Source organism: Zalophus californianus, chromosome 6 (genome assembly GCF_009762305.2).
Source record: "Zalophus californianus isolate mZalCal1 chromosome 6, mZalCal1.pri.v2, whole genome shotgun sequence".
NCBI classification, from domain to species: Eukaryota; Metazoa; Chordata; class Mammalia; order Carnivora; family Otariidae; genus Zalophus; species Zalophus californianus.
In genome coordinates, this window is record NC_045600.1 from 8,850,807 (window position 1) to 8,922,895 (window position 72,089).

A 72,089-nucleotide genomic window follows, 5' to 3' on the forward strand; every position below is an offset into this window, starting at 1 on the left:
AGCCTGTAGTTCAAGGCCTTTGATCTAGAAATAAGCCATGTAGGAATCTGCTTTAAACTGAGTGTGGAGAAGTACGCCAGCGACCGTGGGAATACTCCACAGAGTCTCGTTGTGCTTCTTGGTGCAAAAAGAAAGTGAGGTGGTGTAAGGGTTGGGGGAGATGTCTTTAAAAAGAAGAAAAATTTCTCTTCCACTAACTCAACAGAAGAATGTCCATCTTTTATGCAACCAAAGTGGAAAGTCAGCAAGTGGCATAAAAATGTAAGTCATAAAATATAGAATATGGAAATGGAAGGAACCCGATAAATCATCTAACTCACCACACTCATTTTCCAGATGAAGAACCTGAGGTCCCCAAAAGGAATGCAACTTGCCCAAAACTACAGAGGAAATTCATAGCCTCGCTGGGGCTGAAAGGCGTTTCCGAATCCTTGCTGTGTGCTTTTCGCATAATACCCCCGGGATGCCCACAGTCCAGGCCCTGAGCCCTGGAACCTGTGAAGTGTGCCCGTTGTCCTCAGTTGTGTGTATCTACTGGTCATCAGACACTGTGTCAGTATCTCAAATAAGACAATGATATTTATTTGCTAAGCTTTGGAGACATACGAAAATCTTTCTGTGAGATTTTATAGCATCTAAGAGGTTTCCTTCTAGAAAATTGTGTGAGGTTATAGCTAAGGGGTGCATTTCAACAAAGGTGAACCCTCTCTTTCCAAGCTGCCATTATCTCCAGGTCCCCACTGAACATCTCCATTTCTTCTTCAACAACCACAACACTCTAAGTCAACACTTAGCCCACTGAAAAGCGAGACGAACCATCTTGACTTCGATCAAACATGGCTTTGAAATCAAAGGTGGCATCAAATGCCAGATCTGCTAATCGATTGCTGTGTGGCCTTGGCCAAGGGACTTCAATCCCATGAGGACCAGCTCCTTCTCTAATCAGGTTTGAGGGAGGATTAGATACAATGTACAGAAGATACCTTGTTTATGGCTCTGTCTGTGGTGCTGATTATTCTCTTGGTGTTGCTGTGTATTAACCATCACCATGGGCAGAAACAACACATACTGGGAGACGGAGAGAGGAGAGGCTCTTCCTAGCTCTCCACATCCTTAGATAAGGATCTGCTGCACCAGAGGGGTCAATTTTATTCAAGTAGATTTACTGAGGATCCACAAAGTGCCTATGGGATGTTGGGATGAGAGAACCAAAATCACTGCCTCCAGGGAACCCATGATCCAGTGGGCATGTAGACAGATGCAAATGATCACACAAGGCAGAAAGGAATCCCAAGCAACAAACAGACAAAGGAACCCATAAGAGGAGACAATGAAACCCAACAGTGGGGACTGCACCATTGTAAACACTAGGGGAGCATTAAGGATCAATGGTGCAGCTTCTGTTTGATGGAGGTGCTGGCTACATCCCAAGTATAGATGGATAGACTCCCCAAGTATCACAGCCAGCAGAGATAATTGATAATGCATCCCAGGAAGGATTTTTCAATCATTAATTTCTGTGCAATGAGGACCCCCCTTTTTTTAAAAGCCAGAGCACTTTTAAAATCATGTGCTTCCTGCCAAACCCTGGGCTACATGAACTCTCTCTCCATCACAACTGAGTGTTCTGTGTAGAAAAGTCTGCATGTTGGGAAAACAAACTAACCTGTATTTTTCTCATACAGTGGAGCTGTGCATTACCAGACTAGGGATGGGGACAGCCAGAACTATAGACTGTAGATATGGAAGATTCTGTTCCTAAATTGTGACCTCCTTCGAGCAATTACAGATATAGAGAAGGAAATATTCTCTGTAGTGTCACAGGACTTTTTCACTGATACCTACTTTCTCTGACTTCTTCACTTAAAAATCTGATTTGTGGAATAGAGCAAGGAACCCAGCTTAAAAATAATCCTGCATTTTGCAGACTCTCTTTGATATGGTTCCAGCCTATGAGATGTAAAAAAATTTTAGGATTGGGTTCCAGGAAAGCTCCTCAAGGGGACCAAATTATGTCTTTTTTCTTCTTCCATGTTGCTCCTGTCTGGAACACAGATTTGATGGCTGGAGCTGTTGCACCTATATTGTAAGCGTGCAAAAAATACTAAGAGTATCACAATGTCATGGGCCCTGAACAAATACCAGCCACCCCCATTTCTGAATGTATCTTTATGTAAGAATAATAAACCCATATGGTGTATGTCATCAGTATTTGGGTTTTCCATTGCATCACCTAAATGTAAATCCCTACATGGTAAACACTGACAATAGAAAGTGTCATTTCCAATGTAGGTGGTGTGGACACTGACAAGGATCAACCTATATCAAAAAACTGAAGTAATAAAGAAGAGGATCTGAATAGGACCAGAGATTCTTGGCCAAGAACTGCACCAGTTTCCAACTAGGAGGGGTTGGTGTTTATGAGTATAACCAAACAGGCTTGTATTCATGTTAATTCAATTTAAAAATTTTAACAGATTTATTGATGTACATTTGATATATAAAAAATTTGCACACATTTAATGTCTAACACTTGATGGGTTGGAATATATGCACACATCTGTGAAACCATCATCACAATCAAGGTAATAAACAGCTATCACCTCCAAAAGTTCATTGTGCCCCCCTATCTTCTTAATTTACTGTGGCAGGAACACAATGGGACCACTTCATGAATTTTTAAGTGCACTATACATATTGTTAACCATAAGCATGATACTGTACAGCAGATCTCTAGAACTTCCTCATCTTGCATAACTGAGCTTCACACCCACTGAACAACTCCCCACTTCCCCTCCCTCATCCTCTGGCACCACCACTAATTTCTGCTTCTATGCTTCAACAATTACAAAATATCCACCAACTCAGTAACAGCTTTGTTTTAGCAGGAAAGGAAGTAGCATTATGTGAAGCGCACATTAAAGCAAACCTGGAGTACACCTGTTTACACTACATTCTTCTCTAGCTTTACAACTAGTTCAAATTTAAGCCCAGGCCTCCTCCCCTAGTTAGAGCCTAAAGTTTCACTCACCTTGGGTCTTTAGCATTGATGCACAGGATCATGGAGACATGATGTTTTCCATAAGTTATCTGGTTTTTTAGTGCCCTAAGAATGACAGCATATTCAAGGCATATCAAAGAACATTGATGTTCTGTCTGAGTTTCTTATTTGGTTCAACTCAACATTTTGTTTCTTCCTTTCATCGACTTTCTGTTGCTGGAAGGTAGAAGGCTTCTCGGGGAGTCAGCTCATGAATCCCAAGCCCCCTTTCCTCATGAGCGTGGATCGGTCTTACTAATCCAGGTTGAGCTTCCACTGATCTGTTCTAAGGGATTGGTCAGCTTCACGTGCCACCAGCTCACTGCAATGCTTGACTGGCGCCATCATTTTACACGCGTCTCATAACAAGACAAAAAAGTAGGGGTATACAGATATTTCTCCAAAGACAACATACAAATAGCCAACAGGTCTATGAGAAGACGTTCAACATCGTGAATCATCAGAGAAATGCAAATCAAAACCACAAAATCACCACGCACCTGTTAGGAGGGCTATTATCAAAAAAATAAATAAAAGTAACTGTTGGCGATGATGTGGCGAAATTGGAACCCTTGTCCTCTGTTGGTGGGAATGTAAAATGGTGGAAAACTATGAACAAAAGTATGGAGGGTCCACAAAAAACTTTAAAATAGAACTACTGTACGATCCAGCAGTCCCTCTCCTGGGTATGTAGCCAAAAGAATGGAAATCGGGATCTTGAAGAGATGTCTGCACTCCCCTACTCATTGCGATAATCATTCACAGCAGCCAAGGTAGGGAAACAATCCCAATGTCCATTGACAGAAAAATGGAAAAAGAAAATGTGGTCTAGCCACACAGTGGACTATGATTCAGCCTTCAAAAGAAGGAAACCCTGTCATTTGTTGCAACAGGCTTGGAACTGGAGGACATTAAGTTGAGTGAAATAAACCAGTCACAGAGAGGGAAATACTGCAGGATTCCACTTGCATGACCCAACTAGAGTAGTCAAACTCATAGAAGCAGAAACTAGAATGGTGCTTGCCAGGGGAGGGGAAGAAGGGACATGATGTTTGGTGGGTATAAAGTCTCAGTTACGCAGGATGAGTGAGTTCTAGAGAGCTGCTGCACAGCATGGTATTTGTAGACAGAGGCAGAGTATGGTGCACTTAAAACCGGGTTAAGAGGTGAGTCTCATGGTGAGTGTTCCTACCATGCACACAAAAACAGAGGGACACACACCTCTGGAGATGATGGATAGGTTTATAATCTTGATTGTGGTCATGGTACCCAGGTGTATGCATATGTCCGAACTCATCAAATTGTATACATTAAATACGTCTAGTGATTGTGTGTCTCACTGATATCTCAATAAAGCTGGAAAAACTAAATACAAAATTATGTACACCCCCCAACACACACACACAGTAGCCATTTAGACTGGATTTACATTCTCCCTGCCCAGATCCTGTACACGCTTGACTGTGTGTACAATGAGGTAGCGTGGGGGCCCCCTTCCCCTGCCGGAAATACTTGCTCTGGTCTTAGCGAATTTACCCCCTGCAGCTCCATGCTCAGGCTCCTCTGTCTATAATAACTTTGGCTTTAAAATTGCACCAGAATGTGATCTTTTTGAGGACATCACAAGTGACAATTAGAAATTCAATTGAAGATAAAATCCAAGTCTACGCGGTGCTGCCAAGCCGAATAACTCAAATCAGGTAACACCCCCTGGCAGGCAGAGGCAACGTTTCACAGAAGGCAAGTTCTTTTCAAAAATCAGTTGTAAGAGGTATCCTGATTTCAGGCCCATCAACATTTTGAAAAGACATGATCTTATAATTGAGGAAATACAATGTAATCACTGTCATGTGGAATTTACTCACGTTAATTTTTTAGCAAACGGTATTCAATAAATTCCATGCTATGGGTGCAGCCCAAATCAATGATTTCCTTACGGCCTCTTTCTAACATTCAGAGGTGAAGACCCTTTCGGGTATTATTAGAGTCAAGGCAGGCCTGCTAGGCTGCCAGCTCAGCCGGTAGAGATGGGGGGGGGGGGGTTCCGTGGCCGCTGCTGTCCCAGCACGGAGTGGGGCACATACCTATGGCTCCGTCATACATGAATGATTGTTGAATGGGCTCCCCCAGACCGCCGTTGTCAGGATTCTATGATCAACAACAGCATCTGAACTCGGCCTTCCTTGAAAGATGGGTGAGGTCATGGGGCAGGCAGCTGGGGTTGCTGTAGCAAATTACCATAGACCGGGTAGCTTATAACAGCAGAGATTTATTTATCACGGCTCTGGAGGCTGGAGTCTGAGATGAAGGTGCCAGGGTGGTTGTGTTCTGGGGACCGACCCTTCCAAGTGGCAGATGGCTGACTTCTTATTGTGTCCTCATGTGGTGAAAAGAGGCAAGGGAGCTCTCTGGTCTCTTCTTACGAAAGCGCTGATCCCATCAAGAGAGCTCCACCCGCACGACCTAAATACCTCCTGTGAAAATTAATAAAGGGGAACCTCACTAAAGCCGACCTGGGATGCTAGAAAGGGAAGCTGGCCCCAGGGAACCACTCAATGTCAATTACAAGAAGAACCGTCAATTACAAACCCAGCAGAAGAATGGTCAACAGGAAAGAATCATCAATCACAGCCTCCAACAGGGAAAAATGTACATTTCCTTTGGTACAAGAAATCGACTACCACTGAGACCTCATTGCCCTGAACCCTTGCTTTTGCTCTAATGGGTTTCCATTCTAAACATCCCCTCCCAACCTCCTCCTTCTCCATAAAATAATATTTCTCTCCTTTGTTAGACTCTCTTAATGGTTTTGCCATGGCTTGTTTGTGCCAGATTGCAATTCTCTGTTATGCCCAAATAAGTGCATTTTTTTTTTTGGCTGGTATAATAACTGGCGGGTTTATTTTTAAGGTTAATGCTCCCAGTGGTCCCACCTTCAAATACCATCACATTTGGGATTCAAGTTTCGACACATGAATTTGGGGGAACATCAAGACTCAATCCACCACAGTCAGGGAGTGGAAGGTAGTCAGTGGAGGAAGGAATGTATCAGCAGAGGGTGGAGATCTAGCGGAAGGAACTGCAAGCACAAAGCACAAAGCACAAAGATGGGGACATGTCTAGAGGGTCACACAATGGGGCAGGCGCGTTCTTGCTTTGACAGGAGGGGATGTGAGAGATAACGAGCCATGGCTCTGGAGGTTGCAGGGTAGGTGGCTGGAGCATTCCTGGCTTTTGCTGCCATGCTGCAGAATTATGAATTTTTCCAACCCCATTTGGCAGAAATGAGAGAGTTACAAGGTATTTGACCTTTATCTTATGCCATTTAAAATGCGCTTAAACAATCAGGTTGGCTTTGGCACTTGAGCTAAAGTGATGAATCTTTTTTTTTTATTTCAAACTAGCTGGCTAGGATATCACTTCTAACCTTAAGTACAAATATGACATTTCTTGCTAAACAAACTCCAAGACAAAGTGTAATTGCTCCAGGGCTGCCCTTTGCAGCATCGGTGACTCACTGCGGCATTGTATGCCTGAGCACCTAGATTCGGGTTCAACACCTGAACTTCTAGATTTGTGAGAACCTCCTGTCCTCCAACTCTGATAGTTCCTAAACATATATTGTTACAATAGGAGTTATAAAGATAAAATGGCTGGACTACTTGGCAGATTAGAACTCATCTATTGTAGTCAAACTCCTTCCAATCCCTTCACTTAAGACGTGTATGGGGCACCTGGGTGGCTCAGTTGGTGAAGCCTCAGACTCTAAGTTTTGGCTAGAGTCATGATTTCAGGGTCATGAAATCGAACCCTGAGTTGGGCTTGGCACTCAGCGCGGAGTCTGCTTGAGATTCTCTCTCCTTCTCCCTCCGTCCCTCTGCCCTGTTCTCTCTCTCTCTCTCTCATTTAAATAAATACATCTTAAAACAAAAAGATGGGTGTGTGAATTGAATTGTGTCCCCCAAAAAGATATGTGCAAGTTCTAATTCCTGGGACCTATGAGTGTGACCTTATTTGGAAATAGGGTATTTGTGGATATAGTCAAGCTTAAGACGAGGTCAGATTGGTCAGATCAGTGTGAGTATCACCAGTGGGAGCCGGCGGACAAGCATGTGGGGGACATGGTTTAAAATGGAACATGTGTAGCTTCACCAGGCTCAACCTAGGATGTGGCCTCAGGGCTTCTGTCCCCCACAACCGTCTGAAAATGCCTTAATTGGGGGCTCATGCCACAGATGACATTTTTGTTACAGTCCCAGACACCAGATGTCAGGTCCTCTGAGCTTAGCCTGCCCAGAGCCGTGCGTCCTTTGCTGATGTTGATTTCAGCCATGAAATCTCAGTCACCTTGATCATACGGATACTAATTTGGGGAGAAAAAAAATCCAATTTGCAGAATTGTCGAGGCTGGAGAGCCCTTCTGGTTTCATTAGTCTCATACCCTAATCCAACTTTCTTTTTTAATATTGGTAGATTAATTTTTTAAAGTTTAGAATATACAATGGGGAAAAGACAATCTTTTCATAAATGGTGTTGGGAAAACTGGACAGCTGTGTGCCAAAGAATGAAAAGGGGACCATTTTCTTATACCATTGGCAAAAATAAACTCAAAACGGACTGAAGACCTAAATGTGAGACCTGAAACCATAAAATTCCTAAAAGAAACCATAGGCAGTAAGTAATCTCTCAGACATCAGTCTTAGCAACATAGTTCTGGATCTATCTCCTGAGGCAAGGGAAACAAAAGCAAAAATAAACTGTTGGGACTACACCAGAATAAAAAAAGCTTCTGTACAGCGAAGGGAACTATCCACAAAATGGAAAGGCAACCTACTGAATGGGAGAAGAAATCTGAAAATGATACATCCAATGAGGGGCTAATATCCAAAATGAATAAATAGCATACAGCTCAGTGCCAAAGCCACAAATAATCCAATTAAAATCGAGCAGAGGACCTGAATAGATATTTTTCCAAAGCAGACATCCAGAGGAACAATGGACACATGAAAAGATGCTCAACATCATGTGATCATCATTGGGGAAATGTTAATCAGGGCTGCAATGAGATATCACCTCACACCAGTCAGAATGGCTAAGATTAACAAGACAGGACACTATAGATGTTGGCGAGGATGCGGAGAAAGGGGAACCCTCGTGCCCTGTTGGCGGGAATGCAAACTGGTGCAGCCACTCTGGAAAACAGTATGGAGGTTCCTCAAAGAATTAAAACTAGAACTACCATATGATCCATTAATTCCACTACTGGATATTTATCCCAAAGAAAATGAAGATACTAATTCGAAAAGATGTATGCACCCCTATGTTTACTGCAGCATCATTTAAAATAGCCAAGATATGGAAGCAATGCAAGTGTCCATCAACAGAGAAATGAATAAAGAAGATGTGATATAAATACCTATCTATCTATCTATGTATCTTCCTTTATATGTGTATCTTCCTCTATATATCTTCCTCTATATATATCTTCATATATATAATATATATCATATATATCATATATATATAAAGGAATACCACTCAGCCATAAAAAAGAATGAGATCTTGCCATTTGTGAAAACCTGGATGGACCTAGAAGGTATTGTGCTAAGTGAAATCAATCAAAGAAAGCCAAATACCATATGATTTCACTTCTCTGTGGGATCTAAAAACAAAACAAGTGAATAAACGAATACAGATTCATAAATACAGAGAACAAACTAGGGGTTGCTGCAGAGGAGGGGGTGGGGGGATGGACAAATAGGTGCCAGGGATGAAGAGGTACAAACGTCCAGTGATAAATGAACGAGTCATGGAGACGGAAAGTACAGTGTAGGGAATCTAGTCAATAACATTATAATAATGTTGTGGCATAAGCACACTTATTGTGGTGAGCAGGGCATAATGTATAGGAGTGTTGAATCACGATGTTGTAAAACTGAAACTAATATAACATTATATGTCAACTATACTTCAATGATACCAAAATTTTTAAGAAGTGACCCAGGAATGCCTGGGTGGTGCACTCGGTTAAATGTCAAACTCTTAGTTTCAGCTCAGGTCATGATCTCAGGGTCATGAGATCGAACCCCGCACTGGGCTATGCACTCAGTTCAGAGTCTTCTGGAGATTCTCTCCCCCACTCCCTCTGCCCCTCCGGCTCGTGCTCTCTCTCTCTCAAATAAATAAATAAATCTTTTTTTAAAAAGTGACCCAAAGGGCTCAGTGCTTTCCCCAGTAACACACCCAGCCTGAGGCACAGCTTTGAGTGGGAAACTGAGAGTCCTGTCTTCCCGTCGGATGCTCCTTGCACTCTGCGCAGATCCCCTGGGAAATGACTGACCGTGAGGGTCCCTTGCGTCCCAGGGCTGGGGTTCGGAATGTGTCATGGTCTAATCCCCCACTCTGCCACCTGCCACATGTATGGTCCTGGCAAATTAAGGATATTCCCGTGCCTCAGTTTTCATATCTGCAAAATCAAGATGATAATAAATGATACCCATCTGGTGGGATTACTGTGAGGGTCAGAGATTAACATAAACCAGTAAAGTTCTTAACACAGTGCCTGGTAAACAGTATGTCATATTTACTGTAACTATGCAGTGGTACAGGAAGTAAAGAGTTGGTTATTCCCAGGGGTGAATTTAAAATGACTTATACCCAGTTTATAAGAACTCTTGAACGAATGAACAGAAGAATAAATAAACAAATGGATGATTGGATGAGTCAAAATACTTCTGAAGGAGGGCTAATGGCTTTGCTATTTTTCCACCTGACATGTCCATTTAACAGGGAATTCCTTCATCGTAGGGAGTTCACGGTATGACATCAGTCACCGGGGCCTCCCAACAGGGTGGACATTTAGGGGTATAGGGCTCTAAATGCAAATCATCTTCCCAGCCGCAAAGTCACCAGGCCCTCCCACATTCCAACAGGCTAACTGGGGCCTTGAGTTGCAGGAGGGAATCCCAGCCACGACCCACACGCATCAGCTCCCACGGTAGCTTGTCAGCTCACAGAAGGAGCCTAGAAGTTAATGACACAGGGAGACAGAAAGAGATGGCAAAGGTACAGTTATCTCTCGTTTTACCATTTTCTGTCCTGTCGGGAACACAGTTTAATTCATACCATCTTGGGATGCCAGAAGTAAGGTGGTGGGAAAGGCATCCACTCTGTCGCCATCCAGCAAACACCTACTATGTGCTTGGTGCCGTGCACGAGGTTGAGAATGTCCAGGTGACCCAGATGCAGCCCCTCTCCTCCATTGGGTCACGGAGAAAAGCCATGTGATCCAATATTTCCGAGCGCTGAGGGAGAGAGGGGGCTGTGAACTGGATTCTTACCATATAAGAGGATGGAGAAGCCCTCTTAGACCTGCCTTGAGGGGTCAGAGAAAGCTGGGCTCAGCGGACGAAGAAGAGCTTACTGTTGGGAAAGCTGGGAGGCCTCTCCCAGCAGCAACAGCACATGCAAAGGCACGGGGGCATCAAGAGGACTTGGCACTTGTGTCGTGGCTATTGCAGCAGTTAATGTGTATTGGGGAAGGGCGGGAGATGAGCACAAGCAAAGCCAGGAAGGAACTTAAGCTCTCCCTGCCAGCTATTGGAGGGTCGTGAGCAGGGAGCATCACGATGCAATCAACCCATCTCCTTGTTTGCACCGAGGAAGAAGATGCGCTGAAGGAAATGACTCTCCTAGGACCACCAGGCGAGTCCCTGTTGGCAGCAGGACTCTCTAAACTCCGTGTTCAATGCCTCCCACTCTATTGCCCACTCTAAACCCAGGAAAACAAAACAAAAGAAAACAAAAACATAAAACAAAGCTCCATTTGGAGAAAGGCCACATAAGGATAAGGAATTCTGGTCAGAGCTATTTGAGATTGAATTTCTGTTCCATTTGACAGCTTGGAGACTCAGCTTCCTCATCTATAAAATAGAGAAGATCACATTTTGCCCACAGGACTAAATGAGACAAACACTATGAATACACCCAGCCTAGTGATTGGAAAGTAGTGGGGGGATCAGCTGCTGTAGCCTCGGATGGGAGGAGACCGTGCTGGGGAATCCCAGCTTACTTGTCAAAGAACTGTCACCCATCTTACTTGTCAAAGAACTCTGTAGACCAGGGGTATTTTCTTGGAGGATCTTTAAGGGAAATGCTCAGGACTCTGTGTTAGGGGTTTCCCTCGACCTCCCCATCCTCTCTAGGTCAAACATGTGCGGGGGTCACCGGGGAAGACTTTTCCTCCTGCAAACCTCCCTGCTCGGCGTTGGTATTCGGAGCAGCTTTGCTTCTCTCAAGTGATTACCCACAAGGTATTTGCACTAATTTGCATGTCCTGTTCATTGCATTTTGAAATGGTTCTTTTGTTTCCAGGACAGCAGACACACTGGAGAAGGAGCACGGGGAAGGAGTGTCATCTCTCTGAATGCAGGGGTAATCAACAGTCTTGAGCCAAGCTGAGAGATGTGTCCGAAGCTGGGAATGCGGAGGGTGAGGGCGTGGGGAGCCACCCTGCAGAGCGTGCGTTTCGGCAGCACGTGGTGTTGTTTCAACCCGGAGGCCTGGGTGGTACCTGGTCTCCAAAGCAAACTGGTGAGGGGAAAAGGGCACTTGATAAGATTGTGTAATTAAGCAGCAGCGGGCTGTGTGTCATCTTGTAACAGCTTACGTGCTGGTGAGTGGCTCTGCTCCACGGGGGCAGCGAAGCACAAAGAACTTTTCTGTACCTTCCGCCTCTTTGCCTATGGACAGGGGTAACCTGGTTGTTCATTTGGACTTTTTCAAATTCTCTCCTTCCCTGGCTCCTCTCTGGCTGCTCTGTAGTGCCCTAGATGTCTGGGTCAGTCCTGGGACCCCCTCCTCTCTTCTTTCTACTCCTCCCTTGTTAGGAATGTGCCATTCCACGTCATAGGGTCTCTAAGAGAATGAACTCCAAAAGCTTCGTCTTGTAAGCCTGAGCTGCCACCAGGTGGAGGAAGCCAGCCTGGGAAGAGCCTGCACCAGAACGCAGTTGGGGGAGGGGGTCCCCATGGACACAGCCCTCCCTCCACCGAGCTTAGGTCACCAAAGCTCTGGAGAGAAACACCCCTGATCTCCCAGCTTTTGGTGGCTCTGGGACTGGAACTGGAATCTGTCTCTGGGGAGGCCTCCAGCTTTGCTGGAGAGACACTGCTTCCGGTCATGTCAACGTAAGAACCGTTTTTACCCAGTATTCTTGGACCAGCCCTGAACAATCCCAGCACAGTTCCTTCCCCTGAGATGGTATGTGTTCGGTGTGCAGGTTGGAGACTGCTGTAAGGGCGGGCAGGGCGAGTGCGGGCTGGGAGATGCACCGCCAAGCACCTTCTTCATGGAAGGACTTGTTGCCCAGAGGCTGGGGTGCTGTCAGCCGACTGCCTGCCCCCGCCGGCCCCTCCAGAGATGCCTGAGTGGCAGAGAGCCGGGCTGGGGAGAATGGGCGCTCTGTGGACCAGCGTCCTGGTTCATCCATCCTTCTCCTTCCCAAACCTCCGAAAAATCTCTTAAATCCAACAGCCTTGAGCTGACAGTGTTTGTGGTGCTCCTGATCCGTATTTGGACCAGAAACAGAAGATGCAGCTCCCCAGAGAGGTAGTTCAGGGCTGGCCAGGGGTGGTGGGAGACGATCAGATCAGGGGCCAGAGTGAGAGGTGACAGTTGACAGGGGAGAGAGGAGAGGTGACATCCCCCTCCCCACCCTGGCCCTCCGCTGGGAATTAACTTCCCCGTGGATTAACCTGGAGGGCCTCTGGCTAAGGGAGTATGGCACTAAGGGGAGGAGTACCTTCCCTGGCTGGAGTTTGAGTGGGGACATTTGAGTGACCGCAGATAGGTACATTTGCTGAGGGACCCACACAGAAGATGACTGAGGGCCACAAGGGCTTCCATGAAAAAACAAGGGCTTTCTTGTAGGCATGTGCGGGAGGGGGTGCTCCTCAGAGAGAGGACAGGAGAGGCCATCCCCATGTCTTCTCCAATGCGGGCACTCGAGGATCATCCGAAGGTGACACAGAGGCCCCTCTGCTGGGGCCTGGCCTGGGCGGCGGGGCTGGGAAGAACTCAGGCCCTGGAGGAGGCAGGGAGGCTGCCCTAGAGGAAAAAGCAAGGATAAGCCATTCTAGAAGCCCGATCCCAAGACAAAGGCTGCAGGCTGGGGAGTGGGGCCCAGACAGATTTCCTGCCTCCTCAACCTTTCCAGGACGCCAAGGGCCTGGGGCAGCTACTGTCAAGACACAGGAATCTTGCTGGATGCTGAGGGCTCTTGAGGATTTCTCAAGCATCTGCTGGAAGCCTCCTAGCAACCTGGCAGAGTGGAGGTGAGTGCCCCCATTTCCCAGATGGGCACACTGAGGCACAGAGGCATGAGTGAGGTGCTGAAGCAAATACAGGCACACCTCTACCCCCACCTGTCTGACCGAAGCCCCTGCTTGCTGGGTTTCCGCCCTGTCTCTGACTAAGGCTATGAGCAGCCGTGCCCCCATTTGCTAAATGCAGATGATGCCAGCAAGTGATGAGAGCACCAGGCCGGCCCTCATGCACACATTTTCTTATTTGCTGAGTGTGCCCGCTCCAAGGAGCCAGCAAGGACAGTAGGGCTTTCACTGCGGGTTTAGAAGATGAAGGGTCCCCCACAGAAGCCTGCTGGGGAGGGGGAGGGAGAGGCCTGAAGCAGGAAGAGCAGGGTCAGAGCTGGAGCAGGGCAGGAGAGGTGGAGGGAAGGAGAGCTTTGGGAGCACCCCTCCTCTGCCAGCCTGGGGCAGAGTCTTCGGTGGGATCTGTCTCCAGCGAGAGAGGGGGATGGTAATGGCTCGGCCCCTGTTTGTGGAATCAGCAGCTCTCTTCTGTTTTTGCCCACACAGCCACACAGCCAGACCCTTGTAACCGGCTTCTTTGGAATGATGAGAAAGCTGAGGCTCAGAGAGGTTAAGTAACTTGTCTGAGGCCACACAGAGCCTGCCTAGAATAAGAGCACCCACTTTCCTGCTGCAGGGGTGCTTGGTCCCAACCACGCTCCCGGCAGCCAGGCGGGGAGGCTAGGAAGGTGCTCTGCACAACTCCCCCCCCCCCCCCCCCCCCCCGCCCCGGGCCGGAGCTCAGGAGGAAGGTTTCCTCCCACCTGGGGACTGAACCACTTTCTCCCAAAGTTTGCCAAGAAAATCCTGTGCCTTCTAAAGAAAGAAAGCTAATATTTGCTTCATTTGTCTCAGTGCTCCGTGTGCAAACTCCATTGGCAGGAATCTTGGGTAGGGGGGGACTGAACGAGGGGGTTCAAGCAACCAACCCGACCCCTACCTCCAGCGGCAGGTGCTTTATTACCTTCATTGTATCCATGTGAAACCGCAGGCTCTCACGGCAGAACCAAGCTGTGACCCAGCACCAGAGTGTTCTAACCACTCTCTGCCTCGCGTGGCCTCAGAGGGCTCCATCCTCAGCACAGGGGAGACTCGCCTGGCACGTTTGATGAATGAATGCATGAGTGAATGAATGAGGATGACGCCCTGTAGGTCCTACTCCTGGGGCAGGGAACAGAGTGCTTGCACGTGTTATCTCCCCAGCCAGCTTCACGCAGACAGTTTCCCAAATAGCAGTGGGATGATGCCTGGGGCTGCATAGGTGCATGGATGATGTTCCTGGGACCTCTGCCCAAGCACGTGGCTCTGGTTTTCCAGGCATTTCCCTTCACTAGTGACAAGGTGGTCTGGCCTGGCCATTTGCTTCCGTAAGGCTGGGGTTGGAACTGCAAAGACCCAGTGGCTGTGAGGCCCAGGTGTTCTTGCTTAGAGAGCTGGTGGGTCCCCCCAGGTGGAGCGTCGGGAGGGTAAGTGATTGTTGTAAGCCCCTGGATTTGGGGACGGTTTATTATGTAGCGATAGCGCACTGATTCAGGTGACCTGGCTCAACTTGCTCTACTTCTCTTTGTCTTTCTTTCCCATCTGTAAAGTGGGGAAATTTTTTAAAAAGATTTTATTTATTTACTTATTTAGAGAGTGCATGTGGGGTGGAAGAGGGGCAGAGGGAGAGGGAGAGAGAATCTCAAGCAGACTCCCCGCTGAGTATGGAGCCCGACACGGCAGGGCTCGATCTCACGACCCTGAGATCATGATCTGAGCTGAAATCAAGAGTCAGGGGCTTAACTGACTGAGCCACCCACGTGCCCCAAAGTGGGGAATTAACAATGCCTGCCCCATGGGATTTTTCTGAGGATCAGATGAGTTAACATTTATAAAGCACTTAGAAAGGCTCCTGCCTCATAGCAAGAGCTATGTAAGTATTTGCCTAATAAAACTCACATCTTCGTGCTCATTTGAATAATACTTGTCTCCCACATAAGACTGTGAGCTCCGTGAAGTTAGGGTCCACACCTGTTTGCTCACATTGTCCCAGTGACTCATACAATGCTTGGCCCATAGGGGGGCATTTATTACATGCCTGTTGAACTGATCGTAGGTTTTCCTGCCCCTAACACATGTATGAACCGTCAGCCAGATGTGGGGTTTCCTTTTTTAAACAATCTGCCACGTGGTGAGCCCTGAGTAAATGCCAGGAGCCCTGTGAAATTGATTTTCTCACACTTCGGGAGCCTGAGAGTCCAAGATCAGGGTGTCAGCAGGGTCAGGCTCTGGGAAAGCCGCTTCGTGCCTCATAGACAGCTGCCTTCTCGCCGTGTCCTCACATGGTGCAGAGAGAGGGAGAGAGAGAGAGAGGGAGGGAGGGAGCAAGCTTCTTTCTGGTATCTCTTCTTTTAAGGGCACTTATCCCACCATCAGGGCCCTACCCTCACGACCTTGTCTAAACCTAATCACCTCCCAAAGGCTTCACCTTTAAATACCATCACATTAGAAGGTTAGGGCTTCAGATATGAATTTGGGGGGGTGGGGGACATAGTTCAATCCATAGCAACACCTGAACTGGGTAGACTTACCTTCATTGTGGAGATAAGGGAAGTGAGGACCAGAGAGGTGAAGTAACGTGCCTAAGGCACACAGCTAGGAAGTAGCAGACCTAAGATCTGACCCCAGGTAGGAGACTCGAGTTCCCACATTCTTCCCTGCCCCCTGCATGCCTCAGGGTTGGTAGATGGCAAATCTGAGCACCTCATGGACAACAGTGGAAAGAGTTGCCGGAAATCAGGAAGAGGTCCAGTTCGTGAAATTGCAGGCTTGGCCTGAAAGGGGAAGAGTCCCTCCGAAGGGAATCTTTAATTAGGCGGGTTCAGCTCCCTCTTGCAGGAATGTCGGGTTGACATTCTCACTGCCAGAGGACACCTCGAGTCAGCATGTCCTCCCGGGGTGTGGCAGCCTTCCCGCAGCGGCCAGCAAACGCTTTCAAAGGTGGTTTATTGGAGTTTGCTCCCCAGGGGCCACTTCCTGAGCAGAACTCGAAGGCAGTGCGAAATGCTTATGTGGAGGTTTTCCTCCTTGGGCAGCGATGGAAGGGATGGAGGCTGGTCTGAGTAAGCAGGTCCGGGCAGCCGGGGACTTCTGGGGCCGAGATGCTCGGAGCTGCTAAGCCGGGTCATCGGTGCCTCTGCCTCGCTGGACCTTCCTTGGGACCAGAGCAGGAAATGGCATCCCTATGGCTTCCTGCCTCCTTCAGCAGCCCTCTCCCACCCTCTGGACCCCTCCTGGGGTCCTGGAAAGGGAGAGGAGCTGGAGGACACAGATGGTGGCACCAAGAGCCAGGGTGCTAGGAGTCTGGTGTCAGATGCATTCTGCCAGCTCTGCAGCCTACACGCACTTTCTCTGAGTCTCAATTTCCCCCACATAGAAAATTAAGAACTCTAAGTGCTCTGGGAGCTATAATTCAGTACCCTAAATAATAGTAAGAGTAACTATTAATTTATTCACCACCTTCTACATCCTAGGTCCAGGGAAAATTGCTTTATATATACATCATCTCATATAATCATTGCAAATACCCCACAAGAGATTGTAGGATCGATTCCCTCTTTGTTTTACAAATGAGAAAACTAAATCTCAGGGAGGTAAAATTAAAGTCGCTTCCAGTGACATTTGGCTACACTTTTGGGCATCCACTCAGCATCCATCTCTACCTTCCCCCTTCCTTTTTTTTTTTTTTTAAGATTTTATTTATTTATTTGAGAGAGAGAGAGAGAGCACAAGTTGGGGGTGAGGTAGGGCAAAGGGAGAGAGAGAAGCAGGCTCCCTGCTCAGCACGGAGCCTGATGCAGGGCTCGATCCCAGGACCCTGAGATCATGACCTGAGCTGAAGGCAGACGCCTAACCGACTGAGCCACCCAGGCGTCCCTACCTTCCCCCTTCCTCATAGAACCACAATTTTACTCAGGCAACCCTCTGTCCCCACATGTCTCTGCATCCAGAGCTTAGCCCCATCATCTCTAAGCCATGCAGCACATGGAGCTCCGTGGTGGCCTGTGGCTTGCACAGGGTGAGGTTCTCCTGAGCTGATGGTGTTGCTCAGTGCATGGCCTTCTTCTGGCACCCACTGAGTGAGCACAAGAGACCCCCCTCCTCGGGGTGGAGCCAGTGTTGAGCAGAGATGGAAGAAGCCATGTCTCTGATGTCAGTGTTGAGTTGTCCAGCTGGTCACTCTTGAGGCTGCTCTCCCTCCAGACTTCCTGTTTTGTCAGATAATCAATTTTCTCATTTTTCAACCAGTTCAACACTTTTTGAACCATCCTGATGGACACGGTTAATAAATGGCTGATAGGAGATAAACACAGATTAATCCAACTCTGAACTCGTGCCCTTTCAGATCAGCACCTGAATGAGATAAGATTTCTTGTCCATTTCAATAAATAATTTAATAAGCATTTATTGAGTGACTACTAAGTATGTAAACATTTAACCTTCAGGAAATCATTGAATTCTCACAGTAGGCTGAGAAGGCAGATTAAATTGCTATCTTTTTTTTTTTTCCAAAAGAGCAAAGACTCAGGTTAAGTGACAGAGGTGAAGTTCAAAGTTCACTTGTAAGTGGCTGAAAGTGGTTTCCAAACCAGATATCCAATTTTTCCCACTTTTGCACACTGTTACCCCAAAACTTGCAGCCTGCAAGCTTCTCCCACCCCAGTGAGATCAGCAGCAAGCCATAGAATGAGACCAATTCCTCGCCTAGTTTCAACTTTCCCCATACACTCTGGAAAATTGCCCCTAAGGTACTAGGACCCATCAGGAGATGAGGTGAGATCGGGTCTTCAGATTAGGTGAGAAAGACCATCTGGGAATTAGGAGGGGGGGCAAGATGACTTCTCCCATTTTGATGGAAAGGAAGAAGTCCTAGCGATAGTTCCTCCCTAGTGGACATGCTAGGGGCGCACTCTGCCTAATCTCTTATCCAGGACTCACTGCTTCCCCAGGGGGAAATACATTCATCAGCACAAATGTGTTGAGCATCTACTATATGCCACGTTCGGTTCTAAGTGCCCAGGAGAGACCAGTGAAGAACACAAAGTTCTAGTTGTCAGGGGCCACCCTTGCTGTCGGGGGATATTGGTTGGATCCTGCCTCTCCCAGTCTTGAAGGAGTGGCCTCATGTAGGAGATGAGCCTTGTTGGTTCTCTCTTAAAATTTTGTGATCCTCCAAACACCTGGTTTATTATTTTTTTTAAAAATATTTTATTTATTTATTGGAGAGAGAGAGAGCAAGCACAAGCGGGGGGAGGAGCAGAGGGAAAGGGAGAAGCAGACTCCCCACTGAGCAGAGAGCCAGACTCCACCCCAAGACCCTGGGATCATGACCTGAGCCTAAGGCAGACACTTAACCACTTAACGGACTCAGCCACCCAGGTGCCCCCTGGTTTATTTTTAATAGCTCCAGGTGTTGAGGGCGTGCCAAGACCAGAGGGAAGGATCTCAGGCAGCACCTAGTTTCAAGCTGACTAGAAGCCAGACCCCCCAGGCAGCAGGTTTTGAAGTATGCAAATATATACAGTCCTGTGGGACCACCATTGGGAACCCTTCTGGCCATTAGACCAGGCGATCTGGAGGCGTCCTCTGAGCAATGGTTGCAAAGACCGGGGCTCCAGATGAGTGTATAAGCTCTTTTCTGGGAGGTACTGAAGAGTCGCACTGGGGAGGAGGGAGCGTGCAGACGTTCCCCAGAGCACCTGCAGAGCTGCTGTGGTCTCCGCAGTGCTCTGGGGGTGGTAACCCTCCATGGACTGCCTCTTGGATTGTTACATTCTTGCGAGACCAGGAACGCAACCCCCCCCCCTCCCGCCCCTGGCCACCAGAGCCCGATGCTCAAGGGGCGTCCCTGGGCTCCCATGACAGAAACTGGGGCACCAGACATAAAACAAAAATAAAAACGGGACACCCGATGCGTGTATAAAAGCTTCCCTCTGGGAGACAGTGGCACGGTAGAGCACGGACAGAGGGAGAAGTGGGGCTGGTCCACCACCATGAGTGTCAGAGTGCAAACATGGCCCCCACCAGCTCCTCCATCTCTGGGGAGAATCCCAACAGCCCCCGCTCCTCCAGCAGACACTTTAAGATTGATAGTCGAATCTCCTTCGCACATAGTCTGGCACTTTCCAAACTGCTCCTGTGCTGGGTCCTCGGGTGAGTGAGTCTGTGGGTGAGCCCTTCAAGAGTGGTCTCCCAATTCCATACGGCCCCCTAGGTCTCAAGGGTGCAAGCCCTATGGATCTCTGGGGCCAGCTGCTTTGGAACGTGCCTCTCAGGTGCAGGTCGTAAGAGCTGGGGTGCCTGATGTGGGGTACGAACGCTGTGCTCCTTAGGGAAAAGCCCGATTTGTGAGATCCCTTCCAAGGGTGAGTCACCATGTTGGGGGTGGGGTTTTGGGCAAGACGCAGGCTCTCCCACCTGCCCGGATGTGGGCTTTTCCTCATTCGATGTGAAGCAGCTGTTTAGCTAGTTTTCAGACCTTTTTCGGAGGGGTTTGTTCCACATGTAGCTGTAGATTCAGTGCGGCCGTTGTGTCCACGGGAGGAGGTGAGTTCAGGATATTCCTACGCCACCGCCCTGCCTACCTCTCTTATCCCCTTACTTTCAATCTGCCTACATCATTACACTGGAGTGAATTTCTTGAAGACAGCATATAGCTGAGTCATGTTATTTCAATTGATGCATTTAGACCATTTGCATTTCATGTAATTATTTATAGGATAAGGCTTAAGTCCTTCATTTTATTTATTTATTCTTTTCTGTCCTCTCTGTTTTCTTTAACCTGCCTTCCTGTGGGCTACCTGACCATTTTTAGGTGAAATCCAGACGTTTTAAAATGATGCAGTCAGGCTCTAGATTTTATTTAAACTTGGCGTTTTAGCAGGTTTTGAGGACACTGCTCTAGGAGGGGAAGGGAAGACACTGCCCCAGGTAGAGGTGGAAGCAGCCGTCTAGGTTCCCCAACATGGCCTTTGTTTGTTCTTAGGAAGGGGCTCCTCATAGATACTGGGTGGGGATGGAAGTCCAGGCTCCCTTCGTGGCTTCTGTTGACAGTGTTGGGGAAAAGCCCTCATTACCAGCTGGTGGCGGTGACATTCCTGGCTTTCTGCTTGGAGCTCTCTGACGCAGCCCCGGTGGGCATGCTGGGGAGCCTTGTTACAACATCATGAGGCCAAATTCCAGGCTCCCCACTTGGTCTTTGCTGGCCTGGGTCAAGGTGGGGGCCTCATTTTTTTTCTGTGGTCTCTGGTGTACAGTGGAGTGGTTAATGTCTGACAGTATTCTATCTCACCAGGCTGCCTCTTCCCTGGTCCCCTGGCTAAAGGAAGCAAGCTTTCTTGGGGCTCATTAATTATGTCTGCTCCTGTTGGCAGGCGCTGGTTGGTGTTGGCTTCTTCAAAGTTCACAATCAAGATATATGCAAACCTAGGGAATTCACTACCACGTCATTCCTTGGGTCCTGAGGTCTCTAGCCAGTTTGTCTTCTTCTTTCCACCCTGTAGAGTCTTCATATGTGTTCTATAGATCATATCTAGAGCTTTGGGGGTGCCTGGGTGGCTCAGTCTGTTAAGCATCTGACTCTCGATTTCTGCTCAGGTCATGGTCTCAGGGTCCTGGGATCAAACCCAACGTTGGGCTCCATGTTCAGTGCAGAGGTCGCTTCTCCCTCTGCCTCTGCTCTTCCCCCTGCTCATGCATGCTCTCTCTCTCTCAAATAAATAAATAAATCTTTAAAAAATATCTAGAGTTTTTAATAGTACTTTAGCAGGAGGAATAGGGAAAACCATGTTTGCCCCTTCTCCTCAGAAGTGTAGGTCCTGGGAGGGCGGAGCAAGAGGGTGGAGGAGTAGGAGACCTAGATTTCGTCTGGTCTCAGGAATTCAGCTGAATAGGGATCAAACCATTCTGAACACCTACGAACTCAACAGGAGATCGAAGAGAGTAGCAACAACTCTCTGAACAGAGAAGCAACCACTTACTGGAAGGTAGGACGTGGGGAGAAGTGAATCCGAGGCGATATTCGGGAGGATAGACGGCGGGGGAGGGGGCCTCCGTCGGCCGCTTCTGGAAAGTGATAGAGCCGCGGAGCACAAAATCGGAACTTTTAGAAGTCGGCTCCGCGGAGGGACGTCGCTGCAGTGGCTAAGCGGGGGGTGGAACCCTCGTGGGACAGTGTGGTCTCAGGACCCTCGGGGTCACAGAAAGACCGGGGGTGCCTGAGTGCGGCAGAGCTCCCAGGGATCAGAGCGGGGAAGCCGGCTGCAGAGACGGAGCCGAGGCGCGGGGTCTCAGCTCGGGGTTGCCATAAACCGTGATCCGCGGCCCAGTCGGGCCACTGCTCCTCCAGCAAGGACCCAACAAGCGGGAGATCCGGGGAGACTCCCCTTCCTCCCCTTGGAGGGGCACCGCAGGGATCTGCTGGGTTTGGAGACTCCACACCGGGTCGGGTGCCAGAGATAGCAATGCTGGGTCACAGGCCGGGTGAGCACGGAGTGCGGCCGGAGACCGGGGACACGGGAGTGACTGACTGCTTTTCTCTGGGGGCGCACTGAGGAGCGGGGCCCCGAGTTCTCAGCTCCTCCGGGCGGAGATTGGGAGGCCACCATTTTTGCCCTGGTCCTCCTCCAAAGCTGTACTGAGAGCTTGCAGGGAACAAAAGCTCCTGAGAGCAAACCCCAGCAGCTTGTTTAGCCCCGAACGACAAGGGCGGGGCATTTCTGCCTCCGGCAAAGACATTTGGGAACCACGGCAACAGGCCCCTCCCCCAGAAGGTCAGCACAAACAGCCAGCAAGCCAAGGCCAAGTTTACCGATCAAGGAGAACGGGAGAACTCCAGCGCTAGGGGAATACTGCACATAGAATTCATGGCTCTTTTACCATAATTCATTAGTTTTTCAAAGTTAATTTTTTAACTGTTTTTTTTTGAATTTTTCTTTTTCCCTTTTTCAAACAACATCTTATCAATCCCTTTTTTTAAAAAAACATTTTTTATTTTTCATTTTTAGAGTCATATTTTTATCCCTTCATAGTAGTTAACCTTGTTTTTGGCATATATATATATAAGTTGTTCTCTCTTTAAAATTTTGAGATACAAGTTCTTCTAACAGATCAAAATATACCCTAAATCACTAGTGTATGGCTTTGTTCTAGTCTCCTGCCTGATCACATTCTCTCCCTTTTTTTTTTTTTTTTGCTTTTTTCTTTTTCTTTATAAATCTTCTTCTTTTTAAAAACAACTTCTTATCTTATGAAGTCCTTTTATAAAATCTTTTATAATTTTCATCTTTACAGTCATCTGCCATCCCTTCATTGTATCAATCCTTATTTTGTACATATATAAGTCTTTCTTCCTTTAAAATTTTAGCAGGCACTTTCTTCTAATAGACCAAAATATGCCCAAAAGCTAGTGTGTGGCACTGATCTATGCACTAGCCTGATCATATTTGATCATATTCTGTTTTTTTTTGTTCTGTTTTTGTTTGTTTTTATCTTTTTCTTTTTCCTTTTTTTCCCCTCTTCTTTCTTTCCCTTTCTTGTCCCCTGGTTTCAGGTCTTTTCTGATTTGTATAGAGTATATTTGCTGGAGACATTGTTAACCTGTTAGCATTCTGTTCTCTCATTCATCTGTTCTCCTCTGGACAAAATGACAAGACGAAAAAAATCACCTCAGCCAAAAGAACAAGAGGTAGTACCGTCTGCCGGGACCTACTCAATCCTGACATTAGTACGATGTCGGACATAGAGTTCAGAATCATGACTTTAAAGATACTAGCTGGGCTTGAAAAAAGAGTGGAAGTTCTTAGAGAAACCCTTTCTGGAGAAATAAAAGAACTAAAATCTAACCAAGTCGAAATCAAAAAGGCTATTAATGAGGTGCAATCCAAAATGGGGGCACTAACTGCTAGGATAAATGAGGCAGAAGAGAGAATCAGCAATATAGAAGACCAAATGATGGAAAATAAAGAGGCTGAGAAAAAGAGAGAGAAACAACTACAGGATCACGAGGGCAGAATTCGAGAGATAAGCGATACGATAAGACGAAACAACATTAGAATAATTGGGATCCCAGAAGAAGAAGAAAGAGAGAGAGGGGCAGAAGGTATATTGGAGCAAATAATAGCAGAGAACTTCCCTAATGTGGGGAAGGAAACAGGCATCAAAATCCAGGAGGCACAGAGAACCCCTCTCAAAATCAATAAAAATAGGTCAACACCCCGACATCTAATAGTAAAACTTACGAGTCTCAGAGACAAAGAGAAAATCCTGAAAGCAGGTCGGGAGAAGAGATCTGTAACCTACAATGGTAGAAACATTAGATTGGCAACAGACCTATCCACAGAGACCTGGCAGGGCAGAAAGGACGGGCATGATATATTCAGAGCACTAAACGAGAAAAATATGCAGCCAAGAATATTATATCCAGCTAGGCTGTCATTGAAAATTGAAGGAGAGATAAAAAGCTTCCGGGACAAACAAAAACTAAAGGAATTTGCAAACACAAAACCAGCCCTACAAGAAATATTGAAAGAGGTCCTCTAAGCAAAAAGAGAGCCTAAAAGCAGCATAGATCAGAAAGGAACACAGACAATATGCAGTAGCAGTCACCTTACAGGCAATACAATGGCACTAAATTCATACCTTTCAATAGTTACCCTGAATGTAAATGGGCTCAATGCCCCAATCAAAAGACACAGGCTATCAGATTGGATTAAAAAACAAGACCCATCAATATGCTGTCTGCAAGAGACTCATTTTAGACCCAAAGACACCCCCAGATTGAAAGTGATGGGCTGGAAAACCATTCACCATGCTAATGGACACCAAAAGAAAGCTGGGGTGGCAATCCTTATATCAGACAAATTCGATTTTAAAACAAAGACTGTAATAAGAGATGAGGAAGGACACTATATCCTACTTAAAGGGTCTATCCAACAAGAAGATCTAACAATTGTAAATATCTATGCCCCTAATGTGGGAGCAGCCAATTATATAAGGCAATTAATAACAAAAGCAAAGAAACACATTGACAACAATACAATAATAGTGGGGGACTTTAACACCCCCTTGACTGAAATGGACAGATCATCTAAGAAGAGATCAACAAGGAAATAAAGACTTTAAATGACACACTGGACCAAATGGACTTTACAGACATATTCAGAACATTCCATCCTAAAGCAACGGAATACACATTCTTCTCTAGTGTCCATGGAATATTCTCCAGAATCGATCACATCCTAGGTCACAAATCAGGTCTCAACCGGTACCAAAAGCTTGGGATTATTCCCTGCATGTTTTCAGACCACAATGCTTTGAAACTGAACTCAATCACAAGAGGAAAGTCAGAAAGAACTCAAATACGCGGAGGCTAAAGAGCATCCTACTAAAGAATGAATGGGTCAACCAGGAAATTAAAGAAGAAGTAAAAAAATGCATGGAAACCAATGAAAATGAAAACACAACTGTTGAAAATCTTTTGGATACAGCAAAGGCAGTCCTGAGAGGTAAGTATAGAGCAATACAAGCCTTTCTCAAGAAACAAGAAAGGTCTCAAATACACACCCTAACCCTACACCTAAAGGAGCTGGAGAAAGAACAGCAAATAAAGCGTAAAGCCAGCAGGAGAAGAGAAATAATAAAGATCAGAGCAGAAATCAATGAACTAGAAACCAAAAGAACAGGAGAACAGATCAACGAAACTAGGAGCTGGTTCTTTGAAAGAATTAACAAGATTGAGAAACCCCTGGCCAGACTTATCAAAAAGAAAAGAGAAATGACCCAAATCAACAAAATCATGAATGAAAGAGGAGAGATCACAACCAACACCAAAGAAATACAAACAATTCTAAGAACATATTATGAGCAACTCTGCCAGCAAATTAGATAAGCTGGAAGAAATGGGTGCATTCCTAGAGATGTATCAACTACCCAAATCGAACCAGGAAGAAATAGAAAACCTGAACAGACCTATAGCCACTAAGGAAATTGAAGCAGTCCTCAAGAATCTCCCAAGAAACAAAAGCCCAGGGCCAGATGGCTTCCCAGGGGAATTCTGTCAGACATTTCAAGAAGAATTAATACCTATTCTCCTGAAACTGTTCCAAAAAATAGAAATGGAAGGAAAACTTCCAAAGTCATTTTACTAGGCCAGCATTACCTTGATCCCAAAACCAAAGACCCCACCAAAAAGCAGAATTACAGACCAATATCCCTTATGAACATGGATGCAAAAATTCTCACCAAAATCCTAGCCAATAGGATCCAACAGTACATTAAAAGGATTATTCACCATGACCCAGTGGGATTTATTCCTGAGCTGCAAGGCTGGTTCCCCATCCGCAAATCAATCAACGTGATACAATACATCAACAAAAGAAAGAACAAGAATCATATGATCCTCTCAATAGATGCAGAAAAAGCATTTGACAAAGTACAGCATCCTTTCTTGATCAAAACTCTTCAGAGTATGGGGATAGAGGGTACATACCTCAATATCATAAAAGCCATCTATGAGAAACCTACAGCGAATATCATTCTCAATGGGGAAAAGCTGAGAGCTTTTCCCCTAAGATGAGGAACGCGGCAGGGATGTCCACTCTCGCCACTGCTCTTCAACATAGTATTAGAAGTCCTAGCCACAGCAATCAGACAACAAAAAGAAATCAAAGGCATCCAAATCGGCAAAGAGGAAGTCAAACTCTCACTCTTTGCAGATGATATGATACTGTATGTGGAAAACCCAAAAGACTCCACCCCAAAACTGCTAGAACTCATACAGGAATTCAGTCAAGTAGCAGGCTATAAAATCAATGCACAGAAATCAGTGGCATTCCTACACACCAACCACAAGACAGAAGAGAGACAAATCAAGGAGTCGATCCCATTTACAAGTGCACCCAAAACCATAAGATACCTAGGAATAAATTTAACCAAAGAGGCAAAGGATCTGTACTCAGAAAACTATAAAATACTCATGAAAGAAATTGAAGAAGACACAAAGAAATGGAAAAACGTTCCATGCTCATGGATTGGAAGAACAAACACTGTGAAGATGTCAATGCTACCTAGAGCAATCTACACATTCAATGCAATCCCCATCAAAATACCATCCACTTTTTCCAAAGAAATGGAACAAATAATCCTAAGATTTGTATGGAACCAGAAGAGACCCCGAATAGCCAGAGGAATCTTGAGAAAGAAAAGCAAAGCTGGCGGCATCACAATTCCGGACTTCCAGCTCTATTACAAAGCTGTCATCATCAAGACAGTATGGTACTGGCACAAAAACAGACACATAGATCAATGGAACAGAATCGAGAGCCCAGAAATGGACCCTCAACTCTATGGTCAACTCATCTTTGACAAAGGAGGAAAGAATGTCCGATGGAACAAAGACAGTCTCTTCAACAAATGGTGTTGGGAAAATTGGACAGCCACATGCAGAAGAATGAAACTGGACCATTTCCTTACACCACACACAAAAACAGACTCCAAATGGTTGAAAGACCTAAACGTGAGACAGGAGTCCATCCAAATCCTAAAGGAGAACACAGGCAGCAACCTCTTCGACCTCAGCCGCAGCAACTCCTTCCTAGAAACATCGCCAAAGGCAAGGGAAGCCAGGGCAAAAATGAACTATTGGGATTTCATCAAGATAAAAAGCTTTTGCACAGCAAAAGAAACAGTCCACAAAACCAAAAGACAACCGACAGAATGGGAGAAAATATTTGCAAATGACATATCAGATAAAGGGCTAGTATCCAAAATCTATAAAGAACTTATCAAACTCAACACCCAAAGAACAAATAATCCAATCAAGAAATGGGCAGAAGACACGAACAGACATTTTTCCAAAGAGGACATCCAAATGGCCAACAGACACTTGAAAAAGTGCTCAACATCACTCAGCATCAGGGAAATCCAAATCAAAACTTCAATGAGATACCACCTCACACCCGTCAGAATGGCTAAAATTAACAAGTCAGGGAACGACAGATGTTGGCCAGGATGCAGAGAAAGGGGAACCCTCCTACACTGTTGGTGGGAATGCAAGCTGGTGCTGCCACTCTGGAAAACAGTATGGAGGTTCCTCAAACAGTTCAAAATAGAGCTACCATCCAATCCAGCAATTGCACTACTGGGTATTTACCCCAAAGATACAAATGTAGGGATCCGAAGGGGTACGTGCACCCCAATGTGTATAGCAGCAATGTCCACAATAGCCAAACTGTGGAAAGAGCCAAGATGTCCATCGACAGATGAATGGATAAAGAAGATGTGGTATATATACACAATGGAATATTATGCAGCCATCAAAAGGAATGAGATCTTGCCATTTGCAACGACGTGGATGGAACTGGAGGGTGTTATGCTGAGTGAAATAAGTCAATCAGAGAAAGACATGTATCCTATGACCTCACTGATATGAGGAATTCTTAATCTCAGGAAACAAACTGAGGGTTGCTGGAGTGGTGGGGGGTGGGAGGGATGGGGTGGCTGGGTGATAGACATTGGGGAGGGTATGTGCTATGGTGAGCGTTGTGAATTGTACAAGACTGATGAATCACGGATCTGTACTTCTGAGACAAATAATGCAATATATGTTAAGAAAAAAAAAGAAGAAGAAGATAGCAGGAGAGGAAGAATGAAGGGGAGTAAGTCGGAGGGGGAGACGAACCATGAGAGACGATGGACTCTGAAAAACAAACTGAGGGTTCTAGAGGGCAGGGGGTGGGGGGATGGGTTAGCCTGGTGATGGGTATTAAAGAGGGCACGTTCTGCATGGAGCACTGGGTGTTATGCACAAACAATGAATCATGGAACACTACATCAAGAACTAATGATGTAAGGTATGGTGATTAACATAACAATAAAAAATTATTTAAAAAAAAGAAGTGTAGGTCCCCATGAAGATATATTTTTAAGTGGAAAAAGCAAGATACATAACAGATTTAAAGACTGTGTGTGTGTGTGTGTGTGTGTGTGTGTGTACATGTGTATGGTCACAGACTATCTCTGGATGGTCAACCACAAAACACTGACAACATCATTGCTATAGGCACCGGGGTCAGGAAGGGAAGGAGAACTATACTTCTTTCCCTATTCTTTTATGCCACTTCAAATTTGTGATTTGTGCACGTGTTACACACTCAAAAAATAAGTTAGTTTTAAAAAGAACGTATCCTGATAAATACCCTTTACATTCTCTGAGAATATGTCTGTGACTGCCTGCCTCACAGTCCACGTAACAGGCTGTGGGCTGCCTTGTAGTCCCCCTGAATCTGTTCCCGGAGGTCCCAACCCCCAGCACCTGAGAATGTGACCGTTTGGAGGCAGCGTCTTGAAAGAGATAGTTAAGTCAAAATAAGGCCATCGGGAAGGATCCTAATCCAGTCTGACTGGTGTCCTGTTAAGAAGAGGATAACAGGTCACAGACAGGCACAGAGGGAAGACCAGGGGAGGACAGAGCCAGAAGGTGGCCGTCTGTCAGCCAGGGAGAGAGGCCTTGGGAGAAATCACCCCTGCCAGCACCTTGACCTTGGACTTCTGACTCCCAGGACTGTGAGCAGATCAGTTCAGGCCGTTTGAGCCCTCCTAGACTGCGGTCTTTGTCCTGACAACCCCAGCGGACTAATACACCTTATTTGTGGGTGACAATGACTGTGAGGCCTGGGGCAGTTGATCCTCCCATCACCCCTGCCAGCTTGGCTGCTGCAGGATCTTTGAGGCCCAGGCTGACTGTTGGGGATGAACCCTATGCTAGCGTTCCCTGAGTGCGGGGGGCCTACCTTGCCTCAGCCTCTCCACCATGGGGGGAACAGCATGAGGAACCGCCCCAGGATGGTTTCATCCATACCAGGGAGCCTGTGCCTCCCCCAGCGCCATGTGGGCTCTCCATCAGTTACACACCTTGGAGGAGTAGAGCTGGTGAAATAGGGTCCTTCAACCTCCCAACAGGAATAGTCCTGTCAGTTTTTGGTGCAAATGCTTTGAAGGACATCATCCCCCATTCTATGTGGGGGTCACTTATCCACTTGATCTTAGCCAAAGGGCCAAGAAGCAATGCGGGGGTCCCTTTATAGAAAGACCTGAGGAACCCACCCCACTCTTGTCCTAAAGTCAGAAGCATTTATCACCCACCCAACTGTCTCTGCTTCCTTTTAAAGAACCTATCAGGTGATGATCTCAGGGTCGTGGGATGGAGGCCTGCGTCGGCTAAAGGTTCTCTTTCCCTCTCCCTCTGCCCTTCCCCCCAACTCGTGCACTCTCTCTCTCTCTCTAAAAACAACATGAAAGCGTGTTCTGCTCTCTTTCTACCACGGTCATAGTCAGGCTACTTGATGATCAGTTATGGCAATAGTCTTTGAATGATTTCCGTCTCTCCTCTCCCACTGTTTTTTTTTAAATCTCTCTCTCTCTCTCCTTGTTATTGTTTGAAGTATTTCAGTATTATTTCACCCATGTTTTTGTTGTAAGCTCTTTGAACTCTGGAGATGTGTGTTTATGCACTGATGTGCACATACACTCAGGTGGAAGGAGCTAATCCCCAACTTTCACAGAGGTGATGTTTAATAACAGCAGGAACAGTTAGAGCAATGATGGATGTTCCTGGAGACTGCGTGTGCTGATGACTCTGTGGTACCCTTTTCAGGCATGGTTTCATTTGATCTCATGATCACCCCCTCAGGAAAAATATTGTCTTCGATTTATAGAGAAAAACAGAGGTTCTAGGAGGTTATAACACATGGTCGAGCTCACCTAGCTTTCTAAGGAGCTGAGTATGGATTTGAAACGTGGCTGTTGGATTCCACAGGCCACGCTCTTAAACCCTGGACTGCTTCTTGCCAAGAGGGAGGGGCAGGTGTTTACCTCGTGCCAGGCACGGGGAAGATGCTCATCACATAATTGTCCTCTATTAGCTTTTCGAGACAGGGCTTTTGCTTATAGCTCGTTCTTCAGTGTCTAGAATACGCCTGGCAATGCGTAAGTGCTCCTTCCATATTTGTTGAATGTACGGAATGTGTGAGTACAAGAATGAATGAATACATGAATGAACATGAGAATCAAGTGCTGTGGGAGTACAAAGGCAGGAAAGATTTTTTTCCCAATTTGGGTTCAGTGAAAGGAAAAGAGAAGAATCTGTAATCATTCCCTCTGATTCTGGTGGTAAAAATCTCTAAAACCTCCAAACAGACTCTGTGATCTGTTCAGGGCCAGGTAGGAAGGCAGAATTCAAACCTCTGGAGGCCTCACAGGGTGCTAGATGGGGGAGATTCCACACCCACCACAGAGGAGAAGAGAATAGGGGAACCGCAGGTCTGCTGCTTCATGGCTGGAGGGCAGAGACTTGGAAATCCTTCCTCCATAGAAATCTGCTTTGCAACAAAAGTTTTTCCAGATGGACCTTTAGGTTCTTCTTCCTGTAGAGTGCTCTGTCTCCCAGGATTGTTGGATCTGGGGAAGGTTGTCCCGACCCAACGGCTGGGCGTAGGCTGTGTGTGGCTTCAGGGAATTGTCCAGGGACCCCAAAGAAGGTCCCCAAAGGAAAGCCTGTTGTGTGAAACTCCCATTCAAAAAGGCAGAGGGGCAGGGAACCAAGCAAAAATGTCAGCACAGACCCCTGGCCATGGAAGGTGCTGGAGGGAGGCTGCTTCCCAGAACCAGGAGCCACTAGAATACCAAATTACTCATGCTCTAAACCAACTCTCCCCTCCCAGGTCAAAAGTGGGCTCAACCTAAGGCAGCACCACCTCCCTCCAGAGCGTACCTCTTGACAGAACCATTTGCAGGGTGCCATTTCATTGCTAAAGAGGTAATGAAGAAGGAGATTGGAAGGGGAAGGAAAATTCTCTTAAAAACCTGCCACGCTGAAGCCAGTTTAATATTTCTTTCTAGCTCCAGGATTGCCTTGGATGCAACAAAATGGGAAGGCTGCAGGCTCCAGGACCTGGATGTGGGCACTCAGATGGCTGGGCGCCCCCCTGCCTGGGGGTGCACAAGCTCAGCGGTGTCCACAATCACAGTGAGTACAAGCATTGCGTGGTGTGCTTTTGGGTTTACAGAACACTTTCATGCATCTGATACTCCATTCAGTCCTTCCAAGTGGCGCAACCGACAGAGGCTTTGGCTGTGAGATTCATCTGGACCTGTTGCATCTGACTGGCAGGACCCAGGTGCCTTCCTCCATCCCAGTAGCACTGTGGGAGGCTCCCCCGCAAGGCGAGGCCGACCTTCTTAATCAGGAGCTGTGTCTTCCTCCTAGCCTTCCCACACCTTCCAGAGGCCTCTCCGTTCACGTTCACGAAGGAGCAAGCAGGCTTGGAGAGGAAGTGACCTACACGAGGTGACCAAGTTGGCTGTGAACTCAGATCTGGATGCTGGAGCTGAGTTGTCCCACTCTGCACTCAGGGCCGCCTTTTGTGTGTGGGGGGGTTCCTCCCGGAAGACCAGCTCTGGATGTGCAGGCGGCCCCACTGGGCGCTGTCCGAGTGAGTGTGGCTTTCCTCGGCCTGCGTCATCAGAGCGGGTGTGGCTGTCTTCAGCCTGCATCCCGCACAGTTTAGAACCCAAAAGTGCAGAGATGCACTGCAGGTTGTTCCCAACGGCTACAAGCATTATCAGAGCGGGGGAGCGTTCCACTGGGGAGGTGGCGATGGCCCCCAGGGGTGACCAGAAGGTGGGATTTAATCTCCCATAATTCCATCAGCTATTTCCCCCTTTCCTGGTCATGGACAATTGATGGTTTTTAGCCCCAAATAAGGTGCTATGGAAATGCCCCAGGTCCACAGCTGCGCCCACACACCCCTCAACCACTCCCTTGTGGAGTAGTTATAAATGAGATGTCTTCCTGGCGCCTCCCACCTTCACCCCTGCAGCATACACTCATGCAGGCTGCGTGCTCTTTGGCAAATCGCTTAGCGTTTGGATTGAATTGTTCCCCCCCCCCCCCCGCCACAATGATATGCTGAAGTCCTAACCCTCAGCACCACAGAATATGACCTAATTTGGAAATAGGGTCGTTGCAGATGTAATTAGTTAAGAAGAGGTCATAATGGAGTAGGGTGGGCCCTAATTCAAGATGACCAGTGTCCTTATAAGAAGAGGAGAAGGGACATATAGAGGAGAAGGCCATGTGAAGATAGACACACAGAGACTAGGCTCTGTGACAGCGGAGGCAGAATTGGAGGGACACAGGTGCAAGCCAAGTAATACCCAGGATTGCCAGTAACCTCCAGAAGCTAAGAGAGGGGCGTGGAGCTGACTGTCTTTCAGAGCCCTCCAGAAGGAACCAACTTTGCCAACACCTTGATTTCGGACTGGCTTCTAGCTTCCAGAACTGTGAGAGAATATATTTCTGTTGTTTTAAGTCACCCAGTTGGTGGCGATTTGTTTCAGCTGCTATAGGGAACGAATACGCTTAGCCATGCTGCCAGAGTGCTGAAACAGCTTGCGTCATGTCTCTCTCTCTTGCTTGAAATCCTTCGGTGCCTCCCCTTTATCTTCCAGGTCAACTGCGACTATCTGGCATGGCTCACCAGGCCTTTCCCATCTGGTCCTATCCTGCCCGCCTCTCTGGCCTCCTCCCTAGCCCTCCCTGCCACAAGCCATCCGGCACAGCTACAAAATGCCTTGCCACCGCTTCCTGGTCCAGGGAACTCCTATTCATTCTGCAAAACCCAGCCCAAATGTTCCCTCCTCAGGAAAGGCTTCCAAGATCTATCTAGACAGAGAGAGTGAGTTGCTCTCTCTTCAGTGCTTGAGAGCACCCTGAAATACCTCTGTGATCGTGGTAACCCAAGACCAAATGCCCCATGGGGGCACCTAGGGGCCTCAGTTGGTGAAGCATCTGCCTTCAGCTCAGCTCATGATCCCAGGGTCCTGGGATCAAGTCCAGCATTGGGTTCCCTGCTCAGTGGGAAGCCTGCTTCTCCCTCTCCTGCTCCCCCTGCTTGTGCTCTCTCTCTTTGTGTCAAATAAATAAAATCTTAAAAAAAAAAAAGAAAGAAAAGAAAAGAACAGATGCCACACCAGGGCAGGCACTTTTTTTCACTGTTGTGTCTTCAGAGTCTAGATAATAGGCACTCACTAAATATTTGCTGAATAAATGTATGAGTTAAGGCAGGAATGGATGACTGAAGGAATGAATGAGTGAATGAGTGCAATGTGCTGTAATCACAGTCCCTTGAGAGTCTCCTTGTGGACACAGCTCCCTGGTTTGGCGGATATGACTCATTTGTTCTGTGAGCCTGTAAATGACAGGGAGAAACAGGCTTTTTTTCAGCATCTGCGACTGGAGGGGACGAGGTTTGAGAAACACAGGGCTCTCGGTGATAAAAGGAAGCCTGGTGTACTCACCAAAATAATAAACAGGTGTTCTCATGTCGCGTGTCAGCCCACTGCAACTGGTGGAAAGAGAGCATAGAAAACAAAGAGGGTCTGACACAAGCCAATCTGCAGGAATCGTGTGTCCCCAAGCACCAGGAACAATACATATGAAATGTCATCAGGAACACAGGCCCGAGAGCGGGAGGTCACCCTGCCCTGCCTCTGGGGTTGCAGGTGAGGAAACAGAGCCCAGGAGGGAAGGAGTCTGTGCAGGTCACACCGTCAGGTGGCCACAAGACTGTCACGCTATCATTTGTCCATTTTTATTGGAGTGTCACCTGCCTCCTATTTGATCCCAAGACATAGGAAGTGCAACACCAGATCAGGAAGGGCCCTCATGTTCTGTCGCAGAGATGAAAACTGAAACCTGCTTTCCAGCGGGGATGAGGAGGGAGTACGTAATAAACAAAGGGATGCACTAGAAGCAGAGCATGCAGAGAGCTATGCAGGAAATGTAAATGGCCACTTGGCATCATGTCATTAGGAAGGCGTCTCTACGCAGGTGACATTTAAGCTGGGATCTGAATGACACAAGGAGCCAGCCGGCTGACAGTCTCCAGGAAGAGCAATGGGGGCAGAGTGAACAATAAATGCAACGATCTTAGGGGCAAATCAGGTATGGTATCATCCCTGAAAGAGGAAATAATGCACGATGGGGACAGCAGCCAGAGCGTTGTCTTAGGTCACGTTCCAGACACATGGAGCCAGAGATGGAGATCCTTGTGTAAGCCAGTTAAAGAGGGAATGTTCTCAGGAGAAACCTGTAGGGAGTGAGGAATGTGCAGCATGGAAGAGGGAGACACAAGGCAAAGATGCGGTTAGGGAGGAGTCGGAACTCAGCCTGACCCCACGGGGAGTTCTGGGCCTCGCATTGCACCACAGCGAGTCATCAGCCATGGGCCACTCCCGGGGAGTCTGGCCATACATTCCAGGCCCTATGTTTCTGGGCAACACAGCTCCCAGCCACCAAGGGCCATCGCCACCAAAAGGGCGCAGGCATGAGCTGTCAGCTGTCAACGTCTGCAGCAGCTGGGGAATGGGTGTCTTGGCCCCTTAAAGAAATCTGGGCAGGACACCAACTCCATGGAGTAAATCTATCTCACTCCTGAAAGGTGGGGAAGGTACTTTGACACCCTCTGTCCTGTTTCAGATTTATACATCACCCAGCGCGGAAGTCTTTGCTATTTTGCCAATTAAACACTGGTGTTTGGAGAGCTTAAGGCTTTGACCAAGTTCACTCTGCTGGGAAGTGTGAAGTCGGGCCTCAGACCCAGGTTTTGTGGTTCTCCAGGTGCTCTGCCCACTCCTTCACACTGCCTCTGACCCGTATGTAAATGCCAAGTCGGGTGACGCAGACCCCAGGTGCTATTTGTGTCACGTCTTGCTGCAGTGGGAATGATTCATAGCTAGCCATGTTAACACGCTGCCTAGTGAGGGGTGACTCCTGAGAGCCAGTGATGTTGTGGAAGCCACATTTGATTGGATCCTGACCTGCATCCCTGGTTTAGTTCAGGTGGCTGTACCTTGCAGAAGAGCTCTCCAGGCTTCCTGCCTGAATGCTGGCTAGTCGAGTCAGCCGAGACCCTGTGGGACTCAGGGTCTGAAGGTACATAGAGTCAAAGTGCCTCTCCAGGCTCCAGGTCAAAACCACAAAGTTGAGCTTCTGCCATGATGGGCTTCATCCACCTGCGTTGGACATCTCCTAGAGATGCAGTTTGCAGTGCCCATTTGTGCCTGCGGAGCAGTGCGTCCCTATAAGGGAACTTTGAGCCCCCAGCTTTTGTTCACATTACTCATTTTTCTTTAAGATTTTGTTTATTTATTTTAGAGATAAAGAGAGAGGGAGAGAGCAAGCGGGGGGTGGGGAAGGGCAGAGGGAGAGGGACAAGCAGACTCCGTGCTGAGCACAAAGCCCGATGCGGGGCTTGATCTCATGACCCTGAGATCATGACCTAAGCCAAAATCAAGAGTCAGACACTTAACTGACTGAGCCACTCAGGTGCCCCACATTAGTCATTTTTTTAATTAGAAATTTTCCTCAAGTGTACAGATGTTGAAAAAAAAATCGCCTCTTCTCAATGAGATTGTCATTCTGACCACCATTTATTGTTTTGGGGCTGAATATAGTATCTCTTTCAGGAAGTAGAGGCTGCTTTCTCCTAAACTAAATAACTCCAGATCCTGCCTGTTATGGCAGAATCTGTGCTCCCCCTTCATTTATTGAAGTCCTAACACCCCTCCCTCCCATGCCGGTATCTCAGAATGTGACCTTATTTGGAAAAAGGGCCATTGCAGATGTCATCAGTTACGATGAGGTCATGCTGGAGTAGGGAGAGTCCTAAATCCAATATGGTGGGTGTCCTTCTAGAAAGGGGGCATAGGCCTGATCTCTTTCCTCTAGAACTCATGACTTTCAATAACTAAATCCAAATCCACCAGCCTACATGTTGGTATGACCCAGTGATCATTCTAATGGCTTCTTGGGTGGATAGAACTGGATGTGACAAGTGATCCCAATAGGCCATCACCCCAGGAGCTGGGCTCTAGGCAGATGCATGGCTCCTAAGCTCTCCAGCCATTGGCTCAGTCCAAAGATAGAGCTCTGGATGCCAGATGTCCATCCAGCTGTGCTGCGTCCCAGAGCTTCTCCCATTCATTAAACTACTTTCTCACCAACCTCAGTTTATCCCATTCCTTTTGACTGGGCGCTCTAGGTAAAAAAGAAAAAAAAAAGTAAGATTTTTCTACGTTTCTCTTCCCATATGTGATATTTCTGGAGGAATTCTGAATCTCATCATCTGAATCACTCCCAAATACAACTCATCGACCTCCATAACTGTATGAGCCAATTCCTTATCATCTATCTATCTATCTATCTATCTATCTATCTATCTATCTATCATCTATCTATCCATCTATCTCCTATTGATTCTGCTTCTCTGGAGAACTCTGATCAATACGTGCTCTCTCTGATACCACCTTCCCCTGGCAAGACAGTCAAGTGCAACAGTGGACTCTTCTTAATGTTGCTTCTTCATAATGGGAAAGAGTCACTCATGCTGAACCAAATGATTGGGGAAAATAACAACAGCTCTTTTCGTCAAGTCTCACAGACGCTGGCCTCCTTGGGTCTGGGCCCTCCTGTGTGCAGTCGCTCCCTCCCCTACGTGCTGCTCCTTTGCTATGGACCAGAAAGTCACATCATACCCCTTTGTTATCATTGTGTGTTAAGTATGAGTGGATAAGGTTTTGGTAAAGGTCTTCCCCTTTTTGGATTTATACCATTTTGATAATTTGATGAGGGATATGCCCTCCACCCCCAATTCACATCAAAACAGAACCATAAAACATTTAATATAATTTCAGGTATTCTCTGTTTTCTGGAGCCAATCAGTGTTTATGCCATCAGGTTAAGAACCCCTGACTTAAAATGGAACTGGAAAAAAAAAAATCCCCTGAATGATTTTTAAGAGCATTGGTGACTTTCTACCAAGGCTAGTCCATTAAAATGTAAAGCTTTGTATTGCAGTCTGATCGGGAAAAGAGATGATGGAGGAAGAAGGAAGAGAAGGGGCAGATCATAAAGAAGGAAGAGGGGAAGGGGAAGGAGGAAGGGAAAGCCATGCGCCCACTGACAAGTGTCAGGAAGACAAACCTCAGAGAGCAGACATGTGTCCTGACAACTTGGGCTGACTGGGGAGTCAGAAGCGCTCAGAATCAATGTGCCGTTGAGGAAATCCTCCACCCCCCCAGTCTCTTGGGGATGTCTGCCAGCCCAGAGCACAGCTGTGGGGCGGCACTTTCTGCCTGGCCAGCTACCAGGGATGCTCTGACAAGACTCCAGCTTTGTCTTCATGGAGGAAAACACTAACGAGAGAACGAGAAGCGCTGTTACTTACCAGCTGTGTGACCTTTGGCAAATCCCTATATTCTCTGAGCCTCCATGTCCTCTTCTGAAACATGGGAGTGATTTGCCCCTATCCGGCCTGCCTCTCAGGGGTGTGATGAGACTCAGGAACTTTACAGATGGAAAACCCCAGCTTGACACAAGGAAAAGCCATCGGTCAGTGAGGTGATGGCTCATGGGGCTCAGTAGACCTAGTGCGCAAAGACATGGTACCGCCACCCAAGACTCATTCTCCTCCAGGATAGAAGAGAGTCAGACTCAGGGGCCTGGAATGTTCTGCCATGTTGTTCTGAATCACTCCCAAATACAACTGATTCTGTGTGTCCACTTCCACCTGCCCCAGAGTGGAGAGATGGCCTTGCTCTTCTCCCAGCCTTCCATTTTGCTTTCCCTCAGCTCACTTAGGCATGGTGCTAGCAAGAGCTGAGCCACTGTGTGTGGCCCTGGCTGCCTTCCCAGAGACATTGGGGCTGTGATGTGGTACTCGGTGCCTAGTGGGCCTAATCTCTAGAAATGGTTCCTGGGGATGAGTAGAGTCACATTTTCTCATCATGCAAAGTCACCGAATTCAACCTACCTTTCTGAGTGCTTACTAAGTGCAAGGTGTTCCCTAGGGATGCTAAAAAAAAGGCAGATGTGGTCTCTACCATTTATGGGTGGAGAAGGCACCAGCAGAGGTTGAGTGGCTTACATGGGCTGAACCCTGTATGGACATTGTCTCTAACCCTCAGAGCGTTCTGGTGAGGTCATAGAGTCCCCATCTACAGATGGGGGACATGAGACACAGAGGACGTGGGTGATTTGCTCTCAATGTGCAGCTGAGAAGGTTGGAGCCAGCTTTGGTCTTTCTGGATCCAAGTCTCATGCACTTTTCTCCATGCCGAGTCAGACTGTAGTCTGGAGCATAGGGGCCAGGAAAGATGTTTGTAATCATGTCAAGGATGATAACTCAATTTTCGAGTATTTATTACACACTAGACAAAGTGCTAAGTGCCTCTCATGGCTATTCTCCAATGTCCATGACACCACAGCATGGTTTCTATTAATCACTCCATCTTACTGAGGAGATAAGGTAGACACAGGGTCACACAAAGTGTCCAAGTTCACACACAGAGAAAATGTCCAGGCACAAGTGTTGACAGTGTAGTTCTCTGCTACACTTTCCTCGTCAAATGGTGAAGAGCTCTGCAGGGTGGTGAGTCTTAATACGAAGAGGTCTGTAGCAAAATTCTCCCCACAATGGTCAATTTTATGTATTAATTTGACTCGGCCATGAGAGCCCAGGCATTTGGTCTGGCATTATTCTGGGTGTGTCTGTGAGGGTGTTTCTGGAAGAGATTAGCATTTGAATCAGCAGAAAGAATAAAGCACGTGGCCCCCTCTTCCCCTGCCCAGGGTGGGTGGGCCTCGTACAATCAGTCAAGGGCCTAAATAGAACAAATGGCTGCGTGAGAGGGAACTCCCCCTTCCTGCTTGTTTTCGAGCTGGGACCTCAGTCTTTCCTGCTTTCAGACTCGAACTGAAATATGGTCCTTCCTGAGTCTTGAGCCTATTGGTCTTTGGGCTGGAATGACACCATTGACTCTCTTGGGTTTCCAGTTTGCCAACTGCAGATCTAGGACTCATCGACCTCCATAACTGTATGAGCCAATTCCTTATTATCATCTATCTATCTATCTATCTATCTATCTATCTATCTATCTATCATCTATCATCATCTATCTATCCATCTATCTATCTATCATCTATCATCATCTATCTATCATCTATCATCATCTATCTATCCATCTATCTATCTATCTATCATCTATCATCATCTATCTATCTATCATCTATCATCATCTATCTATCCATCTATCTCCTATTGATTCTGCTTCTCTGGAGAACTCTGATCAATACGTGCTCTCTCTGATACCACAAACAGCAACCTCCAGCGTTCACCGCTTATCCCCAACTTATCCCCAGTTCACCCCAGTAAGGGCAAGTTAGGGCCCTCACAGGTAGGGAAAATGATGGAAATACTCTCCATAATGGTTGATTTCAGGTCTCCCAGTTCATCTGAGCTCTGCAAATCAGGCGACATTTACTGTACTCCCTGGGTGTCCGCTGGTTTGAATTCAATTTGGAAGGAAGGCAAGAGAAAGAGGGAAGGCAGGTTCCTGCTCTTGAGGACTGGCCAGTGGAAAAGAGGCAGAACAGCCCAAATGTCCATAGGGAAGTGTTGAGTGTGGATCGGGATGGAGTTTGCTTGACTCAGAAGTTCAACTGGTGCCAACTGGTGTTGGTCATGATGAGGAGGAGCCACTCATGTCCTTCCCAGGGGCGAGGACAGTGGGACGGATTTTACTTGGATCTGGGGCAGGAGATGCAGCAAACTGAAGGGCTGAGTTTCCACTGAAAATGGTAGCCCCTGGTGTAAAGAGCTGGAATCCACAGTGACAGCAAGCATGGGTTTGTGCAACAAAGCGTGGGGGGTGATCGCGTCGAAATGAAAAATGGCCCTAACAGCAGCTGAGTGAATAGTACTCTCTGAGGATAAACCAGCCCTTGGCCATGTTGGGAACAAAACAGAGACAAGGCCAGCCTGCAACGCCCAGATTGTGAGTATAAGGAAGGGCTCCTCCAAGGAAGGCCGCGGCCACCCTCAGCCTGGCTCCCCCTTCTTCTCCTCCTGCTAGGAGAACAAGGGAGAAAGAGCCAGGCTGGCACTGTTGAGAAGGTCTGCTGTCTATGCAGGAGACATGACCCGCTTCACCAGACCAGCTCCAAATCCCGAAAAGGCCTTACCTTGGGCTGTCCAGGTCTGTGCTGGGCCCCTGTTTTCTCTGAATTCCATAGTATCTCAGAAATAAACAACTTCCCTCCCCACTGCGAGATGAAGAAACCTGGTCTTCCTTGAAGCTCTGGCCAGGTGAGGAGCCTCCGTGTGTAAATCCCCAGTGGTGCTCATCATACCGAACCGACCACCTGCTTTCTCCATCTCCTGGAGTCTGCTGTCGCTGACCATCACTAGATTGCCAGACACTAGCAAAGAGCTCCAGAGGTTATGTGTTGGATGAATGAATGGGTTAGTGAGTGAATGAATGAAAGTCTGTATGCTGGGATGCAGGGCACCCTGGGCTGGCACAAGCAAGGAAGGCCAAGCCAGCCATTCTGAAGCCATTCTATCATTAATGATAGTGTGAGAGTGCTGGGGTACATTAGCCGGCTTAGCCTGGAGCATTTGGCTGCCTTCTGAATTGGCCAGGTGTGAATGGCCCAGAAGCCAGACTGTCCAGTGAATTCTCTTTGGTGGGTCCCTCCACGCCTGCATCCACGAATGCCCCCTAATGACTCTCTTGGCTTCACATGGCCCAAAGTGCTCCTGCTGCCTCCCTGGGTACCAAAAAGTAACTGGCTACCAGGAGCTTTCTGACACTTTTGGAAGGACTTTGGTATCCTGCCCGCCTGTCTGCAAATGGGCTCAGACATTCACACGTGCATTTTCAGAGGGCCAACCACATGCTTAGCACCACACAGGGTGCTGGGGCGGCGGGGGGGGTGGGGTGGTTCAGAGATGAAAGAGCCAGGTCTGGCTCTCAAGGAGCTCACCTTCTAGCAGAGGAGACAAGAGACTACCATGTGCAGTGGACTGTGTCTAGGATGGGGCTTGTGGGTGGGGGGTGGGGGTGGGGCATGTGAGAACCCAGACAAAGGATAACGGTCCCAGCCTGGGAAAAGAAGACAGGATGTGTCCAGAGGAGGAGACACTTAAAGAACAAATAGGTTATTATGTGACTGATGAAGGAAGGGTATCTTGATGAAGGGATCAGCATGCACAGTGGCTCAGAGGCAGGAGGAGATCTTTCAGGAACTACAGGCAGCAACCCGCGTGCAGTCAGGGATGGGCACAGCTGTGGGGAAGGAAGATGGTACAGGTTAGGCAGGGGCCAGAGCTGGGGCATCTTCCGAGACATAAAAAGTGATTTGCATCTTCATTCTATGGGTTCCAAGGTGCCCTCCAAAGGTTTCAAGCAGAAGAGGTGAGGTCAGAGCTGTGCTTTAGGAGGATCCCCTGTGGTGTTGAGCTTAAAAGGCTCCAGGCAGAGTCTGACATGCAAAACATTCTCAGCAAATGAGTTCATCTGCCACCTCCAGCCCCTCACCTTGGTCCTGGGCTTATCCCCCCTTCCTTGGCACCCTGGGCCCTTCTCCCATTTATTCATGACCTCTGCAGTGGCCCCTCCTATAGACCTGATCCAGGCTCAATGAGCCTTTCCAGTGAGTGACAGGGAGGGATGGAAGCAAGGCGTTCTACTCTGTGTCCAGGAGCTCTAACAGGGCTGTGATCTAAACTAGTGGAAGACGAGCCGACGGGCTTTAATACACGTGGTTACACGCTCATCAGTTTCCTTGAATTCACCCCCAGTGAACCACTAGCTCGGAAAATAAGGGCTGTCTGGAGGGGTGGCCCAGTGGAATCATTGTGCACACGAACTCTTCCTGGTAAGGAATAACGATTGCTCAAATATGCTCTAATGAAACAGAATTCCCTAGCAGAGGAAGGAGAAAAATCGAGAACAGCCTTGATCTGGTGCTGAATTCACAGTCAAAAGCCTCCCTGAGTGGAGAAAGGCAACCCCTGAGCCCTGGGGAGAGGGCTTGAAATTGCCAGAAAAGCGGAGAGGCTTGGCAGTGGCAGGGATGAGGTGGGAAGCTCAGACCACAGGCTGCGTCTCCACGATGTCCTCAGCATGGCTGTGGGGGCCATGTCGGGTGGAATGCCACCCATTCTGTCCACCCAACAGGCCCCTGGGGGTGACAGCTCCCGTTGTTCCTCCCTGGGATGAGGGCTCTCCCCTTCCTCCTGAGTTGCCTTCCCTGTCTGACAATGGATCATCTTCCTTATTCTAAGCTGCAAGGTTATATGTGTAGAGCATCTGCTACATAGTAGGCATTTGATAAACAGAAACCATAAATAGAAAACCTTACAGCTTCTCAGAGGCCTTCTGCAGCCTGGAGGGTAAAGTGAACTGATTTGGGCTGCAGGGCAGGTGGGGTTTATGGTGCATCTCTGCTTGGCAGGGTCATGGCAGAACAGAATTGTCCCCTAACTCATCGTGCTCTGAAAGGTCAGCCTCTGCTGGAGTCAAAGAACATGATAAGCACACCTGTCACATCCCCTCTGGGTCTCCAAGTCCCATATTCCCTGCACCAAAATGCCCTCATGCAACCTCTGATTGCTAGTCCCGTGGCCTTTAAGAACTCAGGGAGGCTGAGCTGGAGACTAAGTTCCTCCAGTCCGGTGAACGATGCATGTTCCCTGCCGGAGGGAGGTTGGAATCTTGTCAACTAGGTCTGGGCCAATGGCCCATCTGGCCAGACATCTGTCCTTACAAAATTACAGCCAAGGTGGGGTGGGGTGGAGGAACAGGGCAAGGAGATTTGGGGTCAGAGCTCAGTCTCTGGTTTGGGGCATGTGACTACCCCTCCGTTTCTTCAGCTGTCATTGGGATGATGGCACTATTTTCACCGGGCCTTTGTGGGCAGGAGCTGAGCTGGTGGGCATGGAGGGCCTTGTCGAGTGTTGTAGGCTGAAAAGCTGTTCAGCACGTAGAATTTCCATTAGTTTATTTCCCCATTCACTCCTTCCTAAGGGACCCCCAGACTCAGGGACTCTTTGAATTGACTCAACCTCCTGTGAGTTTCCCATGCTCTCTGGGGATGGTGGGCTCTTTCCTTGTCACCATTCCCAACTGCCTCCAGCGCCTCTTCCTGTCTGTATGTTACACATGAGCTCTAGGCTCACGGTCACCTCCAAGATGACCACCCATTGGCTCATCCTCCCCTCCAAGTAGCTTCTGGGGAAACACTGCTCCCACCTGTCTTATCTTCATCCAGCCCAGAAGAAGCAGGGCCACTCGTTAGAGCCGGGCTCCCAGTGCTCACAGCTCACCTCCCCAGCCTAATCTGGTCATTCCCTGGCTGGAACTACTAAGCGCAAATTCTCACAGCCCCTAACCCACCCCATGCCCTCCTGTCTCCATGCCTTCGATCTTGTAAGGCACTGCCTTGCAAACACACGTGCACACACGTGCACACGCACACACGTACCTGTGAAGTCTCCAATCTCTGCCTCAAAGTCTCCTCTGGGCTCTGTGACCCACAACCGGCACAGTAGTTGAAATCTTTTGAGCATCGAGGAGGTCACATCCCTTTTAGTCACCTGTCCCCATGGGCCCAAGTGCTAGAAATACTTAAGGAAGAATTTCTTTCTCCCCCCCTCCCAGTTGGATGAAATACCATCCTCTTTGTAACCTGTATTGGCTTACCAGGGCTGGCATAATGCAATACCATAAACTGATAGTTTGAACCACAGAAATATATATTCTCACTATTCTGGAGGCTGGAAGTTCCAAGATCAAGGTGGCAGCAGGGCTGGTTTCTTCTGAGGCCTCTCTCCTTGGCTTGCAGATGGCTGTCTTCCCTTGTGTCTTCAGTGGCCTTCCCACTTTACCCCAACATCCCTGGGGTCTCTCTGTGTGTTGAAATTTCCTCTTCTTACAAGGACACCAGCCATGGGGCGCCTGGGTGGCTCAGTCGTTAAGCGCCTGCCTTCAGCTCAGGTCATGATCTCAGGGTCCTGGGATCGAGTCCCACATAGGGCTCCCTCCTCAGCGGGAAGCCTGCTCTCCCTCTCCCTCTCCCCCTGCTTGTGTTCCTGCTCTCGTTATCTCTGTCTCTGTCAAATAAAAAAATAAAATCTTTAAAAAACAAAAAAACAAGGACACCAGCCACATTGGATTAGGGTCCACTCTAAAGACTTCATTTTAACTTAATGACTCCTTTGAAGGCCTTATCTCCAATACAGTCACATTCTGTGGTCCTGGGGATTGGGCCTCACCCTCTGAATTTTGAAGGGGACACAATCAATCCATAACATAATCCTTTATGGCTTTGTGATTCTTATAATGCTTGGCCTCAAGTGAGTGCCATGTGCATGCTGCTCTCATCTCTCTCTACCAAAATACAGAAGCCAAATCCAAATCCAAATCCAAAATCCAAATCACACCCTATGTCCCTTTTTTACTAGCATCAATAAATATTTCACTTCCCAAATCTCCACTCTGAGCATACCATGTGTGATGGTTCATTTTATGTGTCAGCTGGACGGGGCCATGGGGAGTCCAGACATTGAGTCAAGTGCTGTTCTCAGTATGTCTATGAGGGTGTTTCTGGATGAGATTAGCATCTGAATCATAGACTGAGCAAAGCAGATTGCCCTTCCCAGTGTGGGTGGGCCTCGCCTAACCCACTGAAGGCCTGAATAGAACAAAAAGGCTGATCCTCTTGAAGTAAGAGAGAATTCCCCCTGCCTGACTGCCTTTGGGATGAGATGTCGGACTTCTGCCTTCAGACTTAGCCTGGAACTATACCACTGGCTCTCCTGGGTCTCCAGCTTGCTGGCTGCAGCTCTTGAGACTTTGTAGATGAGCCAACTTACTATAATATGCTATGATCTGAAACAATATGACATGTTATGATATATATGACATATTATATATTATACTATAACAGATATTCTATATATTCTATAGATTTACATATATGTATATGCATACATATATACATATATATATGCATCTATCTGTCTATCTATCATCTATCTATCTATCATCTATTTATCTATCTGTGGAGAGCCCAGACTAACACACCATGCTTGGACCACCCACCCCCTCCTCATTTCCAGCTCTCTGACTCTGCTGCCATCACTCCAGCACTTCACTCACCCCAGTAGGACCCCATTCCATTGCCCCTCCCATCTTTCACTGTCCGCCCCCCTACCCTTGTCATATTCTCCGCTCCCCATCTTAGACTCCAAGCTTCCATAATGATTGCCTTGGTTATATTCTTAATGCACTCTGCTCTTCCTGCCCTGCTAAAACTCCAACCCTGCTTTAACGGCGCAATGCTCTGCCTACCCCTGACCTACACATTATTAGAAAACAACAACCACCACAACAAACCACTGTGTTGAGGGGCATCTCTTTAAATTTTGATCATAAAATTCAAGGCTGCCTTCAGTGCTACCCAGCAATTCTAATATGTCCACAGACAACTCATGAGCCCCTTGCAAGAGGGCCATTTCACGTCTTCCCTTCCTTCTCCAACACACACCTTCTACAGCTGTGATACACTGAATATATGTGTTCCTCACCCAAATAAATCCACATGTTGAAGCCCTAACCCCCAGTGTTACGGTATTGGAAGATGGGAGGTAATCAGGCCTGGATGAGGTCATGAGAGCAGGGTCTTCATGATGGGATCAGTGCCCTTGTAAGAAGAGACGCGGGAGAGCTGTGTGTGTGTGTGTGTGTGTGTGTGTGTGTGTGTGTGTGTGTGTGTGTGTGTGTGTGTGTGTGTAGCAAGCAGGCAGCTGTCTGCAAGCCAGGAGGAGAGCCTCACCAGGGACCAAATCAGTTGATACCTGAATCATGACCTTCCCACCTCCAGAATCGGGAGAAATACCTTTCTGTTGCTCATGTCACCCAAGTTATAGTATTTTGTTATGGAGGCCTGAGCGGACTAAAGTGACAATGGATGCTTTCTCTTATTTCTTTTTTAACAGCTTTATTGAGATGAATTCACATACCATACAGTCCACCCATTTAAAGTCTAAAATGCAATGTTTCTTGCTATATTCAGAGTTGTGCAATCATCACCACATTCAATTGTAGAACATTTTCATCACCCAAAAAGAAACCCATACCCGTCAATAGTCACATCCCATTTCCCCCCAGTCCTATCTCAGCCTTAGGCAACCACTAACAGACTTGCTGTCTCTCTAGATTTGCCTATTCTTGACATTTCATATAAATAGAGTCATATAATATGTGATCTTTCGTGGTGACTGGCTTCTTTCACTTAGCATAATGTTTTCAAGATTATTCCCTGTTGTGGCATGAGTCAGTACTTCTTTCCTTTTTATTGTTGAAGAAACATCCCTTGTATAGATATACTACATGCTATATTCTACTCATCAGTTGATGGACATTTGGGATGTTTCCACTTTGGCTCTTATGACTAATACTTGAACGTTCACGTATGAGTTTTTGAGTAGACATGTTTTTCTTTCCCTTGGGTATATATGTAAAAGTATATACCTGCTATTTCCCTGAGAAATTAACATAGAAGCAATTAAAAAAAACTACAGAAACTTCCCATCTCAAAAATCAACGAATCTATCTGCGTTCATCCTGTTCCAGTGGAGGACTTGTCCCTGGTCCCATCTAAGGCGGTTCTTTCCAGCCCATGCTAGGGTCCCACACACTTCCTTATTCAAGGATTTTGTTTCTTCCAACATCCATTGTCTCTGTTACGTCAACTCTTTGTCCCTCTACTGGACCGTTCCTGTCAGCACACAGCCCTGCTGGAATATGCCCCAGATGAAGGACAGCTCTCTAGACCCCATGACACCGTCCAGCCACATCTCCATGTCTCTCCTTCTGTTTATAGCAAAATCACTCAGGAGTGATCTGCTCCCACAACTCCCCTCCCTTACCCTTCATTTTATTTCCTGATGTTATTGGAGTTATGCTGTTATGCCCCCCTCCCCCGCAGTGCAACAGCCCTCTTTAAGGCCACTGGTGTCTGCCATCTTGCCAAATCCAATGACTGAACTTTAGACTTCATCTCAGTCTACTTATCGATAGCATCTGACGTAGCCAATCACTCCAGGACAGCACACGCTCCTTGCTTCTTCTTATCTAGCTGCCCACTTCTTCTGATCTCCTTTGCTGGCCCCTTCTCTCTTCTAGCCCTCAAAGTGTTGAAATGCTCCAGTGCTTCAATCCTCTACCCATTTTTCTTCTCTACAGTCTCACTCCTTAGGAACTAATATCCACTTTTCCATGGCTTTAAATATCAATCATGCCGGGGAATGGCAAACTTTCCATAAAGGGCTAGATAGTAAATATTTTAGGTTTTTTTAGGCCAGGCCGTCTGTTGTAACTCCTGCTGTTATAGCACAAAGCAGCTGCAGACAATGTGTAAATGGATGAGTGTGGACATGTTCCAATAAAACTTTATCTACAAAAAGCTGGCAGTAGCTGGATTTGGCCTGAAGGTTATGGTTTGCTAAACCCTAAGCTATATTAATGACTCTAAACTTGATATGTTTTAGTCTGACCTCTCTATGGGTCTGAATACCAGACCTATGTATCAATTGCCCATTTTTGTCTCTACTTGGTTGTTTGCTGGGTTTGTCAAACTTAACGCATCCAAAACAGAGCTCTTGTATCCATCCACCTCCCCCACCACACACACACACACAAAAAACCCATTCCTTCCTCATGTTCCTTCATCTCAGTAAATGGCACCACCATTTACTCAGTTATGGAAGCCATTCTTGCTTACCTCCTTTCCTTCCCTCATACTCTCATTAGCAATCCATTAGCAATACTGCTTGCTCTACTCTCAAAACATACCAAGAATCTGAACATACTAAGTTCACTGTTGCCACAGTAGTCACCTGGACTCCTGCAAAAGCCTCCTCCCTTACCCCTTATGTGCACATCTCCAAGCAACAACCAGAGAGACCTTTAAAATCTTTAATCAGATCATCTCAATCTGATTACTCTGAGGGAAGTAATTCCACAGATTCTATGTTGAGAGATCCAGCCATGCCTAACTCCCCAACCTTATGGCCTAAGACTCTCATCTTGTTCCTTCCACTCTACTCACATGGTTCTCTTTTCTTTTCCTTGAATACATCAAACTAATCCTCACCCCACGGCCTTTGCACCTACTGTTCACTCTGCCTAGAGTGAACTTCCTGTGACTTGTTCTATTCCTCTGTCTCTGCTCAATAGTCACCTCTACAGAGATACCTTTCCTGGGCAATTTCTCCAAAACACCTCCCAGAGCCATCATTTTTCTTCTAGTCCTTTCTTGGCTTTATTTTTTTTCTTACAGTGCTTCTAACTCTTCGATGTTATCTCTTTATTTGTTTATTAGGTTATCGGATCATCCCTCTCTCTAGAATAGAAGCCTGTGAAAGCAAAACCTTTATCTTATTCATCATTATGTTTTCACTGCTTAGAAGAGTGCCTTACATGTAATAGGTATTTAGTAAAGTATTTGTAGAAAGAATGAATGTGTGGCCATGTCATTCACAGTCAAGCTTGATGATGCCCACTTTACTTTTGCTCAGTCAGGAAGACTATAGGACTTGGTGAAATCAGCCCTTTAGAAAGCTTCAGTGATTCTAGGTCCTAGTTCTGGCTGGTTGTTAACTGTGACCACAGGCAGGATATACCCTGGTGTGAGCCTCTGTTTTCCAATTTGTATAATGAAGATGTGGGTTAAGATATTCTCTCTAGTCCCTTTCAGTTTGGATGTCAATGAATGAAATTGAATTGAGCCATTTTAATGGAATTTCAAGATCAGCAGGAGGAGAGGTCTTAAAGAAGCAATTCAGCAGGACTCTTCAAATGATGCCACATCCTCTTTGCAGTCTTGGCGCCTGTGGAAACAACTCCTATTAGTGAGAACAGCACGTTGGGTGGGCAGCTACAGCCCATGTCGCCATGAGCTCAGTGGTTACGAGAAGGTATAATAATGACTGCAGCCCTTCAAGATGTAAAGAGCTACATATACCCAGCTTTTCTTGCTGGCTTATCCTATTAATCTTGAGAATCACGAACTGATCCACGTTGCTGCCAAGAAAGCTCTTGTCCTATAAATATGACCCAAGAATGCAGGTCAATCAGCCGCATGTCACAACTTCAGAAAAAAAAAAAAAATACAGCACTTGGTTAGAGTTTAAATTCTGCAATTGCACTCTGCATGTCACTTAAATTTATGTGCTATGATATCACCACCAGACTGCTATTAAAATGGGAAAGGATCATCAGTCAGTGCTACAGGGATCACCTTCAAGAGAAGCCAGAAAAATGTCCTGGTTCTCCTCATTAAAAACTCTAAGTCCTGAGCGTTTCCATGTTCCTGCTGACTTTTCATGTCCTGCTGCTTATCAGGGCAATCTTTCAAAAGAATGGACTCAAGAGGGGCTAGTATGAATGTTGAGGACTCTACAGTTTACAAGGCACATGGTCACCCATGATCTTATTGGGCCTCACTTTTGATGCAGACTATTGCTGAGTCCTGAGGAAGCAACTGACCATAAGTCTTAGTTTTGGGTCTTCTTCACCATGTGATCTTGGGAAAATCTCTTCCTCACTCTGGCCCTCAGTTTCCCCATCTGCACTATGAAAATCTTCACTGAGTCCCGTTGGGCTGGCATTCCCAGACTCCCAGAGATATTTCAAGGTTGAAATTGAGATCCAAGGGCTATTTCCGTATTTCAAAATGCCTCCTGGGAAGTCTACGTTTGCCCACTATCAGACCACACAAGTTAATTAAATGTCAAACTTCTTTGCTTTGGGATGGAATGATAACCAACTCGAGTGGTAGCTTAGATGCTCTCACACAGATTAAAACCTCTGATGGGCTATCTGTGAAGTCACAGGAAATCCTGGATGTTATTTTATTGCCTATGTGTGCCTGATTCATAAACTGGGGGGAAAAGGAATAACCATTTTGTACCCTCAGCCTTACAATCAAAACCTGTCAAAGGAAAAGGTGGGTGGAGAAAGCATGCAGTGCCTCATTGCTGGTGCTGAAAATGTTGCCTGCACCCCCACTCTGCAGATGGTCTCTGAAATTCCCTTCCCAGCTGTAAATTCTATGATTTCAACATTCACATTCATTTGAGGATATGTTTCTATCCATCCGAGAAATGTATTGAAGAAGATATTGCTGTCTTTTTGCTTTTTAAAATAGCCCCTTTCAGGATGAAGTCACCCTCAGGCACCAGCAGAAAGGGAGAGCAATTCACCACAGCCTAAGCTACAGATGCAGCAATGTCAAAGTCCTGAAAACAATCAATATGGCACCAGTATTAAAGAGATATGTCTTGCCTCATGCCCTGAAGTTCAGCAGTCAGTTGGCTCTGCTGAGCAAGGACAAAAACCAGATTCTACCAGGGGAAGCCCTCTGGCTTTGAGGATCTGTGGATGAAAATATGAGACATGTTGAAAATAGTGCCTCAAGCTCAGGGACTGAGTTGTGTGACCTTCAGAAGTCACTGACTTTCTCTGGACCTCAGTTTCCCTCCCTGAGGTAGGTGGGAGTCAGGCTATAGTGGATCTTGTGTCCACCCCATCAGGTCCCCTCTACTTCCGCAGCACCTCTGTCTCCCACCTGCTCCAAGGGTCAACTAACGGCCCCAGCTGCCCCTCTCTGGGGAGCACACAGGAAACCACCTCTTCTGGAAGGTAGTAGTGTCTCAGCCACTCCCCTCCCCAGCGTGGGGGCAGCCAATAACAAACCGAGAAGGAGAACAAAAGTCTAGCCCTTGTCTCAAGCTGCAACCAGCTCTGTGGTGCAATTTCCATCCTGAGCTCCCTGTGCGGTCAGGTGGAGGTCAGACATCAGTGGAGGCCAATCCTTGCTTAGCTCCTTCCCTGACCTATTCCTCGTCCCTTGGTCCCTTGCTCCTGAGACAACTCCCTCAAAACACTATGTTCCCAAAGTCTTGTTAAAGACTCTGCTTCCAGGAAACCAGAACCAAGGCACTAAGGCTTAAAAAAATATCCTTGTAGGCATATTGGCTGGTTCTTTCAAATAGTCTAGAAGAGAGCTTCTAGAGCTGGACCTCCCCGGAAGCGTTTTGTCACCACCCTTTCTCAATGGGAGGCCTTATTCCTTGGCCTGGCATAATCCTCTCACCCTGGAATGCTTCCCATCAGTCTTAACCAGCCAAATAAAATTACTCAGACCAACCCCACCATAGGATTCTCTATCGGGGCTTCCTATGTTTATCTCATTACATTCCCAGGTCATCCCTCCAGTGGGTACAACTTGCTCCCTGTCTCTCCATGACGAGTTTCTCCGGGGACCACCATGGTGAGGCGGAGAGAGCCCCACTCTGGGAGTGAAGGGGTCTGTGTTAGCACAGGGCTGGGTCACGTCTGTGTATCCCGCTCCTGTAGGGTCTCAGTTCTATCATCCTTGTAAAACAAAGAGCGTGTGTTGGATCAATCTCTATTATCGTATGCTGCAAGGATCACATACATTCACATCCTCTGGGAAGCTCTGGTACAAGATCACTTCAGCTTTAATTTAAGTTCATTTATTCCCATTGGAGGCTTTTGCAGAAAATCCATTTTGATACAATTAACTTGATTCTCTATGATCTTGGGACCCAGTCACAGATCTGGAGTGCTAGGCTAAGGGCTTTGGCTTCGTTCTTTAGGTCACCTTTCCCCACACTGTGTTCCATGGAAAACCATTTCCACCAAAGAGAGGGAAAGATGGATTTCCAGATGAGCTGGGGAGGTGTGGCCCTTTCGGGGAGTATCACAGTAACCTCGTCCTGTAGGGGCTCTGCGAAGTCCAGCTGCATGGATGCTTGCTTTGTGTTGCTCTGCCTGTCATTCCTAATATAACTTGGGCACAAAGGCTTTTTTCCAAGGAATATCATTAACATCCTGCAGGAACTAGGGTGCCCTGGACCACCGTTTGGGAAACTGCTCTGTGAGGAGACACATTTGAAGGTTTTCAGCACGGTAGAGACTTACTGAGATGTCTGTTTTAAGTTGATCCAACCAAAAACTGTTGGAAAGAAACTGGAGAAGTAGCGGCTACAGGCTGGGGGACCAGGAATAGGCTGTTTTCATGGCCAGGGTGATGGGAGATGGGACCTTCACCAGGGCAGGCTGGCAGAGGACATCAGGAAGAAGAGGCGGACACGGAGGCACAGCACAGGGAGCGTGGTCAAACCCTGGGAACCTGGTGATTTGAGGCTCGCTGCCTGGTCTTCAGTTCTCTCCTGGGGGCTTGTTCTGAACACCCTTTCGCTCAGCTCTGCTTAGCCCTTTGGTGCCACACAGGAGAAGCATCAAGCCTACCCTGAGGGTCCCTTCTCTGCGGAGATGTGGGAGCCATGAATCCAGGACTCTGATTTTACCCTGGCACGAGCATCCCAGACTCCCATCCCATTGCCATCAGCCTCTGAGCTCTCATCTCATCTCCTGTCCTGGACCTCTGTCTGACTGCAGAGAAAGTGTATGGGCTCAGGATCGAGCTGATGTCCTGAGTCCCCACTGGCCATGCTGACATCTACCTGCCTCCCTGGACTAGCTTCTGAGTGTTCAGTACTTTCCAGTCTACCAAGCATTGCCTTCTCTTAACTAACCCTTCCAGCAATGCTGAGAGAGGTATTCCTTTTTCCATTTCATAGATTGGAGAGTGGGAGTAACTCACCTCTGGTCACACTGCCAATGAGTCATAGAACCAGTACTTAGACCCACTTCAGTTCTAAGTTCTATGCTCGTTTGCAACTCTTCCAAGGCACAATTAAGTCAGTCTATTTGCCTGACTCTGTCTGTCTGTCTCTGTCTTTCATCCCCAAAAGCGGCAGAGTCTCCCATGCCTCCCTGTTCACACTTGAAGTTGCCACGGTATGCAAGGAGACCCACACTTGCACAATTACCACTGGGCAGGCCTGGCTCTGTACCAGGGTCTGGCCTCAGCAGGTGATGGCTGCTCTTCAGCCAGGCAGCAAATGCTCCCTGGGCACTCTGGGCTCGCATAGCACACCAAGGAGAGAGAAGGGGCAGGGGGCCAAAGTCCTGCAGGTGAAAATTTCCACCGCTTGAGGTGTCTTGTGTTGGACTCGGCCAAGAATGCAAGGCCATTCACCAAAACCACCAAAGGAATATATTTGAAGAATGCTGGGAGTTTACAAAGGACAGGCTGGGGAGGGAGCTGGGAATCCTCAGAGGTCATAGCAGAAGAGATGACAGCCAGAGTGGGAAGAGGGCAGGCTGAGGGCAGGCTGAAGGCAGTGGTGTACCTGGTACAGGGTGTGGGGGAGAGCTGGGGGGCGGGAAAGTGCCAGAGAGAATGGATGGTTATGTCACAACCACATGCCATATCATCTGCTTACCACTTTTCTGGTATCAAACCCATGCTGGCTTGACCATCACTTCTGCTCTCATCAGCTGCTGCCTGGGTATAGGAAATCACAGAAAAGCAGTTTTCACAAACATGAGCCACATAGTTGGGGATCCTTTAGTGAGTGCAGGAGGCTGGACCAGAGTGGGTGCCTTGCCATAAGGGGACTGTGATCACACAGCCAGTTCACAGCAGAACTGGAATTTCTGCTTGGGTCTCCTGATTCCCAGTGAAATGTTCTTTTTAGGGTACCATGTTGGCTGCTATTCCAAAGGTCTTGGAAGCTGGCTAAATGCCAGAGCCTAGCTGGCTCTTCCTCAGTTTTGCAATGTAGCAGGGTCTCTAGGCGGTGAATAGGATTCTTGTGGTTATAGATCATGCATTCCTAGACCAGGATGCTACACTCGCCATGTCCCTAGCCATCATTATCACTTGCTCTTTCTCACCTACACCTGGGGTTCATATGACGTGGCCTTCCACTAGCCCCTTCTGGAATGCTGCGGCTCTGTCCCTTTTGTTCTGGAAATGCCCACTTCTATGGCCAAACGGAGGCCCTTTGGGGATCAGATCAATTGGACAATCTGCCTGGTTACCGGCCCTAACTTTCAACTGGGTCACTATCTGTCCAATCTTGAAAGCCAATACCATGGGACCTAATATAAAGAAAAAGACATCAGAGGTATATCCAACCCAACATTTCCACAGACACTGAGCATCTATTAGGTGCCAGATGCTACTTTTGAGACAAAGGGATGAGGACCTCACAGACTTGGAAAACTACTCAATGCAATACGATAAAGTCAATAATAGAAATAAGTTCCAAGTGTTATGAGAATCCAGACGAAAGCAAAAATAACTCTGCCTGGGGCTCTGAGGCTTCACAGTGGTCTGGTGGAGAAATGCTGGCAGCCTGAGCAGTCTGTGGAGCTGGAAATGGAAAGTAGCAGAAAATCTGAGTCATGAAGAAGGTGGGCTGCGTCCTTGAAGACTGGTTGGAGGTGGAGGTGGGGGCAGAGCAGTCAGGGATGGCAAGCCCCGCAGGGGGAGGATTGGGGAGCAGCAGGAGGGCTTTTGCGCTGCTTGCTTGCTAAGCCCATCTCAGATCAAGCACATTTTATCAGAATAAAGTCCGCACCATGATTTGAAATGACCTCATTACTCCCTTCTCAGCCCATGGAAACCCACTCTTTCTGAGTCTAGCTCAGATCTCTCCTCTGGGACGCCTTCCTTAAAACCAGTGGGACCCGTCCTTCCATGTTTGGGGTCTTCCTGGTGCTCTGTTTATTTGCCATTGCTGGCATGTCGCCTTGCTTGCCTGGGGACCAGGTAAACCTCACACGGAGACAGTCTGTCTCCAGGATCCTGGCTCTGTTTCTCTCCTCTCCTCACGCCTGTCCCAGGCCCAGCGCCACACCCAGCACATAACAGGATGAGTAAATGGGTGCTACATTAAACCAAACTGCAGGACTTCTGCTGAGCTTTGCCAAGGAGCAGCAGAAGTTTCTGGAGCCCTCCTCAGAAGCTCCTAGAAGAAACCAATTTGCAAGATACAAGAGCCAGATAGTAACTCCTTTCTCTGATGCACAAACCAAAGCAAGCCTGGAGGAAGGAGCGTGACTCCACATCTACGTCTCCAAATTGTCTTCCTCCAAGGGCTTCACTCTGTGAAGGGGACTGGCCCCTAAGTGAAGGTGACAGGCAGCCGGCTTTGGCCACCCATGCAGAGTCTCAGCCGTATTTCTGGAGCAGGTGGAATTTACAGTCTGGATCCCAGCATCCGGGGCAGCCCTGGGCCAGTCTGGAGCAGAGAGGCTTATCTTCCTGCACTCTTAACTTGGCTTTCCCCATCCTGCCAGTGAATGCCTGCATCTCATCTCTGAGCACCCATCTGCCACCAACAGCTTCCGGTTTCCAGTGCCTGCAGAGCATGGATGGACAGCTCAGCCTTCATTTATTACTCCTGCTCCTGCAGCCTTCAAAAAACCTATCTTTGATCCTGGCTTTGAACTCTTCCCATTGCATAGTGCTACCATCCAGGCCATTCAGCAGAGTCTTGAAGCATCCTTTCTGAAGCCAAACCCTGCACTGGGCACCCCACAAGAGTAGGAGGCCATATTGTGCCCACTGTGATGGAAGCACCCATTACAGGGACTGGTATAAGGTCTGTGCTCAGTGGATGCTTGTTGAATAAATGTTGGGTGCATGAGTGACAGTCCCTATCCTGAGGCAGCCTAGGATCTGGCAGAAGAGACACTAGCTTGGGCCAGACTACATGAACTAAATACTAATTCTGCCACATATAAGCTGGGTGACTGGTCTCTCTGTGCCTCGGTTGGCCCAAGTGCAATTCCAGATAATCATGATACTTGACTCACAGGATCACTGCAAGGATTAAATGAGTTGACACTTGAAGAATACATAGTGCCTGACACATGGCAAGTGCTCAGAGACTCACTGAGGATGACTACATGAAGAGATAAGTGAATGAATGAATGGAGGAATGAATGAACTCTAACATGTGGTACACAGCACTTGAGGAACATGGAGGATTTGGGAAGCTCAGCGGAGGGGTGGTATTTGATGGGCAGGTTTCACAAGGTTGAGCTGGGGAAACGGTACTCCAGGCTGAGGGCACAGCCCAGGCAGATGCAGTGAGGTGGGGACATGCAGGGCAGTGTTGGGGGCAGGTGGCTCAGGCTGACTGGGACAGAAGGGGGAGCAGTGGGAAACAGTCCTGAAGGGACCAGTTGGGCCCAGGCACATGGGGCCTTGAAAGCCAGGTTGGGAGCTTGACAAACAACTTCACCATGGGGGAGGGAAAATAATGTCCAGAGTAGGAAGCAGATGATGCTCAGAGGGCCTCAGAAAGAAGCAAACACCAGCCCTACCTCCGTTTTGCTTTACCCAGGCCTCATTCAAGCAAAGGTGCTCTGATGAGGGCGAACCAGGGCCATGGGGAGAAAGACCTCAACACCTTTAATGTTTGCTTGCACATCAGTAAGCATTACTGGATTTACTGGATCCTAGAGTATCTGTAAAGCATAGGATTTCAACATCCATCTTCTGTTCTCCCATTCTAAGGTAAGGAACTGAAGGCTCAGAGAAGCAAGGAGTCTTTGGACCACTGTCGCCTGGGATCGGAATATTTCCCTTTAATGTGAACTCAATATCAGCAAATTAGACCCATTTTTATCAGCTATTCCAACACCATTTATAAAGAACTGGTTTTCATCTTCACTAGGCAAGGTGAAGTTACTGAGTCCAACGTGCTGTACCTAAAACTGACCGAGCCTATCTTCAAGGCAGCATGACATGAGACGTTCATTCACTCATTCATTCATCCAGCAAGGGCTGGTTGATCATCCTCCCTGTGCTGGGCAATGTTCCAGGTTCCTGAAGCCACATAGCCTACGGAAAGACCATGGGTTGTCATCAGACTGCCGGCTAATTCTGGCCCTCCCTCTCCCAGCTGTGTATCTTTGGGAAGGTCCCATCATTGCCCTGAGCCGTGGCCTTCTCACGACTAGAATGAGGGTTCAGTACAAAGCTCATGGTATTAGTATTAAACAGGACCACGTGTGTGAAGTGCCCTTCTCACAGGAAGAGATCCTAATGCCAGGTCCCAGCTCAATGTGTGCTATAAGACACCTCGCTGGTGAACATTCTGTCACCACCCGCCTGAGATCTGAACGAAATCCCAGGTTCTGGGGGACTTAATTGTTTTCCTCTGATAAATATCAAGGGCCATAAAAGCTGACAGCAGCAACTGACGGTCTGACATTTTGAGACGTCGCATCTCCTTGTGGAAGCAACACTTGCTGCTCTGAGAGATGGAGCTCAGCCCATGCTGGGGGCAGAGGAGTGACAGCAGCGGGGAGGCCATGACTGATAAGATGCTGTCACCCTCCATCCACCACTCTGCTCAAGTATTAGAGCTCTTGGTTGAAAATGCCAAACAATTTCCTCCTCCAGAATTCATCAGAGGCTACGGGGGTTTGGGGAATAAACAGGAGAGATGCTGAACCCAACTGCAAATATATTTATGAAATCATAGGATTGGGACTCCTGCAGATCACACTTTCTCCCTGTCTTTGTCCCCATCATGTGTTGGAACACTTGGTCCCAGCTGCAAGTATGGACCACCAACAGACTAGATGACCTTAGGCGAGGCACTTAACCCACTGGGACCACAGTTTCTTCACCGGGGAATAAGAAATGTATCTGGGTTTATTATGAGGGTGAAATGATGTGGTGAGTTTTAAGTTTCTATACTGGGAGAATCCTTATAGCCAGGGTCTTTAACCCTGCCTGTATGTTAGACTTACCTGGGGAGGTATTTAAAAATACTTTCTCTTGGGTCCTGTCTCTTTTAATTGGTCTCATTGAATTGGTCTGGACTGGGGCATTGTTTTTGTTTGTTTATTCATTTGTTTTGTTTTAAAACTTCCCAGGCGATAGAAACCTGCATGAGAATCCTAACACTGAGTCTACCTACTCATTAAATGTTTTAAGCATGGGAATGACATAGGCATATTTATGCCTTTAAAAGATCACTCTGGGGGCAGTGTGGAGAATGGTTTGTGGCAGATGCACTACTGGATTCAGGGAGACTGATTAGAGCCTTTCTTTTTTTTTAATAATTTTTATTGTTATGTTAATCACTATACATCGTTAGTTTTTTTTTTTTAAGATTTTTTTTATTTATTTATTCAATTGAGAGAGCGAGAATGAGAACGAGAGAGAGCACATGAGAGGGGGGAGGGTCAGAGGGAGAAGCAGACTCTGCTGAGCTGGGAGCCCAATGCGGGACTCGATCCCGGGACTCCAGGATCATGACCTGAGCCGAAGGCAGTCGCTTACCAACTGAGCCACCCAGGCACGCCCATCATTAGTTTTTGATGTAGTGTTCCATGATTCATTGTTTGTGCATAACACCCAGTGCTCCACGCAGAATGTGCCCTCTTTAATACCCATCACCAGGGTAACCCATTCCCCCACCCCCTCCCCTCTAGAACCTTCAGCTTGTTTTTCAGAGTCCATAGTCTCTAATGGTTCATCTCCCTCTCCAACTTACTCCCCTTCATTCTTCCCCTCCTGCTATCTTCTTCTTCTTTTTTTTTCTTAACATATATTGCATTATTTGTTTCAGAGGTACAGATCCGTGATTCATCAGTCTTGTACAATTCACAGCGCTCACCATAGCACATACCCTCCCCAATGTCTATCACCCAGCCACCCCATCCTTCCCACCCCCCCACTCCAGCAACCCTCAGTTTGTTTCCTGAGATTAAGAATTCCTCATATCAGTGAGGTCATAGGATACATGTCTTTCTCTGATTGACTTATTTCACTCAGCATACACCCTCCAGTTCCATCCACGTCATTGCAAATGGCAAGATCTCATTCTTTTTGATGGCTGCATAATATTCCATTGTATATATATACCACATCTTCTTTATCCATTCATCTGTCGATGGACATCTTGGCTCTTTCCACAGTTTGGCTATTGTGGCCATTGCTGCTATAAACATTAGGGTGCACGTACCCCTTCGGGTCCCTACATTTGTATCTTTGGGGTAAATACCCAGTAGTGCAATTGCTGGATCGGATGGTAGCTCTAATTTCAACTGTTTGAGGAACCTCCATACTGTTTTCCAGAGTGGTTGCACCAGCTTGCATTCCCACCAACAGTGTAGGAGGGTTCCCCTTTCTCCGCATCCCCGCCAACATCTGTCGTTTCCTGACTTGTTAATTTTAGCCATTCTGACGGGTGTGAGGTGGTATCTCATTGAAGTTTTGATTTAGATTTCCCTGATGCTGAGCGATGTTGAGCACTTTTTCATGTGTCTGTTGGCCATTTGGAGGTCTTCTTTGGAAAAATGTCTGTTCATGTCTTCTGCCCATTTCTTGATTGGATCATTTGTTCTTTGGGTGTTGAGTTTGATAAGTTCTTTATAGATTTTGGATACTAGCCCTTTATCTGATAGGTCATTTGCAAATATTTTCTCCCATTCTGTCGGTTGTCTTTTGGTTTTGTGGACTGTTTCTTTTGCTGTGCAAAAGCTTTTTATCTTGATGAAATCCCAATAGTTCATTTTTGCCCTGGCTTCCCTTGCCTTTGGCAATGTTTCTAGGAAGGAGTTGCTGCGGCTGAGGTTGAAGAGGTTGCTGCCTGTGTTCTCCTTTAGGATTTGGATGGACTCCTGTCTCACGTTTAGGTCTTTCAACCATTTGGAGTCTGTTTTTGTGTGTGGTGTAAGGAATGGTCCAGTTTCATTCTTCTGCATGTGGCTGTCCAATTTTCCCAAAACCATTTGTTGAAGAGATTGTCTTTTTTCCATCGGACATTCTTTCCTGCTTTGTCAAAGATGAGTTGACCATAGAGTTGAGGGTCCATTTCTGGGCTCTCGATTCTGTTCCATTGATCGATGTGTCTGTTTTTGTGCCAGTACCATACTGTCTTGATGATGACAGCTTTGTAATAGAGCTGGAAGTCCGGAATTGTGATGCCGCCAGCTTTGCTTTTCTTTTTCAAGATTCCTCTGGCTATTCGGGGTCTCTTCCGGTTCCATACAAATTTTAGGATTATTTGTTCCATTTCTTTGGAAAAAGTGGATGGTATTTTGATGGGGATTGCATTGAATGTGTAGATTGCTCTAGGTAGCACTGACATCTTCACAATGTTTGTTCTTCCAATCCATGAGCATGGAACATTTTTCCATTTCTTTGTGTCTTCTTCAATTTCTTTCATGAGTATTTTATAGTTTTCTGAGTACAGATCCTTTGCCTCTTTGGTTAAATTTATTCCTAGGTATCTTATGGTTTTGGGTGCACTTGTAAATGGGATCGACTCCTTGATTTGTCTCTCTTCTGTCTTGTTGTTGGTGTATAGGAATGCCACTGATTTCTGTGCATTGATTTTATAGCCTGCTACTTGACTGAATTCCTGTATGAGTTTTAGCAGTTTCGAGGTGGAGTCTTTTGGGTTTTCCACATACAGTATCATATCATCTGCAAAGAGTGAGAGTTTGACTTCCTCTTTGCCGATTTGGATGCCTTTGATTTCTTTTTGTTGTCTGATTGCTGTGGCTAGGACTTCTAATACTATGTTGAATAGCAGTGGTGAGAGTGGACATCCCTGCCGCGTTCCTGACCTTAGGGGAAAAGCTCTCAGCTTTTCCCCATTGAGAATGATATTCGCTGTAGGTTTCTCATAGATGGCTTTTATGATATTGAGGTATGTACCCTCTATCCCCATACTCTGAAGAGTTTTGATCAAGAAAGGATGCTGTACTTTGTCAAATGCTTTTTCTGCATCTATTGAGAGGATCATATGATTCTTGTTCTTTCTTTTGTTAATGTATTGTATCACGTTGATTGATTTGCGGATGTGGAACCAGCCTTGCAGCTCAGGAATAAATCCCACTTGGTCATGGTGAATAATCCTTTTAATGTACTGTTGGATCCTATTGGCTAGTATTTTGGTGAGAATTTTTGCATCCATGTTCATCAAGGATATTGGTCTGTAATTCTCCTTTTTGATGGGGTCTTGTCTGCTTTGGGGATCAGGGTAATGGTGGCCTCATAAAATGAGTTTGGAAGTTTTCCTTCCATTTCTATTTTTTGGAACAGTTTCAGGAGAATAGGTATTAATTCTTCTTGAAATGTCTGATAGAATTCCCCTGGGAAGCCATCTTGTCCTGGGCTTTTGTTTCTTGGGAGATTCTTGATGACTGCTTCAATTTCCTTAGTGGCTATAGGTCTGTTCAGGTTTTCTATTTCTTCCTGGTTCAATTTTGGTAGTTGATACATCTCTAGGAATGCACCCATTTCTTCCAGGTTATCTAATTTGCTGGCATAGAGTTGCTCATAATATGTTCTTAGAATTGTTTGTATTTCTTTGGTGTTGGTTGTGATCTCTCCGCTTTCATTCATGATTTTGTTGATTTGGGTCATTTCTCTTTTCTTTTTGATCAGTCTGGCCAGGGGTTTCTCAATCTTGTTAATTCTTTCAAAGAACCAGCTCCTAGTTTCGTTGATCTGTTCTACTGTTCTTTTGGTTTCTAGTTCATTGATTTCTGCTCTGATCTTTATTATTTCTCTTCTCCTGCTGGCTTTAGCCTTTATTTGCTGTTCTTTCTCCAGCTCCTTTAGGTGTAGGGTTAGGGTGTGTATTTGGGACCTTTCTTGTTTCTTGAGAAAGGCTTGTATTGCTATATACTTACCTCTCAGGATTGCCTTTGCTGTATCCCAAAGATTTTCAACAGTTGTGTTTTCATTTTCATTGGTTTCCATGAATTTTTTTAAGTCTTCTTTAATTTCCTGGTTGACCCATTCATTCTTTAGTAGAATGCTCTTTAGCCTCCGTGTATTTGAGTTCTTTCCCACTTTCCTCTTGTGATTGAGTTCTAGTTTCAAAGCATTGTGGTCTGAAAATATGCAGGGAATAATCCCAAGCTTTTGGTACCGGTTGAGACCTGATTTGTGACCTAGGATGTGATCGATTCTGGAGAATGTGCCATGGGCACTAGAGAAGAATGTGTATTCCGTTGCTTTGGGATGGAATGTTCTGAATATGTCTGTAAAGTCCATTTGGTCCAGTGTGTCACTTAAAGTCTTTATTTCCTTGTTGATCTTTTCTTAGATGATCCGTCCATTTCAGTCAGGGGGGTGTTAAAGTCCCCCACTATTATTGTATTGTTGTCAATGTGTTTCTTTGCTTTTGTTATTAATTGCCTTATATAACTGGCTGCTCCCACGTTAGGGGCATAGATATTTACAATTGTTAGATCTTCTTGTTGGATAGACCCTTTAAGTAGGATATAGTGTCCTTCCTCATCTCTTATTACAGTCTTTGTTTTAAAATCGAATTTGTCTGATATAAGGATTGCCACCCCAGCTTTCTTTTGGTGTCCGTTAGCATGGTGAATGGTTTTCCAGCCCATCACTTTCAATCTGGGGGTGTCTTTGGGTCTAAAATGAGTCTCTTGCAGACAGCATATTGATGGGTCTTGTTTTTTAATCCAATCTGATAGCCTGTGTCTTTTGATTGGGGCATTGAGCCCATTTACATTCAGGGTAACTATTGAAAGGTATGAATTTAGTGCCATTGTATTGCCTGTAAGGTGACTGCTACTGTATATTGTCTGTGTTCCTTTCTGATCTATGCTGCTTTTAGGCTCTCTTTTTGCTTAGAGGACCTCTTTCAATATTTCTTGTAGGGCTGGTTTTGTGTTTGCAAATTCCTTTAGTTTTTGTTTCTCCCGGAAGCTTTTTATCTCTCCTTCAATTTTCAGTGAGAGCCTAGCTGGATATAGTATTCTTGGCTGCATATTTTTCTCGTTTAGTGCTCTGAAGATATCATGCCAGTCCTTTCTGACCTGCCAGGTCTCTGTGGATAGGTCTGTTGCCAATCTAATGTTTCTACTATTGTAGGTTACAGATCTCTTCTCCTGAGCTGCTTTCAGGATTTTCTCTTTGTCTCTGAGACTCATAAGTTTTACTATTAGATGTCGGGGTGTTGACCTATTTTTATTGATTTTGAGAGGGGTTCTCTGTGCCTCCTGGATTTTGATGCCTGTTTCCTTCCCCACATTAGGGAAGTTCTCTGCTATTATTTGCTCCAATATACCTTCTGCCCCTCTCTCTCTTTCTTCTTCTTCTGGGATCCCAATTATTCTAATGTTGTTTCGTCTTATCGTATCACTTATCTCTCGAATTCTGCCCTCGTGATCCTGTAGTTGTTTCTCTCTCTTTTTCTCAGCCTCTTTATTTTCCATCATTTGGTCTTCTATATTGCTGATTCTCTCTTCTGCCTCATTTATCCTAGCAGTTAGTGCTCCCATTTTGGATTGCACCTCATTAATAGCCTTTTTGATTTCGACTTGGTTAGATTTTAGTTCTTTTATTTCTCCAGAAAGGGTTTCTCTAAGAACTTCCACACTTTTTTCAAGCCCAGCTAGTATCTTTAAAGTCATGATTCTGAACTCTAGGTCTGACATTGTACTAATGTCAGGATTGAGTAGGTCCCGGCAGACGGTACTACCTCTTGTTCTTTTGGCTGAGGTGATTTTTTTCATCTTGTCATTTTGTCCACAGGAGAACAGATGAATGAGAGAACAGAATGCTAACAGGTTAACAACGTCTCCAGCAAATATACTCTATACAAATCAGAAAAGACCTGAAACCAGGGGACAAGAAAGGGAAAGAAAGAAGAGGGGAAAAAAAGGAAAAAGAAAAAGATAAAAACAAACAAAAACAGAAAAAAACAAAAAAAACAGAATATGATCAAATATGATCAGGCTAGTGCATAGATCAGTGCCACACACTAGATTTTGGGAATATTTTGGTCTGTTAGAAGAAAGTGCCTGCTAAAATTTTAAAGAAAGAAAGACATATATGTACAAAATAAGGATTGATACAATGAAGGGATGGCAGATGACTGTAAAGATGAAAATTATAAAAGATTTTATAAAAGGAATTGATATGATAAGAAGTTGTTTTTAAAAAGAAAGAAGATTTTAAAAGAAAAAGAAAAAAGAAAAAAAAAGGGAGAGAATGTGATCAGGCAGGAGACTAGAACAAAGCCATACACTAGTGATTTAGGGTATATTTTGATCTGTTAGAAGAACTTGTATCTCAAAATTTTAAAGAGAGAACAACTTATATATATATGCCAAAAATAAGGGTAACTACTATGAAGGGATAAAAATATGACTCTAAAAATGAAAAATAAAAAATGTTTTTTTTAAAAAAGGGATTGATAAGATGTTGTTTGAAAAAGGGAAAAAGAAAAATTCAAAAAAAAAAAGTTAAAAAATTAACTTTGAAAAACTAATGAATTATGGTAAAAGAGCCATGAATTCTATGTGCAGTATTCCCCTAGCGCTGGAGTTCTCCCGTTCTCCTTGATTGGTAAACTTGGTCTTGGCTTGCTGGCTGTTCGTGCTGATCTTATGGGGGAGGGGCCTGTTGCCGTGGTTCCCAAATGTCTTTGCCGGAGGCGGAATTGCCCCGCCCTTGTGAGTCCGGGCTAAGCAAGCTGCTAGGGTTTGCTCTCAGGAGCTTTTGTTCCCTGCAAGCTCTCAGTACAGCTTCGGAGGACCAGGGTGAAAATAGTGGCCTCCCAATCTCCGCCCGGAGGAGCTGAGAACTCGGGGCCCCGCTCCTCAGTGCGCCCCCAGAGAAAAGCAGTCACTCCCGTGTCCCCGATCTCCGGCCGCACTCCGTGCTCACCCGGCCTGTGACCGAGCGTTTCTGTCTCTGGCCCCCGACCCTGTGTGGAGTCTCCAAACCCAGCAGATCCCTGCGGTGCGCTCCCGCGCCGCTCCTCCCGGGGGAGGAAGGGGAGTCTCCCCGGATCTGCCGCTTGTTGGGTCCCTGCTGGAGGAGCAGTGGCCCAACTGGGCTGCGGATCACAGTTTATGGCAACCCCGAGCTGAGAGCCCGCGCCTCGGCTCCATCTCTGCAGCCGGCTTCCCCGCTCCGATCCCTGGGAGCTCTGCCGCACTCAGTCACCCCCGGTCTTCCTGTGACCCCGAGGGTCCTGAGACCACACTGTCCCGCGAGGGTTCCACCCCCAGCTTAGCCACTGGCGCGATGTCCCTCAGCGGAGCCAACTTCCAAAAGGTCCGATTTTGTGCTCGGCGGCTCTAGCACTTGCCAGAAGCGGCCGACGGAGGCCCCCTCCCCCGCCGTCTATCCTCCCGAATATCGCCTCGGATTCACTTCTCCGCACATCCTACCTTCCAGAAAGTGGTCGCTTTTCTGTTCAGAGTGTTGTTACTATTCTTATCTTCAATCTCCTGTTGAGTTCGTAGGTGTTCGGAATGGTTTGATCCCTATTCAGCTGAATTCCTGAGACCAGACGAAATCCAGGTCTCCTACTCCTCCTGATTAGAGCCTTTCTATTGAAAGCCTTCCTATTGGTCCATGGACCAGCAGTCTTAGCCCCTCTTGTTAGAAAAGCAGAATCTGAGGGTATATCCTATGCTGCTGCCATTGAGAGTCTGCATTTTAACAAGCTCCAGGTGATACCTGCGTGCATAAAATCTTGGGAAGGGCTGGGTTGGAAGACTATGCAAAGCAAAGGTCCAGGCTGGAGATATGACAACTTCCCACTGCAAACAGGAGAGCAGAGAGTCAGAATAGGAGGAACCAGATGGGAGAAGAATCAAGAGAGTATAAGCATGGGGGTTCGTATGGGGTTAAGAGAGGGGAGCTGAGAACACATTTGTTATTTGGGCCCTAGGATGGTGTCTCTGTCTGCAAGCGTACGGGGAAAGGTTGGTGAGTTTTGTTCTTTAATTCAACTATTTTTACACAGCACCTTACGCTGATTATTATCTTGTAATTTTCATCATTACTGTACATAAATGTCCTCATTCTGGTGTAGTCAGAAAAGGATTTTTTTAAAAAGATTTTATTTATTTATTTGAAAGAGAGAGAGTGACTGGGGAGAGGGGCAGAGGGAGAGGGATAGGTGCCCCAGAAAAGGAATTTTTATTACAAGTCTTCACATTTGGAAATAGGCTTGGGGGAGTTGAGTGCTTGGCCCTGGTCACACACCTAGGAGTTGGCAGAATGAAGCTAAATGTGGATCTTCTGACTTCAAATCCTGTGCTCTTTTCCAAGCCTGAGTGTTGTTCATTTCATTTTGTTGTTTTGTGCCCACTTGTCTTTGTTGTGATTGTCCATATACTGCATGAGTGTCCAGTTAAGTCAACATAATCAACTCTCTTCCATTAATCACGGATCTTTTCAGGGAGAGCAAACCAAATTGACAAAAAGAGCAAACCATATTGACTCCTAGTATTGAATTTCAGCTGAAAGAAACATTGCCATCCAGGAGTCCTGTCATTGGTTCTAAAGAGATCAATAACTTTAAAATGCTGTTAATAATAATAAAATTGTATGAAAATAGTACAAACAGTTAAGCTGAGGCATAAGTTTGTGTTCTGCCAGCCTGGAAGAAGGACATCTGCCTCTGCCACCTATTACAGTGTGACCTGGGAGAGTCATTTCTACTCTGATTTCAGTTTCCTCACCTGTGAAATGATAGCACATCAGCTGTAAATCACTATATTTCTATTAGAAGTTGATGGTAAATAACTTTCTTCTTTTTTATGCACATTTGTAAAGAATATAGTATAAAGAATGATGTATGGGAGAGATGTGTGCATGACATAAAGGGGTATGAAGTGAGCCAAAATACAGTAAGTGCTCAAGGAATGGCTGATTTATTTGGATACTGAAGGAAGCCAGGAAGAATGCTCTGAACTCCAGTGTGCAAAGATGGGGCTTGGCCAAGGAAAGAGGTAACTTTACTCATTCATCCATTAACTAGTACTAACCACCCACCCTGTATAGGACAAAAAGATGGATAAGACATCACCTTTGGCCTTCAGAGTTCCCAGTCTGTTACAGGAGACAGAGCTGTTAGAAGAGAAATGCTATCACAGAAATATGATCAAGTCTGAGGTAGATAGAAGGTAAAAAAAAAAAAAAGAGCTAAATCTTTTTGGGGGGATGGAGAAAATGGACAACAGAAAAGTTCAAATTTGAATTGACATTTGAGAGTTGGTTGGAGGTTGCTACATAAAGAAGGAGAGAGGGCATTCTAAGCAGAGGTAACAGCATGAACAAGGGCATGGGAGGTTTTAAAGGGCAGGATCTGGGAAACAAGTGATGACAGGTTCAATGAGATTAGAGCACAAGAAACATGGTGGGAATCAAGGGGAGATGATGGTGAAGAGATAGGGAGGAACTCCATTTTGGAGTCCTGTATGCTATGGAAGGGGTTTGGAGCTTGGCAAGGGCATGAGATGACTATATCCATGCCTTTAAGAGATCACTCCAGCAAAAAGAATAGACGGATAATTACATCAAGGCGAGAAAATCATAAGGAAACTTGGTTGGGAGGCTGAAGAAAGAGTCCACGAGAGAAATTAAGGACAGTTGAACCAGTGCCCCTGGCATGAAGAGGCAAAAACGGTGGTGAACAACCTTTCAGAACCACGGACAGTTCCTTTCATTTCAGTCCTCCATTGCCAGAATATTTTATAAATATTTTATCCAATTGTTTAAAAAATAGCTACCATTTATAGAGTGTCAGGAAAATTGCATATATAATATGTCTTTTAAGCCTAAATAACAGTCATTGGCCCTATGTTGCTGGTGAAAAAAAATTGCATCTCACTGAGGAATCACTCATCCAGGGTCACACAACTGACAAGCAACACCGCCAGCACTTCATCCTGCTATTGACAATCACATTAAGTTACCCCCCCAACCAAACATCCTCCAATTTTAAACTGATAATTAGTTTTCCCATTTTTGTTAATTAAAAAAATACAGCTCTGGCCAGGAATTCTAATTGACCATCCAGAACTGCCACACAGCACTGCTGATATTTCTAGCCCCAACTAAAGAAACTTGGCATTCCTTGCTACCTGGATTGCTTTACTGTGAGTAACTGCAGGGATATCTAAGTGGGCTTTTTTTAAATGTTGGGTTGGATTTGAACAGCCTTCAACCCTCCTTCACGGACCCATAGGGAGCTGGGGTCCTTAGGTTGAGAGCCAGGATATTGGAAGGTGAAAAAGGTATGGCATGGGAACAGTGGCACTCTTGTCAAGGTTTACAAATAAGTCTTCTCTGGGAAACTGGGAAAATACTCAGCCCTATCACCTCCTTTTCCCATCTTGGGTATATTTCCTTCCATTTCCACAAAGTGAAGCCTGCGATTATTTTCAGTTCCAATATGAACTTGTCGCTGTGTGTGGAGTGGAAATAGGTTGGATGCCAAATAAATACCTGATAAAGTTCCTGCCTCACAAAGGGGTAGGGGGTGTTTAGAGAACTTGTCAACACAAGTGAGGATTCTATTATGGTATATTTCTGGACACTGTTTGTTTCTTTGGTCAGAGCTCAGGTCCTTGCTACCCACCTCTGGGATTTTGCAGCTGTCTCTAAGTCCTCTCCCTTCAATGTGTTCTGCACACAACATCAGACTGATATTCAGTAGAGCAACTCTAATGAAGTTACTCCCCGCCTTCAAGACCCTCAGCGGCCCCCTACTGCTTCCCCATATAGGTCACAGTCCTTAGCTTGGTGTGAGGGACCCCTAGAATTTAGCCATAGCCTGTCATTCTAACCTCATACCCTGCTGTGTCCCTCCACAAACATTATGGTCCAGCCACGAGTCTGATTGCTATTCCACAAGTTTATTACTTAGGAAGTGCAAATTGCCTTAGCCTCACCTCTCCTTCTCAAGACAATCCCATAAGGCCAGTGATGGATAAGACAATAGCTTCCTGGACTACTGCTCAGGATGTTCACTGCTGCTGTACTGTCTTCTGCCCATATAGACACTTATATTAGTTATCTATTGTTGCATAACAAATTAACACAAAGTTAGCAGCTTAAAACAATACATATTTACTACCTCAGTTTCTGTGGATCCAGAATCAGCATACCTTAGCTGGGACTTCTATTGAGGACCTCTCACAAGAGGGCAAGCAAGATGTTAACCCCAGCTGGGGTCTAATCTGAAGGGTCAACTGAGGAAGGGCCCACTTCCGAGCCTGTTTACATGTTTGTTGACAGGATTCAGTTCCTTTAGGGATGTTGGCTTGAGGGCCTCAGCTGTTCGTTGACCAGAGGTTGCCTCCAGTTCTTTGCCATGTTGGTCTCCCTGATACGACAACATTTCATCAATATCATCATTGAAGGGAATTGGCAAAATGAAAGTCAGGATCTTTTGTAATCTGATGAGAGAAGCAACTTTCCCTCAATGTTATGGTATTGAATTCCTTAGAATCAAGCTGCTCAAGGAGAGGGGATTACACAAGGCTGTGATTACCAGAGGGTGGGGAGGGCCGGGGGTTATCTTAGGAACTGCCTACCACAATACTTGTTGAAAATCTACCATCCCTTCAAAACTTGAACCAAATCCTACCTCTCAGAGATCTTTCTACATGTCTCATTACATAATTCTCTCTCACTTTGTAAGATCATCTCCCAATTGCTTTATTTGTCCTTCTGGAGGAACATGTGCCTTACTGCCTATGTCTTTACCACCATTACAGGTCTCAGAGGGTGGGAACCATGTCTGTTTCTGCCTTTGCATCTCACACAGCCTACTTGAACAGAGGACATGCTCAGCAAAAGTTTGTTGGAGGCAAATGGTCAACTCTTCTGCCCCTTTAGAAATAGCTTTTAGCCTCCAATATCAAACATAGAAAATAATTCACCAAGAAGGCATTAATCTTGGGTGATAAGGGAATATATTCTTTCCTTAGATGTTACAAAATCCAGCAGTTGACAGGTTAAGAAATAGGAATTTACCATCTACTGAAGCAGAGAGAAATGTTTCTCTGTAAACATTCATGTTGACCATATGTCAAAATCAACAAGTTAATAATAACAACTGTCATAAATAACATTTGCTGTGCCAAGAACTCTATGTTCATCTGCTTTATACCACTCCTTCTCATAATAGTCCTACCATGTTGGTGTATTTATTATCCCCATTTTATATAGGCAAGAAAGTTAAGACAAAGAGGTAGGTAAACTGCCCAAGATAACAGAGTCTGATTACAAAGGCTGTGCTCTTAACCATTCTCCTGCATGCTTCTTATACATAATTTCCTTTTCTGATTACTAGTAAAAAGTCTGTAATTTTAATACGGTGAACTTAGAACTGCATTGGGCTGGTTCTGAGGCATAGCTTTGTGAACAGCACTTTGATGTGCATATCAAGAGAGCTGGATCTTTGATTCAGTTATGCCCCAAACTTGCAGTTTAACCTTGGAAAAGTCACTTACCTTCTCAGGGTCCCAATTTTCTCTTCTGAAAACAGATGCAAACTAGGTAACATCTAAGGTTCAGTGCAATTCTAAGAGGGTGTAAGATTTCATATGAACCATTACAGGGGGGCTGGGGTGGCTCAGTCAGTTAAGCATCCTGACTCTTGATTGCAGCTCAGATCATGATTTCAGGGTCATGATATGGAGCCCCACATCAGGCTCTGCGCTGGGCATGGAGCCTGCTTGGGATTCTTTCTCTCCTTCTTCCTCTGCCCCTCCTCTCACTCATTTTTGCTCTAATAAATAAATCTGACTATTACGACTTTTGTCAAAAAATTTTTCTTTTAAAAGACTTTTTAAAGAGGGAGAACCATTTAAAGTTACATTCCAAAACATCACCATGAAACAGAAAGAATAAGCTTCAGTTATGTAATTTGGGACATTTTTTTAATGAGAACTTTTTTAGAAAGTCTTGTCAATAAGTCATAAAAGACTGTGTTCTCTATTACAGACCCGGAGGTTCCATTACAGACCATTTAGAAAGATTAAAAAACACTCTGTCCAGGGGGACTTTGTTCTCAGAGCATCTAGGATATCACATTAAGCATCTGAAATACTCATTTTCAGTTCCTTGTGGTGCATTAATGAATATACAAAGAACACACTTATTAACACCAACATATGCTGAGGGTAATGGACCTAATCCACATTTTCATCTGTCTCTCTCTGCCTGTGAATAAAGAGAACAGGAAAGTGAGAATGAAGTTGCTTCCTACTCACAGATAAGAGATAAGAGAAGACTCTTATCTTCCTGGTTGTGTGGTAGGAGAGTGCCTAGTGTAACAGATTGAATGTTGGTCTTGGGGTCAAGTATGTGGGGTTCAAGCCCTGGCTACCACTCACCTTGCACAAATCACCTGATCCTCTCCGAGCCTCCATTTCTTTGTTTTCATAATAGACCAGACCAGCAATTTTCAAAATGTGTAGCCTAGAGTTCTAGGCATTTCTTGGTTGGTGCTTGTGGGGATACTGTTAGGTGAAAACTCAATGAAAGGGTTAAGATTTACTTATTTATTTTAGAGAAAGAGAGACAGAGAGCATGAGTGGGAGGGGCAGAGAGAAAGGGAGAGAAAATCTCAAGCAGACTCCGTGCTGAGCATGTAGCCTGATGTGGGTCTCGATCTCATGACCCTGAGATCATGACCTGAGCTGAAATTGAGTTGGAGGCTTAGCTGACTGAGCCACTGAGACACCCTTCAACATCACATATTTTTATTAGAAAACCACTAGGCTGGTTGAGCTATAGAGTTTTTTTCTAGCTATTTAGGTTTTGGAAGTTATAGGAAAAAAATTTAGTGATTTTTTAGTTAAATTTTTTTAAACTTATAATTCAACTTTTAGAAATTGTGAAATATATGTATTCTTCACTGGCTAAAATAATCCATGAATTGGTACCATATTGTCATATTGAGTTTCCCTGTGGTCTCCTAAGTGTCAAAGTCAAAATTCTTTGGGACAAATATTGTCAGATTGGAGCTGGA